Consider the following 72089-nt stretch of genomic DNA (forward strand, 5'->3'; position numbering starts at 1 on the left):
AAAATGGTGAGTGAAGGGCATTCGCAGTCATAATGCCTGTAAGGCCATTGTTTCTACCCTTTGCACTTAGAGGTGTCATTCAGGTGTAATTATAATTGGCCTAATTGGAGGAGGAGGAAGAGGAGGAAACAGGGATGCTGCTTGAGGTATGGTAACTGAGCGTACAGGTGATTAACCAAAGATTGATTCATAAGGAGGCTATACTTCTCCATGGAGCGAGTGAGAAACACCTTTTATTGCCTGATCCAATTTGATCTGCAACCAATCTCCAGCTCAAACACCACACTGGCTATTGCAGTCAAGGTCTCAACTCTTTATGCCTCCAACAGCTTTGGGGGTCCTATAGATTTCATGCAGGTGATAAATAGCTTGCCTTCAACAGCAAACACCTTCATAACATTTTTTATTTACATGCAGAAGGAACAGGGGAAGATATTGCACAGAATCCTCAGAGTCAATGGACCATAGACTGCACATGCTGCCTCAGTGCTCCTCACCACAGCCCTACATTATTCATGAATCACAAAGTATTTCAGGCCGTCAAAATTCACCTACTCCTGCCACCATCTGCACAGGGCCATGCCAGTCACTGCCTGTTTTTGTGGCAGCTGCCATCATGCCTTTCTCTTATGCCAGTTCTCCATTCTACCACTGTTTTACCCTGGATAATAAATGCATGGTTGGTTCCTTGGAGACTAAGGCTATCTATTGTGGCCTTGGTCAAGACACATTTAGAACATCCACATACACCTGCTGAACACGGGCACAATGAGGGCATAAATACATCTCTGAATTGTTAATTTCACAGATGCTGACTTGTGCTATGAGTTTCCATCATTTTCTGGTTTTGATTCAGATGCCTTTACAGGCTTTCTCCAATACAACACAGCCAGAGTATCATGAATTGTCATAATTTGTTGCATGCACACAACCTTGCTGTGGAATTAAGACTTCATATGTAGCTAACAGGGGAAGCATTGCCTTCAGCCAACTAAAGAGTAAAGACTTACACAACAGGGAAAATGTTAAGAATGATTCTGAGGAAGAATTGTCAACTACCAGAGCTGTTCAGCAAGATCTGATTACTGAAGGAGTCCTTCATATGACTCCCTAGTATTAGCTACCATTGCCAGTTACTACAAAGATGCATCTTCCACACCACATAAAATATCTACTCCATGCTGCCAAGACCATTCCCCCATAGATTTCAATCTTTGCTCACATTGTAGGAGAAATCTCTGTACACAATGCAAAAGAAGTGCCATCTCATTTTATTGCTCCATTTTTCTGTCTTGTTATTGATTTGCATCCATTAATGTTTTGTTGTAGTGTCTAACCTGATGCTTTTAAAGGGTGCTCCCTCAATAAGTGGAGCATGGGAGGGACTGGTTGCTGAATTGCAATCAAAGCTTTTGAGATGGTGATGTGAGGTTGTGATTGTTGATCTCTATGAACACAGTTATCTTGGCAGCAAGTTGCTCGACTTTGTACTGCTGGATAATCTGATGATGCAAAATTTTCTGGCACCTGTACAGACATTGTTTGGAGTACAGAGTAGTTGTCATCCAGAGAGACAGCAATATCATTCAGGCCAGTTACAAACCTGCCCTTGCTGTCTCAGCATATCCACCGATCTATTGGAGAGCAGACTCAAAGACAACATTGTACCCTTATACATATGATCTTCCAGACTATCCGAGGTGAAGGAGATAATAGGACTTGAATGGCTACTATGTGAATAATCCTGACAGATAGTTTTACAAAGTGTTACGGAGTCGGTTATGGTGGACTTTACTGCAGGTGGCCCTGCAGTGATTATGGACACTCGGGCAAACTAGAGAGTTTCAATGTCATACACCAGAACTCCACCACACATAGCACCAACTGCTGAAAGCTCCTGGGCACATTATCCAAAGGTCTTTCCCTGTATCCCAACCTGTGAATCATCTGGTGCACCAGGGAATTAAAAGAGGGACAAGGATCATGATGTAGCGTGGATGGCAAATGCATGCTAAGTCATTTTCAATGCAATGCAAGACAAAGCTTTAATATTCATTGGCTGTTGTAGATAAAGCAAATGAGGCAGCGAATCAAGGAACAGAGCATGAAAACAGAAGGCAGAAATATCCTCTCTCTCCTCCCCATCTCCTACTCCTTGCAGATTCCTGACTATAATTTCTTTTGCAGCCCCTTTAAAAGGGAACCTGGAGTTTGGGGTGGTGTGGGGTGGAGCTTTTCCTTCTATACAACTCTCTCTTAAATGCAGTCTTCTCCTGCAGAAAATTTAAAAGGGGTAAATAAAAGACTTTCTGTCTGAAGCATGTGTTTGTCTGCTGACAAAATTGTGTAAGATTACAGGAACAAGCTTCATGTTATTACAATAGATAAAGAAGTTGTCAGGGGAAAGGAAGTCTTCCTTTCTCCTTAATCATGACTGTTTGAGGGAAAGCAATGGTGTGGGTCATCCTCTGCACAGTTGAAACAATGGGAAATGTTGAGTTGGATTTCCTACCTTAGCAGATCTGTTGTAGTCAGTGGATTTGTCCTGCACTACAGCCAGGTCTGGTGTATTTCTGCAGCAATAGCATGGTAGATGACCAACTGTTTAACCTCTTTTCTAGCTCTCCAGGATGCAGTACCCATCTAAGGGGAAGAGGATATACTTTATCCAGCATAATCTCCTGTGCCCAACTATTGACATCTTGATGAAGCTGGATACCACTTGTTCCTTCTCTCTGTACAAACAAAGTGAAATGTGCCTTTACAATGCTGCAGGGTTTTAAGACCCACTGAACTAGGGTACAGCCACATATGCAGCATTTACCTACCTCTAACCACACACTTGCTTGGGAAAGGCAAAAGAAACCATGCCCAATTAAAGAAAAACTTTAAAGAAAATAATTCTGTAACTCCTTAAGACCAATTATTACTCATTATCATCCCAGCTGCTTTAACTAGACATATTCTTCTCACATCAATCACCCTTTTAAAGGACTACATGGATATCTATTCTATGTTTTAGTAATCTGTTCTATAAGAGAATGCAGCCACTACAAAAAAGAGACACACAAAAAGGGCAAATGCTAACTCATCTCTTATAGAGGACTTTGCTTCTATTATAACTACTTTAAATCAATATAAACAACTTCTAACTCTTTTAAAATGAGTTTCCAAATTGATATCCTTTCACATATTAGATTTCAGGTATTTCAGTACACAATTGAAATGACTGAAGTACCTCAGATTAACGAATATCAATTAAAGTTCATTCTCCTCCTGTACGATATCAAACCAAATAAAACCCTGCTACTAGTTACAACATTGTTATCAACACACTTTTTTAAACACAGATTTTCTAATTGACAGAAAATGTACATTAAAATCAATGTGCTTTCTTTTTCATAAAACTGTCCTTGAAAAATTGATACAGATCATGAGATTTGCCATTTAAATGTAGGCATGGTATCAAAATTGGAAAGATGGTTGGTTACAGGGTACAAAAGCATTTTGATAAAGCTTGGTTTGATTTTATATATACATATAATTAGATACAGGTATGCAATTAGTGGTGATATTTGTGAAGAATACATTTTGCTCCTCTTGTTTTGGCACTGCCAGCAACATTGGCAAATATTGATGCTTCCTAATATATAATGCAAAGAGAACAAATTACAGTGGCGTTTGAAATAAAACAAAATGCAGACTGCAGTGCACAGGTTGTCATTACAGTCAATAACAGCTTTCATTTAGAGTCACGCCTTACGTCTTTAGCAATTCATAGCCAGGTTCGCTGGATCAATGCACTTAAAATGTAGGAAAGTGCAAATTTGTTCAACATTTGTCAAAGATAATTAGAAGTTAAGCTACTTTGTTCCATAGTTACTTTTACATCCCTGCATGCATATTCTGTCTTTGGCATCATATATGTAACAAAACCCTAAATAATGCTGCTACTTGTAAGAGTTAGTTTTGCTTGAAATTTGACAAGGCTTTAATGTTACAGCATTATGGATATTCTATAAAATGCAAGTTACAACTACTGATGCATAATCTATATAGTTTGAGCGAGAAACACTAATGGATAAGTGATATGTTGTGCAATGCGAGTTGCAGATTCTACTAAATATGCTATACTGTACACGTTACCAATACTAATGGATATGTTATAACATACAAATTACAGATACTAATGAGTATGTTATACAGATTAAGTTACAGATACTATTGGATACATTATACAGTATAAGTTACAGATACTAATGAACATATACAGTATAATTACAGATACTAATGGATATGTTGTACAGTATAAATTACAGAGACTAATTGGTATATTATACAGTATAAGTTACATATACTAATAGATATATTATACAGTATAAGTTACAGAGACTAATTGATATATTATACATTATAAATTACACATACTAATGGATATGTTACACAGTATAAGTTACAGAGTCTAATGGATATGTCATACAGTATAATTAATTACATATACTAATGGATACATTGTACAGTATAAATTACAGAGACTAATGGATATGGTCATACAGTATAAATTACATATACTAATGGATATATTATACAGTATAAGTTACAGAGACTAATTGATATATTATACAGTATAATTGCAGATACTAATGGATATGTCATATAGTATAAGTTACCTATACTAATAGATATATTATACAGTATAAGTTAGAGATTAATGAATATACTATACAGTATAAGTTACAGATACTAATGGATATGTTATACAGTTTCACTACTTTGATATGAACACATTTACATTTTCTTTAAAAAAATGAATGAACTATACAGGTTGAATAAAAAACTTGACTATGTTGGCATTTGGGCGATGTTAGCCTTCAGTCGTTTCGCTTCCTTTGCTAAAACCTACCATTATTGAATGGGATTATTTGGAAAACAATATGATTTGATGCGAGATAAATCCGTGTTATTAACCTACTTCGCTTGCGCAATGAAATGTAATAGGTTTATATATCCAGCAGCGTCTACTATTGGTCCAGTACTTAACCCCCTGTTTTCCTGTTTAGTCGCTGAACATTATCATTGTATCTTAGCTTGTTCTTCGAAATGAAATTGAATTGAGCGATGCCAAGGATGTAGTTTGCATTTCTCCACCGGATCCCAAGATGTAATTCAATTCCAATATGAACGACAATTGCTGTTTAGTTCCTGTGTGATGTGTAGTAACACTTGACAAATGTTACAAAAAACTGAAAGAGCTCTGAAACTCTGAAAGAGAAAAAGAAAATTGAAATCTTCAGCAGGCCAAGACTATCTGCGGAAAACAAGAACCTAGTTAACGTTGCAATTACATCAGCCATCAGTTCAGAAAATAACACATTTGATCATTGTGTTTTGTTATAGTATCTATTTAAACGGACTTGCCAAATTTTTGGAAAGTCAAATGAACCTGCCAGTGATTGTCATGTCCAATGCAGTAGACACAAATCCACATACAGTAAAGTCATTGATGTCTCACATTGGCAGAGTCAGATTAACAAATAGAAAAGGGGCCGAATATCACATATAAAAGAGGCATGTAAAATCCAGATCTCATTCGCACAGAACTGCAGAAAGGGGAAATACAGGAAAAGGCAATGTCAATGTTGGTGACGATTATGTCCTGCAATGTCTTAACAGTAAATGAGTTGATAACTGGCTGTATTATTCACTACAACGAGCACACACTGTTCAAAAGATGTGTTGAAGTGGCTGAAAGTACTGTTATCGACCCATGTCAACCCCCCTTACTGTCATCGACCTTGAACAATTGCAGTTCTATTAACTATTCGGTCAGTCTGATTGCATTCCGAGAATAAAAGAATGATCTAACTGGAGGGATATGTTAGTCCGTCCTTTACAAAACAGATCGTTCCATGTATTAAGATTTTTGATTACTGTTGAACTGCGGTGTTTGAAGAAGATTAGAATAAATACGAGCACGTACACCGCTGTCGGTAAAAAATTAATAGATTTACAAATGTTATCTAATACAAAATGTTAGATTACTGATTAGCGGTGAGTTGTTGGACTTCATAATGCCCTTTACTAATGTTGCGCCCGACCGTGTACAGAAACTGGAAACGCACTGTTTGCTTACTGTCCTTAAAACATGCTGCAGTAAAAAGGCGCCGCGCTCAAAAGCAGAGACAACCAAATATTAGACTTATCTCAATAAATTATTCGTTACAATTCCACTAATTTAATGATTTGGTGGGAATGGAGCCACATTTCTGAATGCACGACTTTAGGCAGAATGACCGTGACTAGGAAGTAAGTTTTAGAATATCATGAAATGAAAACATTGCTAGAGAAAAGCATTCACTTCTGTTGAAGATATAGCACCGCAATTCGTATCTATTTATTTTATGTTGCAGTGTATTTCTGTTTATATTTTAGATAGCCAACATTTGCACTTTTTGTGATCGACTTTGTAGCGCGTCCTCTTGTAGCAGTCCTGTTGTAGCATGTCTCGCATGCTTGTTGTAGCATGTCCTCTTGTAGCAGTCCTGTTGTCTGTGACTAAACGAATATTTAAAAAAATTCACTTAGCAGAGAGGTAATCGTGCCACGTGTTACGGGTTTTACTATTTAACCAAAGGAACCTGATCCAATCGCAGCTTCATGTCTTCCAGAGACATTACTAAGGGTGGGTAAGTAATTCAGATTTTCAGGGATCCAGCGAGAATTGAAATTGTTACTTCATCCTTGTCACTTTGGAGTATTGAAATTATATGAAATTATGATAGACATCGAGACAATTCGCATGTTAACTTGCAATTCATCGAATTAATCGTTCATTTTCAAATACGGAGAAGAAAATCCAAAAGTTACCTTTCCTAACTTGCAGTGAACCAAAGACCTTTTGCTCCACCTTGGAAAGCACCCGCCAGCATTTTCCCTGCGATCTCTGCTATTTCGTTGCATCTCGTGTTTCGGTAGAAACATTCTGTCTGGAACTGGGAGACAGTCAGACAACTCCCTCTGGTTCACCTACAGCAACAAGGAAGCCTCCTCGTTAAACTCCCGAACCATTCATTAAGCCATTTTTCATCACTTCCAAATGGTCAAATTTCTGCTTCAGTTTTATTAGACTTAACATTTTAGCGAGCGGTGAACATCTAATTGCTTAACTGCATTGCTGTTGTGTTGGGAGGGCGCAGTTCATCTGCACCAATAATATACTTATCACCTTTAACTCTGCTGCTAACTTCGGTAAAAATCATTGTTAGAGTTACTAAACATAGCTTTGTTAAAAAGAACCATCAGCAGCCATAAGCATTCCTGCTTACCCTGGTCACTTTTCAAAATGTTCTCTAAGTTATCTCCGTTTTTCCCCCATTCCTCTGCCGTCCCAGTGTAGGAATTGTTAACTCTGTCAAAAGCAAGCGGATCTGTGTTTGTTCACTCTTCTTCTCCAATGCAAATCTCTAGGGCTCTGGTAAAGCACCTCCCTCAATTATTCCGTTCTATTGGACCATTTATGGAAATATTCAAAGGTTACGGGGAGAAGGCGGGAGAATAGGGTTGAGAAACTTATCAGCCATGATTGAATGGCGGAGCAGACTCGATGGGCCGAATGGCCTAATTTCTGCTCCTACGTCTTATGGTCTTATGGTCTAAATATCAAGTGTCAGACCCGCCAGCTCTGCCGGATTTTCTCCTCCTGTACTCCAATAAGATCTTTGGTTCCAGTAATGTTCTTCCCACTTTCCCCAGGATGTACGAGCCATGGCTCTTCCATCTCCTTCTCTCAATCCAGCTTACTTCCTTGGAGATTTAGTCATAATCATTTTATCCCTAATCTTGTCGGTATCAGCAGTTTTGACATAATTCATGATTATCAGTATGGTTTGCAGCACTCTTGCTCCCCAATGTTGATTTTTGAACTCTGGTGAATTATCTGTCACTGTCCCTGATGATTTGAGGTAGCCCAGAACTGTGGAATTTTTAACAAATTACATCCATATGACCCTCCACCAAAGCTGTGTTGATGACCATCTCACTTCTTGAATCACTGGACTCAGCAGAGCAACTTGTAGCTCATCCTCTGACTCCTTTGACTTTAATTCCGCGGTGTATGTGAGATCTCTCATCCTATTCCATCTCCATATTAATGATTTCCTCCAAACGTTATATTTTATTGTGGCTCCCAGTCCATATTCATCAACTGCCTTCAGGTCAAATGCCCTGAGCTCACAACCTCTTCTCATCTTATGTAAAATTGCTCAATCATTAAGCGTTCTACACCCTTCAATAATAGAATACAAATCTTGCTTCTTTCAGTGGTTCAATGGTCATTTCTAGATGTCTCTTTTACATCTGACCAGTGCATCCTCTCAGTTTGATGGCTCGCTCTTGGCATGTCGTCATCCATAAGCTTTCTAGAACTCATAGGGGGCAAAATTGGATAGCCCCAGCAAATGGGACATGGGAATTGCAAAGCATGATTAACCCATGCCTAATGCTTCCGATGTAGGTAACATGTAAACTACATGCTGCCTGCTTATTTAACTGATTGCAGCATGCAACCCAGTGTTAAACATATTGTTGATTCGCTGCATGTCTCAGTAGGGGACACAAGTTCATTCGAGGCTTGCATCTCACACTTAAAGCTAGCCTGCACTACTTAAAGCCAGCTTGCACCTCTTAAAGGGGAGATGCATTCTGGCTGGAACAGGTGCTGCAAGTGGCTGAAGTCTGTCAGAAGAGTGACTGATGGAGCATTTTCTCTTCCCTGATGCACTAAGGTACCCAAACACTGCATGGAGGCCTTAATATAAAAGATGGAGAGGAGTGATGTCTAACCTCCTATATTTTGATGTTCTCTATTCACAGTGGGCTAGAAGATCCTCCAAACAGATATTGAAGGTCGAAGACAATGGAAACAGGTAGCTGCCATGTTTGCTGCTGTCAGCCTAGCCTAGGGTCCTGGTAACAGTGCCACAAGGAGTTCACAACAGTGGTCAAGGCCAGTAAATGCATCTACAAATGCCAAATCCTATCAACAGATTTGCCAACCTCAGAGACTGCTCCATTCACGACCCTCCCGTCACTCACCTACCAACAAACTCTATCAATCAGGTCTCATACCTAACATTCATAGCTTCATCTCAACCTGAGTCAATCATACTCATACCAGATTTCAACCACGTTAGCCACATCAGCCAAACAGATTGCATCATACACACTCCCATACTTCCCTTTCTCTTGCAGGTCAAGATAATGCATAATCAGAGGCAGCAGCAACTAACTGGTGGGGGACAGGCACAGTTGAATGTCCTTTACCCATGGAAGAGACAGTGCTTGCCATTATTGCAGTGGCCACGATTGAGGCTGTGGCAAGCAGTGGGGTTGAAACCACCAAAGGTAATGTTATGCTCAAACCTAATCCTGTTTCTCACATCCCACTTCATTCTCAACCAACAATCTTTTCTGACTTACAAGCTTCAGATGATGTAAGGACATGCCTCTTCCTTTGCCCCTCTCACTCACTGCAACACAGTGTTGTGCCTTTCTTCTTTCAGATACCCAAGAATTGCAACCTGATCAGGCAGCGGCTCCATGGAGGAGCCTGCAATCCCTGCAAAGTCACATGCTTTCTCTGCCTGCTTCTCTCTGGCAAGACAGAATGAAATGCATTCAGTGTCTTTGCTTACCCAGCCTCAGTGAGCTCCCTTATGTAACAATCAATAACAACCTGAGAGATACTGCAAATACCACCTGTCTGGAAGGAGCTGGATGTATAAAAGCTAATTGCCAGGCTCATTTTCACATTCACTGGCAATGCCGCCCGCCCACACGCTGTTCTGAGGTTGCAGTTGTGGCTGCAGCAGGTGACAGATTTCAATGAGCACCTTCTTAGACAAGTGGAAATATCTGACACACTGTATCCTGCTGAGGTTGAGGTAGGAGAATTGCTTCCTGAGCACTTATTCTTCTTCTGTTCTCGGCCCGAAAGTATGCCCGACCCACAGTGCCACGATCTCCACCATGGGTGGGACAAGGAGGCAGGACCTGAATCCACCCCAGCCAGAACAGGGATCAAACTCCATGCTGTTGGCACCAATCTAATCCACACCGGCAGTCTGTCTTACCCCCACAGCCCAAATCCCCGAAAAGGAGTCCGAGTTGCTGTGGTAACATGCACTTTTACATGCATGTTATAGTCCAAAACTACAAATAGCAATGGTAGAGGCTCCAATTTTCTTTCCATCACATTGGTCGACCAGGAATCTCTCCAGCGCTTACCACCTGCCATTGGTATAAATTGGAAGGATTTTCAGATAGATACTCAATCTGTTTGATAGTATTATGAACACACCTTTCTTGGACATCAAGTCATGGACTTGAATGTAGAGCTTCTGGTTCAAAGGCATGGGTGCTATCAGTGTGCCACAAGACCTCCTTTCAAAACACCTTGAGCAGACAAGGCCTCCTGCTGAGAGCCCTCCTTCTCCTTTTCCTCCTTCTCCCTATTCCAGCAGCTTGAGCTGCTCTATAACACCTCTGTTCATTCTCCCTGCCATGCTGTAGGCCAAAGAGGATGAAAATTACTGCATCCCTGACTGGGAGCAAGTGGTGTAAGCAGCAAGTGGCCAAATGGACTACCCTTGCTCCTGTTTCTTATGAACAAAAAAAAAATCACTGAACACTTCTACAAACTCAAAGAGTCAATAGAAATTAATCAGAAACTAACCTGAAAGCCGCTGATGATCCCTGTAAATAATGCTGGTGGCAGGGGGTTCCTTCCTACTGCTGGTCACATATTCAGCCTTACAAGCTTAAGAGAGAATATTAGCTGGAGCTTTGAGGTCCAAAATGGCAATGCTGGCGCCAAATCAGCATTACACGCTACTGACATCATGATCTGTGTCAGTGATGCACACTGCACACTATCAGTGCATACTCCCTGCGGCCATGCTAATGCCCAACTCAAGATGGCACCCACATGGCCCACACCAGAAGTATACATGTGCACTGGGCATTACATGACTGAACTTCATGACCATTTTCTGACCTCAAATAGAACTCTCATAAAACTCCAATTGTTAAAGCTGCCTCCAAGAAGCTTAGTTTCTTCTCTTGTGCAAACATTAATTCTCCCCTTAGAAACTCTTTCCTCTCTATAAAGTTTAAATCTGTCCAAGACTTGAATACTATTTCCATCAGGTGAGGTGAGTGTGACTGCTCTTGACATCAAGGCAGCATTTGACCGAGTGTGGCATCAAGGAGCCCTAGCAAAACTGGAGTCAATGGGAATCATTGTTCGGAGTTGGAGTCACACTGAGTAAAAGGAGAATGGTTTTGTTTGCGTGAGGTCAATCACTTCAGTTCCAGGACATGTCTGCGGGAGTTCCTCAGGGTAGTGTGCTAGGCCAAACTCTCTTCAGCTACTTCATCAATGACCTTCTCTCCATCATAAGGTTAGAAGTGGGGATGTTCGCTGATGATTGCACCATGTTCAGCGCCATTTGCGACTCCTCAGATACTGAAGCAGTCAGTTCCCACATGCAGCAAGACCTAGACAACAATCAGGCTTGGGCACCACATTAGTGCTAGGCAATGACCATTTCCAGCAAAAGACAATCTAACCATCTACCCTTGACATTCAATAACATTAGCATCACTGAATCCTCAAGTATCAACATCCTGGGAATTAAAATTGACCAGAAACTTAACTGGACCAGGCTTTTAAATACTGTGACTAAAAGGGTAGGTCAGAGGCTGGGAATTCTGCAGCAAGTAAGTCATTTTCTGACTCCCCAAAGCCAGTCCACCATCTTGGAGTGTGATGGAATACTACTCCACTTTCCTGGATGACTGCAACTCCAGAAACACTCAAGAATCTCGTGCCATCCAGGACAAATCAACCCACTTGATCAGTGCCCCATTCACCACTGCACACATTCACGCCATCTACCACCAGTACCTAGTGGCACCAATGTACTGCAGCAACTTGGCAAGGTTCCTTTATCAGCACCTTCCAAACTCATAATCTCAACCATTTAGAAGGACAAGAGCAGCAAATGCATGGCAACACCACCACCTGCAAGTTCCCCTCCAAGTCACACACCATCCTGACTTGGAATTATAAAGCCATTCCTTCCTGTCACTGGGTTAAAATCCTGAAACACCTTTCCTAACTGCACTGTGGGTGTACCTACACCACATGGACCGCAGCAGTTAAGGCGGCTCACTACCACCTTCTAAAGGGCAATTAAGGATGGGCAATAAATGCTGGCCTTTCCAGCATCGCTCACAGGAACAAATATATTAAAAAAACATCTGGGTAAGCACATTGAACCCCTCTCTAAGTCTGTCACTTAATCAGCCATTGCTGTTTTACCTTTCTCTCTGCTGTAATCTTTCTTGACCTTTATTTTATAGATATTAATATCAGGGCCGGTGCAAGAGCATTAAGCACCCTAGGTGAACCTTTAACCTTGTGCCTCTCCCCCCTCCCCCCCCAAAATTAACTTTCAAACATGAATACAATAAAATGGTGCTCAGCCTCGCACTGTTCTGTAGCACCATGTTTCCTCAGCACCACTCATTCGATTTGCACTCTCCCACACACCTCAAGATGCCTCAACACCTGCGTCACCACGAGATCACCCAGCAGCTTTCTGATTGGTTGAAGACACGGAACTCTTAGGTAAGCAGCATGAGCGGTGGCAGAGAGCCAGAAGGTGGGTGGGGGGGGGGGAATTGTGATTGGAGGATCAGTGAGCATGAGCGGGATGGGGCAAGGGAAGGGAAAGCTATGATTGGATGATCAGTGAGCACGCGGAGGGAAATAGGGAGCTGTGATTGAAGAATCAATGAGCACCTGGGGTGGGTGCAGAGCAGGGAAAGGGGAAGCTGTCATTTGTGGATCAGCAAGCATAAAGGACAAAGGGAGATTTTGATTGGTGGATCAGCGAACACAGAGGTGACGGGGTTGCTGTCATTGGAGGTTTAACAAGCATGTGCAGGGGTTGGGTGGGGCCGGGAAAGCTTCAGAAAGTTTCAGAGTTTTGGATTCATCTGTGGAAATTTCAGACACCTGTAGAAAGTTGTTTACATCATTTTAAAGTTCTATGGGGCTCCAGTTCAGTTTTTTGCTGCCGCCAAATATTGCCACCCTAGGCGCCTGCCTAGAATGTCTAGTGGTTGCACTAGCCCTGACTCCTCTAAACTTTCATGTCCTTTTAAACTAAATTACAGCTTCCTGCAAGCTCTTCCTCTTTTCTACATCGTTATTATGTTGAAACCGAGGCACATTAAAGAGTCTCTCCCTCTTAACATATTCTTTCTCTTAAAACTGTGGAACTTTTAAAACTGCAAACTTCAGACTTTTACAGGAAAACTTTGTTTTCACCAGATCTCTATTTCCAAATTTACCTTAACCCTTTTGCTCTTTTCACCCACAACCGTGTCTTACACTTTATAACCCCTCAAGTTGGTTTCTTAATTAAAAAACACAAAGTCTAATAGCATGCCAGATGTATGGAACAAAGAACAGAAAATGGAAGAAAAAAATAAATGAAAGGAAAGGAAATTACATAGTGACTAAAATTTCAGCCATCTATGGCCAGAATTTTACGCTCACTGTGCGGACACGCGGTGGTCCCAATGATTTGTGAAATGGGACGTGATGCTGTCAGGAGGGCACCCTGATGTTATTGCGCCACCTCACGATATTTTGGTTGGCAGGCGTGCGCGGATATCAGAAGTGCGCCTGCCGACAGTTGAAGGTCTAATTAAGCTGATTTAAATGGCAATTGACTGGGATTTTAGGTGGCCCGTGCGCTTTTATGCTCAGTGCACGAGCCACTCGGCCTCCACGTTTTTCATGGATTGTACATCCAGGGTGGGATAAAAGGCCTACAGGCAGATGCAAAGATGAATAGTTTGGCTGTGAGTGGTTTGGAGCTGGTTTATCGATAGCTTCTGGTATTTTTGTGTTGTTCTAGAGAACTCTGCTTTGTTAGCCTTTGCAGAGGCCTTTAGACAATAAGCCCCTTCAGCGCAGAAACCTGTGGAAACATCAGCACAGAAATAGGCATAGTGTACTCTGCTGGAGGGACCCCCTCAGAAGAGGAGAGGGCCAGTTGCCTGCTGGCGGTGACCCAGAGTGGGACCTGTGGATTGAGAGGTGCAGCCAGAAAGGGTGAAGGGCCAGCAGGAAGTGCAAGGCAGAAGGGTCTGGGGAAGGCACCATTATCCAGCAGGAAGAATCTACAGGCAGCGACCATGCTACCTGGACATGTCTGAGGTTCAGTGCCGAAGAAGGCTCTGCCTTTCCAGGGAGACTGTCAACTCCATATGCCAGTTGATTGGTCCAGAGATCGCCTCCAACTGTAGGTGGGCACCCTATGCCAGGGGCTTTTAAGGTGACAGTTGCTCTGAACTTTTACACCTCAGGTTCTTTCCAGGGGTCAGTGGGAGATCTATGTGGTGTGACCCAATTGGCTACCCACAGCTGCATCAAGCTGGTCACTGACACTCTGTTCTGAAGGGCCAGCACCTTCATTCATTTCCAGACCGACAAGGCCAGCCAGGCAGAGTGAGCCAGAGGCATCGCTGCAATTGCAGGATTTCCTTGCATCCAGGGAGCCATTGACCGCATGCATGCGGCCGTAAAGGAGTAGCCAGGTGCTGTCGTCAATAGGAAGGGATTCCACTCCCTTAACGTCCAGATTGTGTGACCACAAGAGTCAAACATTGCAGGATTGCATCAGGTATCCAGGAAGCTGCCATGATGCCTACATCCTCCGTCACTCCCAGGTGCCAAGGCTTTTCATGGCTCCAGCTCGTTTGGATGATTATCTCTTGGGGACAAAGTGTATGCACTGAAAAGGTGACCCATGATGCCGCGGAGCCCCCAGGGACTGATGCCGAGGAGAGCTATAATCACAGTCATGCCTCCACAAGGTTAGTAATTGAGAGGACCATAGGCCTACTCAAGATGAGGTTCCACTGCCTGGGCCGCTCTGGGGGATCACTTCAATATCCTCCTGAGTGCATTTTCCTTATTATTGCTGTTTGCTGTGCACTGCACAATCTGGCTCTGTGAAAGGGGGAGCCATTGGAGGATGAAGACAGTGATCCTGCTCAACAGGCCGCAGAGGATGGCTCAAGTGTTGAGTCTGAGGACCAGCTCAAGGAGCCCCAGGGTGAGGAGCAGGATCCCGATGTGAGAATCCTTATGGGAGGCAGGGAGACCAAGGAGACCTTGATCCAAAGGACTTTCAGCTAGACATCCAAACCAAGATTCAAGGTTATGGCAAAGGGTACGCTACCTTACTGATCTCTCATGATAAGGCAATCATGTCACCCTTAAGTCAAGGTCCAACCGCTGAAATAAACTTTGCAGCCCTTCTTCTGTGTCACTTGCAAGTTCCAGATCTCTTCCCTGTCAAATACATGAAGCACGCTAAGACCATTGCACATAATGAAACATTTTTATAATGAAGGCAAATGTACAAATGAACCAGTGCATACACGCCAAGGAAACATGAATTACCCGTGACAACTCCTTATGTGATCAGAGTGACTTAAACTTCTGTTTGTGAGTGCTACCTCTTGGTGCACCCCCCATCCACCCCCACTCACTGGCAGCTGGATTCGAGACAGCCTGCTGTCTTTGATGCCCTGTCGGCCTTGATGACCTTGGCAGCCATCCTCTGGTCACCGGAGCCTGTGTAGGCTCCGCCTGGGCGGGAGAACCTAGTGCCATGACTGGGCACTGCTCAGTCTTTGTGGTCTCATCAGATGCAACGGGCGCTGGCAGAGGGGTGGAGGAGCTACTGCCTTTATCCGGAGCACCCTGAGAGGAGCCCGCAGCTGGGGCATGCAGTTGGTCTGCCAGGGTGAGGTTGGCTTGAACCTCCTTGCTCACCATTGATGGATGGGCATCTAGCAAAGTTACTAGGTGCCTCATCCATCTCTCACACTGGCAGTGACCTGCTGAGATCACTGCCAGTGTGTGGGCTTGCAGGTCCAAGCACAGCCCCAGGAACCCCTGACTGAGTTCCTGGATCTACCTCTCCATGAGAGTCGCCACACTCTCTATGGAAGAGGCTCTGCGTTCTAAGTTCTGGGTCAACACAGGGTTCATGCTCCACATGGACTCCTCCAAGACACACACAATGGCATGCAGGGCCTCAGATCTTCCAGACCCTCGCGTGCCTCCCGCCGGACCTCAAGCACCAGCCGCCTGATGAACGACTCCGGAGGCTCATCAACTGCCTCGGACTCAGCATCTCCCTGGGCTCCAGCACTCCTCCGCCTTCTGGAGCCCTGTGGATTCCCAGCATCCGCCAGCTCCTCAGCCGAGCATGACGTGCCTTGAGCACTGTGCACTACCATCCAATCCGAGACACTTATGCCCACCGACGTGCCTATATTTGCGCTGGTGTATGGTGTAGAGGGAGGACGTGACATGGGTGCATCTGGCAGATGTTCCTCCTTAAGGGCCAAGGTGGGGTGGGGTGGGTGGGGGGTGGGGGGGGGGGGTGGTCTTCAGGGTTCCGTTGGTGTCATTGTAATGAGGCATCAGGAGGAGGAAGCAAAAATGTCAGCATCGACCATCATTATGGAACCTAAGTGCACACAGTCTGCTTTCTTATTATATTTGCCATCTGGCTGAGCAAATACTTTCAAATGGATGAGCAACGGGAATAAATGAATTTCACATGTCAGTCTTACAACAACAGCCCCACTTCTCTGAGACCCGACACTAATCTCTTCCCTTTCAATTGGACTCTTACCCTGATCCGACACCCCACCTCTCCGTGACCTGTGGACCTGGCTCCATGCTCGCAGGCCATTTCCAAAGCCTGTTCCTCCGCCTGACTGAAGATAAGCAGGTTTGGTATCCCCCGCCAGTCCGTCCTTGCTCCAGCAAATTGTGTATCCTCTTCTCCTGTAAGGGAAAGAAATGCTGCTACTAGTCCCCTGCAAAATGCCGCCACATTACAGCCTCCCCACCCTCAAAACTGCAGAAACAGTTGTCCGTCATATTGTCGCACGTGACCCCGACATGCATGTCAGCCATTATCTATCAGGGCACATGATATGCCACATTGTGCTTTGCATTTCACACCCTGAGCACCAACATGTGTTGCCAGCCACAAAGACATCTACCCAAGGGTCCAACTGGAATCAGTTTTCATCTTATTAGAGTGTAGAAGGTCATTGAACCTTTTGCAGCACTGGTTCCAGGTTTGGCGTACAACGTCATGGCCGCTGACCAGGGCTGCCACCTCCGTCCAGGCTCTCTTGGTGATGGCGGTCATTTACTGCCTCCAGTAAGATCTTCAGGCACTCATCTGAGAAATGGGGGTCAAACTGGATCTGGGCATTCCTGTCACACCTGACATAGGATCCAGGCGTTAATGCCATCTTGCACAGTGAAGCAGCACTTGATTCTGTAAGGGAGCCCAGACATTGCAAAGAAGATCCCTGAGGCTCTAAATGGAGACTTCCAGCCTGCAGAGAGCTGCATTTAAATCCCCCACCCGCACAGTTCCTGTTCCCAGTGCCCGCCCTCTTCCCGCCCCCGCTGGCAGCGCTGAGCCTGCCTCAGCGCGTGTTTCATGCTGGCCAGCAGTTAATTGGCCAGCCAGCATGAAATAACGGTCAACAGCCGATTGCAGTCAGGAGTGGGTTCCACATCCGCTTCCAGTCCTGCCAATCGCGTTTGCACGCAATGTTAAAAATTCAGGCCTGTGATTTTCAAGTGCATTTTACAATGCCCTATACAGGGTAGATAGATTTTATGAATTTCCATTCCTGCTAAGCAATTCATGTGATGATTGTACATAGAACCATAGAAAAGTTACGGTGTAGAAAGAGGCCATTCAGCCCATCATGTCAGCGCCAGCCAAAAAGAGAAAAGATAAACTAGCTGCTAATTTTAATCCCACTTTCCAGCACCTGGTCCATAGCCTTGCAGGTTCCAGCACTTCAGATGCAGATCCAGGTACCTTTTAAATGAGTTGAGCATTTCAACCTCAACCACCAACTTAGGCAGTGAATTCCTCCCTGGCTTCCCTCAACAGCCGGGGATATAATCCATCTGGAATGGCCTCCTTCTGTGCTGTAACTTTTCTATGGTTCTATGGTTCTATGGTTCTATGGTTCTATGGTTCTATGGTGATTTATCCACCTTCAAGGATGCGGGTCCCTCCAGTACTTATTCACTCACTATGTTTATTGTATCTAATATTTCACACTCCTCTCTTTAACTGTACATATTGAGAATTTGCCATGGAGATCAGCACTTCCTAAGTGATTTATTTTAATGTTGAAGACTGTGTTGGGACTGCCAGTCCCCACAGCTGAATTTGTTGCTTACACTTCTGTTCAGTGCAGTTCTGTACTGGACAGACCAATTTATAAAATGCACTATTAAAGCAAGTCGACTTGGAAGCCATTTCCAAGCTCAACCAAAACTACTTTGGCTTCTTAAGTTGATTTAATTTGAGAGTAAGCCACTTATATTAAAAGGTGATGCTGTTATGCATTCAGTAATTGATCTTCCTCTTTCCAATTAAGCTTCATGATTGCCTGGATCTTACCAATACGTTTAACCATGCAATTTACAACATTACCTGATTTTCTAAAAGCAAAATACTGCAGACGCTGGAGATCTGAAATAAAAACAGAAAGTGCCAGAAATACTCAGTAGGCCTGGCAGCATCTGTGGAGAGAAAAACAGAGGTAACGTTTCAAGTTCAATATGACTCATCAGAGCTCTGAAATCCCGAAGAAGAGTCATAGTGGACTTGAAATGTTAACTCTGTTTTTCTCTCCACAGATGCTGCCAGACCTACTGAGCTTTTCTAGCACTTTCTGTTTTTATGTCTGATTTTCCCCCACTTGTTTGCTTCTTAAATGGACATTTTACTTTATCTTACCTTTGCTGTTCAGGGGAATCTCCTCCAGTCTTTCCACTTCATCTCATATCTCCTTGCAATTACATTTTTAAAAACTGATGTACAACTTGGGTGTTTCTGTGGAAGTCAGTTGCATGTTCCCTCCCGGGAATTAAAATTCCCGCCACGTTTACTGTCAATATTCTAAGATTGTCTCAATCTGGATGCAGGGATAATGGAGCGTAGACCCCAGGTGACCAGCATCACCAAATCTGGTTGGACATATTCCCAGAGGTTTCACCGCATGACCTCCTGCTTTTCCAATTAGAAAGTGAATCGACTTTTTATTATCTGATTGGATGACTCTTGAAGCTTAGTCAAACAGATGTTTTCTTTCCTCAGCTATATTTTTATAACCAATAAATGACAGTAGTCAAAGAAAATAAAAAAGAACAGTTTTTATAATGCTCCCAGGTTACTCGCAACAGTGTCCTGGAGATTAATCTTCAATTACTGAAAACTCGAGGACAGTATTGGAGAGTCCACAACCCCACAGGTGACAGTTATTTAAATTCTATAAAAATGTTGTGTTTATTTTATATTTATTATGTAGTATAACAAAGCAAATTAGCAGTAAGTGAAGTAAAATGAAGTGTACAAAGATTAGGAGGGCCTTAGCATATTCAATAATGGTTGAAATGTTTCCTGCCTTAGTGAGCCTTTCCTAGGAAAAACAGGGCAACTCCCTGATGCAGGAGACACTAGCCTCAAAACTGAGCTTGGATTACATTTTCAGGGCTCATCTATAAATATAACCTCAAATCCAAACAAAAACAAAGTTTTAAATCGAAGTGGAAATTCATTTCTGATTCCCCGGTTAGACTAGCCTGTTTTTTGTTTCAAACAGAAATGAACAGGAAGATTTCTTGGCTGGATGAGGGATTAAGTGAGCTGCCTCTGTAACGCAATGTGATGTTGTTATCAGGTAACATTCATCAGATATGGTAACAATTTAGTATAAAACATTCAGTGGGTACAGTAATATTAAGAGATGATGTTGATGCCGGTATAGAACGATAGCATTAACCTTATCGTATGCTTCACTACAAGAAATTGGCTTATTTCCAAAACTGTAATTACCAATGCACCAGTGTGATTAGCAGGTGATAGATTTTAAATTTTAAGCCATATGTTGATGTTTACCAGTTATTTAACACATATGAAAAACAAACAGTATTTTAAATACATGGTAACAACATAACAGCATTAACTACTTGTTACAGGCTTCATTATGTATTTTGCAATACAAAAAGTTTAACCCATTAACTGCTGGTTCTTTGTGAAGCCAGTTCCTTTTTAAAAATTTTTAAAAATAGTTTGCAATAACTTTGACTCAGGATCTTGCCAATGGAAACAAACAAATTTTGGGAAAATGCATTTATCAGAGAATGATGTTGTTTGCTAGCTCCTCGCATAGAGACCATAGAGGAGTGGTCACTTTGTGATAAGCACCTGGCTGTTTTTCATATGATGGAAGGTAAGTCAGAAATGGGAAGACCTTATCTCAGGCACTTCTAGGGTGGTGTAGATCAATGTCTGGGTGAGGTTGCTGTTTTGCTCTTAGCCTGGGAATTGAACTTACTCTCTGGGAGCAAATGGAACACACAAGGGGTGAAATTGATGTGATTTTGTGTTTAACTAACTTTGCCAATTAATTGGTAAATAAAATCTCTTTATTGAGATAATGAGAATATGTAAGAATCACATTAGTATTGCACAGTGGCAAAGGTTGAAAAATGTATCTCTCTCACTGTGATTTTCTTTTTGCCACTTTTTTCGAATTCTTTGTGTGTTCATCTCTGTCTTTCTGCTTCCACATTTTCTGTTTTGTTGTGCTCTCTTTCTTGCTTTGCATGGCTGTCGTACACTTTCTCCTGTTGTTTCCTTGGAAGAGTAGAAACACTGGGCAAACATTTTTTAATCTCTTTAGCCCACGAGTGTTGAGGCCAATCGTAATCTCCACAAATAAATTCAAAAACAAAGACATGTTTCAAAGTTTAATGTTGATTGGTTTTAACATTGAGTGTGAATCTGTGCTCATTCTTGCAATGTTGAACCTTTCACCCCCACAGCTTTTAAAAACACTTTTCCCCATGTACATTTTGCATTTTTCACATACATGGATTACCAAGAGCAGGTACTGAGTACTGTCTTCTTCATGGATTAGGGTAAGATTTATCAGCAGTTGTAGTCCTTGTGAATACTACACCAGTGGTTGCTGGTCAGTGGTGGTAGTTCCAATCAACCAGAGAATAATCACAGAATCACAGAATATTAACGGCACAGAAGGCGGCCATTCGGCCCATCATGTACGCACCAGCTCTCCAAAGGAGCATTATGACCTTGTGCCATTGCCCTGCCTTTTCCCCATAGCCCTGCACATTGTTCCCATTCAAATAATCATCTAATGCCCTCTTGAATGCCTCGATTGAACCTGCCTCCACCACACTTCCAGGCAGTGCATTCCAGACCCGAACCATTCGTTGTGTGAACAAGTTTTTTCTCACGTCACATTTGCTTCTTTTGCAAATCACTTTAAATCTGTGCCCTCTCGTTCTTGATCCTTTCACAAGTGGGAGCAGCTTCTCCCTATCTACTCTGTCCAGCCTCCTCATGATTTTGAACATCTCTATCAAATCTCCTCTTATCCTTCTTCTCTCCAAGGAGAACAGTCCCAAACTCTCCAATCTAACTTTGTAACTGAAGTTTCTCATCCCTGGAATCATTCTTGTAAACCTCTTCTGCACTCTCTCCAATGTGTTCACATCCTTCCTATAATGTGGCGCCCAGAACTGTGCACAATATTCCAGCTGAGGTCTAACGAGTTTCTTACATAAATTCAGCATAACCTCCTTGCTCTTGGACTCTATGCTCCTATTAATAAAGCCCAGGATGCTATATGCTTTATTAACTCCTCTCTCCAACTGCCCTGCCACCTTCTGTGATCTATGAATATAAGGCCATTCTACTCAATTTTTCCTCATGTAACAACCCTCTCATCCTAGGAATCAATTTAGTGAACCTTTGTTGCAGCCCCTCTAAGGTAACAATGCCATTCCTCAAATATGGAGACCAGCGGTAATCCAGGTGTGGTCTCACCGAAGCCCTATATAACTGCAGCAAGACTTCCTTGCCTTTATACTCCAAACCAGTTACAATAAAGGCTAACATACCATTTTCCTTCCTGGTTGATTGCTGCACCTGCATGTTAACATCCTGTAATTTGTGTACAAGGACATCCAAATCCCTCTGAATCCCAACATTTACTAGTCTCTCACCTTTTAAAAAAATATTCTGCTTTTCCATTCTTCCTATGAAAGAGGGTAATTTCACATGGAAATATACTCCATCTGCCAATTTCTTGCCTCATCACTAAATTAGTCTATATTTCTTTGTAACCTCCTTGCACCCTCCTCATAGCTTGCTTCCCCACCGACCTTTGTAGATTCTCCGTAATTTTAACTAACTTCCAGAAACTTGCATTGCAATCTTACATCCTGACTGTTCTGTGCTGTTGTGCCTCGCTTAGGAAATGATGTGAAGATGGGAAACTCCATAGGTGAAATCGTACTGTCAGTCTGCTCTCATTAGTCACCACCTTCTTTCTGGTGGACCTTGTCAGCACTACTTCTAATTGAATGGGTAAGGAGGAATGCTGTGGAATATCTAGGGGTCAACTATGTGGGAATGTAATTCTGCATTTGTTTACACCCATGCTTACCACTTGTGTGTGGGAATGGGGACAAATTATTCTGCCTTCCCAGAAGTTTGAGTTATTATATACAAGGTGTTAATACATCACAATCTGTCACCACAAAATGTCAGATATTAAAAATGTTTTTTAAGGTAAACTAACAGAAAAGACATAGGAGCATAGTAATTGCTAGATGCAAAAAGACCAAGGTGCAATGAAGAGTGCAGGAGGGGATGCAGGAGCAGCACCAGGCATACCTAAAAATGAGATGTCAACCTGGTGAAGCTATAACACAGGATGACTTGCGTGCCAAACAATGTAAGCAGCAAGTGATAGACAGAGCTAAGCAATCCCACAACCAACGGATCAGATCTAAGCTCTGCAGTCCTGCCACATCCAGTTGTGAATGGACAATTAAACAACTCACTGGAGGAGGAGGCTCCACAAATATCCCATCCTCAATGATGGAGGAGCCCAGCACATCAGTGCAAAAGGTAAGGCTGAAGCCTTTGCTACAATCAGCCAGAAGTGCCGAGTGGATGATCCATCTCGGCCTCCTTCAGAGGTCCCCAGTATCACAGACGCCAGTCTTCAGCCAATTTGATTCACTCCATGTGATATCAAGAAACAACTGAAGGCACTGGATACTGCAAAGGCTATGGGCTCTGACAATATTCTGGCAATAGTACTGAAGACTTATGCTGCAGAACTTTCTACGCCCCTAGCCAAATTGTTCGAGCTACAACACTTGCATCTACCCGGCTATGTGGAAAATTGCCCAGGTATGTCCTACACACAAAAAGCACGACAAATCCAACCCGGCCAATTACTGCCCCATCAGTCTACTCTCAATCATTAGTAAATTAATGGAAGGGGTCATCAACAGTGCTATCAAGCGGCACTTGCTTAGCAATAACCTGCTCACTGATGCCCAGTTTGGGTTCCGCCAGGGCCACTCAACTCCTGACCTCATTACAGCCTTGGTTCAAACATGGACAAAAGAGCTGAACGGCCGAGGTGAGGTGAGAGTGACTGCTCTTGACATCAAGGCTGCATTTGACTGAGTGTGGCATCAAGGAGCCCTAGCAAAACTGGGCTCAATAGGAATCAGGGAGAAAACTCTTCACACCTAGCACAAAGGAAGATGGTTGTGGTTGTTGGAGGTCAGTCATCTCAGCTCCAGGAGATCACTGCAGGGGTTCCTCAGGGCAGTCTCCTCAGCCCAATCATCTTCAGCTGCTTCATCAATGACCATCCTTCCATCGTAAAGTCAGACGTAGGGATGTTCGCTGATGATTGCACAGTGTTCAGCACCATTCGCAACGACTCAGATTCTGAAGCAGTCCATGTGCAAATGCAGCAAGACCTGGACAATATCCAGGCTTGGGCTGACAAATGGAAAATAACATTCATGCCACACAAGCCTCAGGCAATGACCATCTCCAACAAGAGAGAATCCAACCATCGCCCCTTGATGTTCAATGGCATTACCATCACTGAATCCCCCACTACCAGCATCCTGGGGGTTACTATTGACCAGAAACTGAACTGGATTAGCCATATAAATTCTGTGGCTACAAGAACAGGTCAGAGGCTAGGAATTATGCGATGAGTAACTCACTCCCTGACTCCCCAAAGTCTGTCCACAATCTACAAGGCACAGGTCAGGAGTGTGATGGAATAGTCTCCACTTGTCTGGATGAGTGCAGTTCCCACAACACTCAAGGAGCTCGACACCATCCAGGATAAAGCAGCCTGCTTGATTGGCACCACATCCACAAACATTCACTCCCTCCATCACCAATGTACAGTAGCAGTGGTGTGTACCATCTACAAGATGCACTGCAGGAATTCACCAAGGCTCCTTCAACAGCACCTTCCAAACCCATGACCACTACCATCTAGAAGGACAAGGGCAGCAGATAGATGGGAACAGCACCACCTGGAAGTTCCCCCTCCAAGTCACTCATCATCCTGACTTGGAAATATATCGCCATTCCTTCACTGTCGCTGGGTCAAAATCCTGGAACTCCCTTCCTAACAGCACTGTGGGTGTACCTACACCACATGGACTGCAGCGGTTCAAGAAGGCAGCTCACCACCACCTTCTCAAGGGCAACTAGGGATGGGTAATAAATGCTGGCCCAGCCAGCGAAGCCCACATCCCATGAATGAAAAAAACTGCACCTTCTACCATCCTCGTAGTTGCATGATACAATGATAATGAGGTTTTTGACTAATCTTGGCAATTAATCTTAATCAATTAGTCCACAACAGATGCAGACATGTGGAAAGGAAAACCACAGTGATGGAAAGCTTTGGGAACCATAGGTCCAAAGTCACGTGTTCCTCCCCGATATGCCGCAATTACCATATGTTAGGTCTCAAATTATTCATATACTGTCTATTGTGATGCCAGGTAATTCCACTGCCATCCACCTGCAGTATAGCAGCCTGTGGTCTCTCATTTCTCGTGCAAGTATCAAGCTATGACCCCTGCCTAGGAGAGAGTTCTGCATATCTGTACTAGTGATAAGAAAACCTACAACCTGAAATGCTTGGTGTAGAAGTGAATTTTTTGATGGAGCGTAAAACATTTACTTTGATTATATTTTGAGTTCATGGCTTAATGTGGAAATATATTGACTTGATCTTGCTGGAAAAATAATGGCATATTAATGACACAAACTATTATTATTGGGCAAATTGGACAGCATATTTAGGGGATTAAGTGCAATGCCATTGGTTATGAATCTCCAGAGCTTGCTGCTTGATTTATGCCACTTCACCATTTGCCTCACATAAACATCATCTTGCCTCCAACCTCCTCTTAATTTTTCACAATGTTCTGGATTTGCAAACTAATTTGATATAAAAGTGCCTCAGAAAGTTAAGTCTAGTAATTGCCAGTGTAAGTACCTTTCACCAATATGATCATTGTTAATCCAATGTCAGTCAAAATTCTTCTAAGGCATTTTTACAGTGTAAAGTTTTAAATTTTAATTTTTCTCTTACTTTTCCTTTCTGTCTCATTTCTCTCTCTCTTAATCCAATCTTTCTTTCCCTCTTTATTTCTCTTTCTGTACCTGATTTGACTCTAATTCACTATTTCTTTCTTCAGCATGCCTCGGTTTCCTTCTCAATCTCTAAATCTCATTGGTTCAGGAGATACATTGTTAGTCCTGTCATTTACTCAGGTCCCAAATGTCCCCTTGTCCTTGCCATGCTCTTACCAACTCACACATTATAACTAACGGTGCATACGAGATGCTCTGCTCCAGCAAGATCTGGAATTGTTTCTAGAAGTTTGTGGGTGTCAATTTTGGATGTGCAGGAAAAACAGGGTATGATCCATGCATCAGAATGGAGAGGTCTGAGTAACATCCAATATTGGCTGTCACGCTTCATTAGCATCGTCAATAAGGCAAAGACTGATGCAAGATAATGCCATTGCTAACAGTGCAGTGGCCTTCAGGTAAATGAAGGCCAGGGGTAGGGTGGGAAGAAGCAGAATCTGGGGAGGGATCTGTGCCCAGAGGCAAGAGATAGGGCTTAAGGGAGAGGGTACATTGGACCTTTTTGGGGGAGGTTAGAGAATTAGCAATCAGTGGTTGGGGGTGATTGTCAGATCACTGATAATTGGTGGAAAGGTGGGATAGTGGCTGTCAGCAGCCAGCAATATGGTTTTGAAATGTGGGATTGAGGGGAACTCCTGCTCCTCTTGGCTCAACATTCAGCTAAGTACTGGGACTTTCCTGCTGGTTAGTATCATGTTATGCTTTGCAAGTTCAGCACTTGGTGAATGAAGTGTGAGGGCATTCAGAAATCAGAACTAGACCCTGAAAGATATGCAGGAACAAAGTTTAAATTAACTATTCTGTAATTAAAATGTTCCTGCCATACAGTCCTACTACGAGCATATCTATTTTATCCAATATGAGGGGTGGAACATTTCCCATTGGGAATATGTGCAAACTTCCTGCTGACTATATTGGAGGCTCAAGACACCATTAGCTCCAAAACCTACCACTATACAGCTGATTTTTCTGGACCACTGTATATTATTGTAATGTTTATACATTTGAACAGTACATCTGTTTTATCATGGATTAAGACACGAGAATGAATCCGACAAAGTTAGATTTTAGAAATAATAGTTGCTCATTTCCTCTTCCTGGAACTTCTTGTTTTGTTTGTGTAAGGATTGGCAGAACAAATGAGTTTGTATTGGGACTTCAAGTGAAACACTTTAAAATTTCTCTGTAAACCAGTTCTTTTCCTTTGTTTGCTTGTTGGCTATTTACTGTTGAATCAGCATCTATATGACCTTTACAATACAACTTTGCTCTTGTCTTTGACTCTTTTATCAGAAATTTGACTTGAAAAAGGTTATCATTTAGCAGAAAGATAAACAGAGAAGAGCTTTTTGGTAAGCAGAATGTTAATGATTGGAAGACCTACACTGAATCCAGTTTGAAAGTGTGTGAGTAATCCATTGTTTATGTACAACTATTTTGATCCTTTCGGTTGGTGACCTTTGAAAATCAGGACATTCTCTGAGTTATAGTTAGGTGATTTACTTTCTTAATTCTGTGACTGGCATTTTGTATGAATTATCCTTTATTTATCAAAATAAGTTACATTTAAATGGAGCTCCCAGAATGATTCAAAACAAATGAAGTTCAGAAGTAATTGATTATGCTCTGTCTTAAAGGGAAGGAATCCTTATCTGAATTGCTGCATTGAGTTGCAATTACTGCAACTCTAAAGTCTAAAAATTGCACTTTGCAACGTTATCACACGAACACATGCAAAATCAAAATCCCCTGACTGCAATTTAACGACTATAAATAATGAATGGGAAACCGCTACCATAATGCACAAAGGGACTGGATACAATTTCTTCAAATGTTCGTACCATAATATTGTACAGCTTAATTTCCAGTTAAATGTAAATGGAAGTATTCAAGTGTACTTTTCAGCACTTGCTTAAAAACTGATCAGACAGCCTTCAATAGCATGATGAATGCCATTTAAAGGTCAAAATGAATTCAACTCTCAAAGGCACATTTTAATTTTAAAGATAATTCTTTGTTATTTATACACCTTCAGTTAGAGCACAGGGTGAATTGGGCCACTTCGCATGCATCATCAAGGCTGCTCCCTGGTAACCAGCAAGTCATGTACAAGTATTTCATGCAGATTTAGTCATATCAGATCTCACTCGATTTCATGAGTTTGCCCTGACTAGTTGAGCCTTGTGAGCAACTGGGCAATGTTGGAACAGCCAGTGAGAACTCACAGATGGGGGAATGGGAAGTAATGCACAGCCATAGTTCTTTCAGGATGCAGCCACTATTAAAAGAGGGCTGCTAACTTCTTGCTAGGTATAAATCTGCAAGTGACTGATCAGGAGTCAGAGCACGTCTGTTTTATGATATTGCTTCAGAGACCCTTCTGGAAGAAATACGGCAAAGGAAAGCTGCAGTGTTTGGGACTCAGAGTATTCTTCCCACAGGAATTCTACCTCAGCTTATTTGGCATGAAGTGATGGACAAGAGTCAGTTCCATATCTAATTGCCAAGGGACATGGAAACAGATGAAAAAAAAAGTTTAACAGCAACAGGAAATCTGCCAAAGTGAGGCCAGCAAATATTGCAACAGCCCAATTTGATGGGCTGATTATGCGTGACACACAAAGCTTCCACTTGCTCTATTAAACCATAACTGAGGCTGCACGCTAAAGCATTACAAAACAGCTGTTTCCAGGCTTTACATGCATGGCCATACTCTAGCAGGGTAAACTTCAAACAACAACTGTTACATTGCCATTTTGATCAGTGAATCCACAAACCAATGTTACAGAACAACCTTCCTGCCTAATGCATCTTCATTTACTCCTATATATTGGCTGGGAAGCAGGTAAACATTTGGGATTCACTCTTCATGTGCTCGTCAAGCTTTCACATCTCAACTACTCTTCTCTTGCAGAACAAGCCAGCAAGCCTGAACTGGTGACGGGCACTGTAATCTTACACCTTTGAGTCAGTTTATGCCTGAGAACATAGAGGGAGTGAGTTAGGACGAATCTAGAGACCTCCCTGAAGCTAGGACAAGGACTTTACTCTGCCTGCTGTGCTTCACTTGCTTAGTTTTGAGCACACCTCACATAATTAACTCACATTCTCATATTTTTTTGTTTTCTGTAGGTGAACCAAAAGAACTAACCATGGAGCTCATGGTACCCAAGAAGCCAGCAACTCACAGGATTACCTTCTTCAGTAGCAAAGTTTACTCTGGGGGACTTAGATAGTCCATTTGAGAAACGACAGTGGGTGAGACACAGAGAATGAGTGAGCAGATGTAGGCAGATGTGGAGGATAATGAGCCTGACTGTTGAGGGCTAAATTTGTTTCTTCCCTTGTTTCGCAATACTGGAACTTGGACCTCATGGGGCCTGCATTTAAGAGAAGGGTGCTGTCTGAATGTCACTATTTCTTGCATGCATTATCAGGCTAAGCATCCCAGTAATTATGGTTCAGAATGTGGAACAGTCCACTACTAACTACCGTGCAGTTGTATATGACTATTTATAGAATTGTAATCCAATATGGACACATTGCAACCACAGGAATATCTGTATTGGAGCCCTAGTAGTAGAGGTCCTAATCCCAGTCAGGGTATCTCTCATGAATGCTGAGACTACAGCTATAGAGGTTGGGCTCCAGTCTGCAATATATTCTTGTGTCCAGCTTCAACAGGCTAGGTGGGCTAGGTGATCAGTTAGATAATGTCGTTCTGCAGGACTGTCCTTGCATTCCTACAGAGCTCAAAGTACAGAATGAGAAAATTCTCAGCAGCATGGAGAATGATTGGAATAATCACAGGTAACTGCTGCTTCTCAAAGTGACCTCACATTTGGTTCATCCAGTCACCCGCCAAATGATAAATTTTCCAGCCAGCCTTGAACAAGCATCTCATTAGCACCAGTCATGGGGACATCTCATGACCCAGCACAAGGAAGCACAATTGCAAGAGCCTTTCACTGACCTTCAGAAACTGTCCACCTCACTTACTCCTGTCATTAGTGAAGTATTGAGAAGATTAGGATGCAGAGCACAAGAAGTGCATACTATCATCAAAGGCCAAAAAGTGCTGGTCATCATTTGTAGGGAATTTTCATTTCAACTGCAATAAGAATTTTCTTCTGAGGCTGTTAGATAAGGCTTCGGTAGATGGATGTTTGGTATCCGTGACAATTAAGTTAGCACAGAGGCCAATGTGACTGAAGGTATGTTAGTCCACTGCACCTGTGATGAGTGTTCGTTCATTGGGTGGATGTGATATTTAGCTAAAGTCCTTCTCTATAAGAGTTTACTGTTTGACTCTAGTTGTCTGTAATGATGTTTTAGTAAGGAAAGCTTCTAGCTGATCATCTGCATCTGGACTCTCAATGTGCCTGGGCCTGTAGATTTGGATTGGGGTAATGGAGGGTGTAGACAATTTAGCAATTAAATCTGGTTCGGATTCTTCCTCTCATCCTCCTCCTTCCTCCTCCAAATAGCGCAAAGACAGAAGGATTTCCATTAAGCGCTCATCCCCAGCAGTGACAAATCTTATTGTGAAAATAATGGGCAAAACCTCCAAAATTAATCAAAAAGCAAAAAATGCAAGTGCTGAAACATTCTGCTCTCACCAAAGGTTCAACTACACTTTTACATATGATCCAAGTAAGGTGCTGTTCATTTAAAGAGACTTCTGCCCTGAATGTGCCTGACTGTTTAATGTGGGCGAACTGAGAACACAATACATTCGCCAAGAATACTCCAGGGGATCGCGTCTGCACTGATTGCATTGTAATTCACATTGTTTGTAATACTAATGTGATACCCTGGCCTATTTTTGCCAAGAACACCATCAGTCTTTCTGAAGGCCCAGCTAGAAAATGATTTGTGTTGCACAGTGAGTGCAGATCTGGTGAAACTGATCCCACCCAATTTCCCAGCACCCACTTGTGCATTACATGCTAGTCATGCAGAATGGAAGATTAGTCCCGGGATGTCTTGCTTCTGCATGGCGCTTGAAACCCTCCCACTTCCCCTATACATCTAGCAAAGTGGTTTCAGCATCACTCAGCTGTGTTAGAGCTTCCCCTACAACTGGGGAAGTAGCTGGAGCAAAGAAATGTATATATAGTCTGTAACAGATTTTAAAATAACTCCGCACAGGCAAGCAGCAGCAGCTTGAGCGCATGCAATTGGTCAAAAATTAGGCTTTGAAATTAGTCTTTCTTAATTGTCTTGATTGTTGGAGAGATTTTGCAGGTTTGAGCAGTGCTGAAGATTGCTGCTGATGGTGGTCTGGGAAATCTTCATTCTAACCCGCAACCTCTACCATCTAGAAGGACAAGGGCAGCAGATGCATAGGAACACCACCACCTGGAAGTTCCCCTCCAAGCCACTCACCATCCTGGCTTGGAAATATATCACCGTTCCTTCACTGTCACTGGGTCAAAATCCTGGATCTCCCTCCCAAACAGCACTGAGGGTGTACCCACACGACATGGACTGCAGTGGTTCAAGAAGGCGGCTCACCACCTCCTTCTCAAGGGCAATTAGGGATGGGCAATAAAAGTGCTAGCTTAGCCAGCGACGCCCATGTCCCGCGATAGAATAAAATAATCAGACCGCTGGTAACATTCCTTTGGCTGTCTGTTCCTGCACTTTCAGTGTTACTTCTTGGCATTTACAAAGATGGATGGTATTGCAGATTTGCATTTCCATCGTGTCAGATTGGCCATATTTCTAACCAATCATCTGCTAATCTTATAATAAATTGGTGATATCTTCAGTTCACTGTAAACATTGTTCAATTTTATTTTCACTATTTAGCATAATTGAAGAATTACAGAATCACAGAGTTTTAATGACACAGAAGGAGGCCATTTGGCCCATCATGTCTGCACTGGCTCTCCAAATGAGCATTATGATCTAGTGCCATTGCCCTACCTTTTCCCTGTACCACTGCACATTGTTTCTATTCAAATAGCCCTCTAATGCCCTCTTGAATGCCTCGATTGAACCTACCTCCACCATACTTCCAGGCAGTATATTCCAGACCCGAACTAATCGTTGTGTGAACAAGTTTTTTCTCATGCCACATTTGCTTCTTTTGCAAATCACTTTAAATCTGCGTTCTTCGACCTTTTCTGTTACCTCCCCAAATAAACTCCAGCAAGGTAGTTAAATACAATTTCCCCTTTAGCAATCCATGCTGGCTCTTCCTTATCAACCCATATTTTTCCATGTGACTACTAATTCTATCCCGAATAATTGGGGAGAATCTTCGGCTCAGGGAGGGGGGTGCGGGGCCCACTCGTCAAGGAGTAAAATGACACGGGGTGACATTGGGTGTGCGTCGCGATGTCACCGCGCGTCATTTAGATTTTCAGTTCGATGGGCACACTCGGCTGCGCGCCCACTGAACTGTCAAAGGCCTATTAAGGCCATTTAACTAACAATTAAAATAATTAATGGAGCTGCTCGTCCAACCCTAAGGTTGGGGGGCAGCCGAAGAGCCCAGGCGGCCTTGGCATTTTTCATGGAACCTCATACACGGGCGGGATGAGGTTTCATGAATGATTTTAAATTTTCTCAAAAGTTTTTATTGAAATTAATGCACATGTGACAGTTTCACATGAGGGGACATGTCACAATTTTTTTTAAACACTTTTTTGAACTGTTAAAACTTAAAACTAATCTCCCTGAGGCACAGAGGTGCCTCAGGGAGATTTCTGTGCTCTTTTGCCCACATGCGCGAAAGAGCGCACTCCTGACTCAGGGAACTCCACCTTCCCCGTGCCTGCACAGGGAGCGCATAGCGCTTCCAGGTGCGTGTCACGCTGGGTGGGCCTTAATTGGCCCGCCCACGTAAATTGGCAGCGCGGACCTGATCTGGGGTGCTGATCGGGTCCGCACCCACCCACACCCACCCCTGCATAACCCCCCCCCATTCTACACATTGTTTCTACAATCTTGCCCACCACTGAAGTTAAACCGACTAGTCTGTAATTACTGGGATTATCCTTACAGCCTTTTTTGAACGAGGGTGTAATGTTTGCAATTCCCCAGTCCTCTGGCACCTTCCCTGAGCCTAGGAAAGACTGAAAAATTATGGCCAGTGCCCCTGCAATTTCTACTCTCACTTCCTTCAATATTCTCGGATGCATCTCGTCCGGTCCTGGTGCCTTGTCAGCTTTATGTACTGACAGTCTGCTCAACACTTTCTCCTTATCAATTTTGAAGGATTGTAACATTCTGACAAAAAAAAACTGCAATAAATGTGCATGCATACTTGCACTGAATCTGTTATCTTTATGGACTTGTTCATATTAAATAAAGGCTGAAATAAAAAAAACTATGATATAGTATAGTAAATAATGGCACCTGTCTGCTGCAGTCTGTGCTTTATATCATCCTGTAGAAAAGGAATGAATGGGTACTAAATTTATTTAGCCAAAAACTACACAAAATAAATGTCACTGTTATACAGCAACTGATTATGTTATGTTATTAACATAACATTAAATTATGTTACTTTTCTGATTAACATAGAAAATTGTCCAAAGCATTTGGTGGATTTACATTTGGGTTTAAGGAGCCCAGAGTTCTCAAGCAAATATTGGGCCCTTGCCATACAACAATTTCATTTAAGCATAGTATACAAGAAATGATTTGCTTTATTAATGCAGTATGTACATTCTGTGAGCTTATTTCTTCATGCATTTATGACAGGTTTGTGTTTCAATAGATATGGGAGGGGTGCAGGATGTTGTGTGGGTAGAGTCATAGACCTTTGAATGATCTTGGTCCCAGGGCCCCAAGAATTCTTAATCCAGCTCTGGTCGCAAGGTTCTTGACCTAGGTGTAATCAGTGACAAAGCTTGCCAAGGCAAGATTGAGATAATAGGGGCTGTAGTCAAACCTTGATAAAGCAAAACAAATTTTAAGGAAGCTCTTAAATGATATGAGAGTGAGATGGAGAGGCGAAGAGATTGAAGGAGGGAATTTCAGAGACTGAGGTCTTGATGACCGAAGACACACAGCAGCCAACAAGGCGGGAAGGGGGTTGAACAATAGGCTCCTCTCAGAGAAACAGAATTCTGAGGGAGTAGTAGGACTGAAGGATGTTATAGCAACAAGGAAGGGTGAAGTCATAAAGGGATTTGAATAGGATGAAGAGAATTTGAAAATTTGAGGTGTTGAAGACTCAGTGGGATGGTGGAGTAGGATTTTGTGAGATTGGATAATGGCAGCAGAATTTTAAATGAGCTGAAGCTTATGGATCTTGTCCAGGAGCGCACTTCAATAGTTTAGGCTAGAGGTGGAAAAATAATGGATGAGGGGTGTAGTGTATTGGAAATTGCATTGTGCATTTTACCCACTTAAGGCTACCATACACCCATATACCAGCAAAGGGAGTCTAGAAGGTGAATAAAGGAATCCTTGTTTAACAGTACATGCAACTCTGATTCTGAATGCTTCTTACTGAATCTTGCCGAATCTTACTGTTTCTTCTCAAGAACTTCACAATGGCAACAAAGATGCTGAGAAATCGGAAACATTGCTTTCAGGTATGAAACTTTTGGAAGGTCTTTGTCTACTTTCTGCAGTCAGCATTTTAAGTTGGGGATTTAGGGAACACATTGAAGCTATAGCTTGTTGTTAGACACACAAGAGGCACTCCAGCTCAGAATTAGGGACAGGAAAACTGCACTGTGTACACACACACACATACACATATCAATTTCACTAAAATGATCTTCTAAAGGAAAAAGAAATCTATGATCAGCATACAGTAGTTTTTATTTGAAATGAATGCAAACATGGATCCCTGATCACTTACTATCATTACATTGCTGATCAAGATGGCTGATCAACTGGCCTGTGCCCAGTTGACCACATTTTAATATGCATTTGGAGCTATCATCAGTAGATGAAAAAAGGAAAAAGCCCTCATTTCTCCACAATGGAGGTGAAGAATTGGAAGATAGCTTTGAGACACATTTTAGGGATAAATGGGTTTTTTTCGGGTTGGCAAGCTAGAACAAGTAGAGCACCACAGGGATCGGTGCTGGGACCTCAACCATTCACAATCTACATCAATGATTTGGATAAAGGGACCAAATGTATAGTAGCCAAATTTGCCGATCACACCAAGATAGGTAGGATATGTAAGCTGTCCAGAGGAGGTAGAGAGTCTGCAAAGGGATATAGACAGGTTAAATGAGTGGGCAAAAATTTGGCAGATGCAGTATAATGTGAGAAAAAGTGAACTTGTCCACTTTGGCAGGAGGAATAGAAAAGCAGCATATTATTTAAATGAAGAGAGATAGCCGATCCACCATCTACAAGGCACAAGTCAGGAGTGTGATGGGATACTCCCCACTTGCCTGGATGAGTGCAGCTCCTACAACACTCAAGAAGCTTGACACCATCCAGGACAAAGTAGCCCGCATGATTGGCACCCCTTCCACAAACATTCACTCCCTCCACCACTGATGCACAGTGGCAGCAGTGTGTTCCAGCTACAAGATGCGCTGCAGAAACTCACCAAGGATCCTTAAGCAGCGCCTTCCAAACCCATGAACACTACCATTTAGAAGGACAAGGGCAGCAGACCCATGGGAACACCACGAGCTGGAGTTCCCCTCCAAGCCACTCACCACCCTGACTTGGAAAAATATCGCTGTTCCTTCATTGTCACTGGGTCCAAATCCTGGAACTCCCTCCATAATAGCACTGTGGGTGTACCTACACCAGAGGGACTGCAGCAGTTCAAGAAAGTAGCTCACCACACCTTCTTAAGGGATGGGCAATAAATGCAGTCCTATCCAGCAACACCCACACGATGTAAATGAATTTAAAAAAGGAACTCAGTGGTACAGAGGTACCTGGGCGTCCTGATACATGAATCACAAAAAGTCAATATGTGGTACAGCAAGTGATAAGGAAGGCAAATGGAATGTTGGCATTTTTTGCAAGGGGAATGGAATATAAAAGTAGAGAAGTTTTATTGCCACTGTATAGGGCATTGGTGAGACCATATCTGGAGTACGGTGTACATTTTTGATCTCCTTATTTGAAAAAAATATAAAATTGTATTAGAAGCAGTTCAGAGAAGCCTTACACGACTCATTGCTGGGATGAGGGGCCTATTTTATGAAGAAAGGGTGAAGGAATTCTCTTCCCCACAAAGCCGTGGAGGCTGGGTCATTGAATTTATTCAAGGCAGAGTTAGATTTTTGATAGACAAGGGAGTCAAGGGTTATGGGGAGTAGACAGCAAAGTGGAGATGAGACCACAACCAGATCAGCCATGACCTTATTAAATGGCAGAGCAGGTTCGAAGAGATGAATACCCCATTCCTGCTCTTAGTCCTACGTTCCTTCTTATGCCTGCACAAGGTGAGAATTAAAAAAAAAAATTCATTCATGGGATGTGGGCTTCACTGGCTGGGCCAGCATTCATTGCCCATCCCCAGTTGCCCTTGAGAAGGTGGTGGTGAGCTGCCTTCTTGACCCACTGCAGTCCATGTGGTGTGGGCACGCCCACAGTGCTGTTAGGAAGGGGTTTCCAGGATTTTGACCCAGTGACAATGAAGGAACGGTTATATATTTCCAAGTCAGGATGGTGAGTGACTTGGAGGGGAACTTACAGGCGGTGGTGTTCCCATCTGTCTGCTGCCCTTGTCCTTCTAGATGGTAGTGGTTGTGGGTTTGGAAGGTGCTGCCGAAGGAGCCTTGATGAATTCCTGCAGTGCATCTTGTAGATGGTACACACTGCTGCTACTGTGCATCGGTGGTGGAGGGAGCGAATGTTTGTGGATGTGGTGCCAATGAAGTGGGTTGCTTTATCCTGGACGGTGTCAAGCTTCTTGAGTGTTGCGGGAGCTGCACTCATCCAGGAAAGTGGAGAGTATTCCATCACACTCCTGACTTGTGCCTTGTAGATGGTGGATAGGCTTTGGGGATTCAGGAGGTGGGTTACTAGTTGCACTATTCCTAGTCTCTGACCTGCTCCTGTAGCCACAGTATTCATATGGCTAGTCCAATTCAGTTTCTGAATGGCCACAAATCAGGAAAAAATGCACTAACAACCTATTTCATGCCCAAGAAAAATACAATATCCAAAAAAGTTGTCTTCAAGGCAAAAATGAGAGAATTGATCAACGTTACACACAATTGAGGCAACTAGCAACTAAAAGTGACTTCGGTGATGTTGAACATGTCGAATGAAAAATCAAAACACAAATAATAAAAGGTGGGACTTCTGGTCAACTATGCCAAAAATAAGTGGAGAATACAGAAAACTGTCAGAACTGCTGGAGTCAGCAAGATCATTATTGCTTTCAGAGTTTAGAACTACTGAAGTTGAGGCTGCCGACTGCCAAACTCCAAGGTGAATTCCTGGGAACACTGTTCATCGCTCACATGCCAAGAAACCACCTGCAAAGCAATAACAGCCGCCAACAAAGCAGAGTTGTGATTTGTCCAAAGAATGACTGTGGCAGTGCTTACCCACTCCAGACAGAGTGTCCTGCTACTGGTAAACAGTGTAAAGCCTGTGGAAAATCCAACCACTTTGCTCATGTTTGTTGCTCATCAGAAAAATCAACTACTAAGACCAATACCATCAGAAGGCTGCCATGTGTGCATACCACAGCAAAACAGGTGAGAGAATGTAGCCACGGTAGAGGCGGATGACCCTGAATACACCAAATACCATGATGGAATAGTGAAAAATTATGATATCAACAAGATAATTTTGCACCACAAGAAGGATCATATTGGCCAGCGCTGCCTGCCTGTGAAGCTCTGGTGTCTTGTCTGGAGCCAGCACTTGTCTGCGGGTCTTATCAGCCTTGTCTGCAGCAAGAACAGCCTGTTCATGATGCTCTGGGACCTTTATATAGCCAGCACCACCTCTCCCGCGGGGTATTGTCTGCAGCTAGCACTGTCTATCTATGAGGTGAAAATTTAGCACAAATTGCAGATCCCAATTGTGTCCAGTTTAACCCTGAGATGGGCTTCAAACCCCACACCCAGTCTATCACCAAGACAGATCATTCCAACCTCCAGAATATCATTCATTTAAGCCTCAGTCCCTTCAATGGTAACAGTCTTACATATATCAATGTCACCTTCAGGTTCCATTTCCTGAATGCTCTTTTCATCAGCCTTCCCAGTTCCACCCTATGCAATCACCAACTCAACTAAAGTCCTGTCCTTTCTATCCTAGCTTGTACAAGATCTCCCACATCTATCACAACTACTCTAGCCAATTACCACTAGTCCCCTTTCGCAGTACATTGGGCTAAAAATTGGATTTTGCCCGTTTGTGGGCATGGAGGTTGCAATACACAGTCACCTTGTGTCCAATTGAGGTGATGTAGGGAGAACGCAAACGCGCTTTCTGGCCATCTCCATGATTATGGCATGCTGCCCAGTGCTAAACGCGTTGCTGACTGTCTGCATGCTCAGCAGGGGGCCCAGATTTGTGTGAGGCTAGCATGACTTAAAGCTAGTTGGCACTTCACTAAACCAGCCTGTACCTCTTAAAGGGAAGGTGTAGTCTGGTTGCAACAAGTGCTGGAACTACTTCAAAAAGTATTTCTCACAAGCAAAAAAGCAATGTGTGAGGGGAGAGCAGGCCAGAGAGAGGGCAATCAGGTTCTCCAACGCAGCACTTAGGGAAGGAGGAAATGTTCTGTTTCCACAGGGAGCATGAGGTCCTCTTGGCATGCATTGTAAAGGCAATGGGCTTATGGGTAGATGGCCACAGTGGTCAATGCAAGCAGTCTGGCCCCAAGCACCGAATTACTGGCACAGCTGTCACTGAGGCTGTTGCAACTGGCATTGCTGAAACCATCCAGGTTGATGGTATGCTTATGCACCTTCTCAAACTCTAAATCAATCTCATCCTGCAATCTGTTGTGAATTACAAGTTGCAGATGGTGTGACTGTGGACAATCCACCCACTCCTTCCCTCACCCCAGCACTCCACTTCCTCAAGAGCTGCCACCTGACCTCCCAGTGCAGCCTGACAATGAAGGGTGAGGAGAGAGAGGTCAGACGAAGAAGCATCGCCTCTTGACCTGAAACTCGCAGTCACAGCTCAAATAGTGGCACTGTATGTACTTCAGCAAGCAATAGTATGAAGGTTCCAGCATGTGGTGAGTCATCAGGCACAAGCAAGGCTAGGGATAAGGATAGTGTGTGTACCAGCTCCCTGGAGGGTGAAGTCACAGACATTTTCTGCTACAGAGGACTCAGATGAGGACTTTGATGCGAGGGGACTGTATAGGAAAAGACTGATGGGCATCCACATTGAAATGCTTAGTGCATTGACAAGCCTGCCACAGAACCTGTTGGCACTGTCAAAGAGTCCAGCTTCAACCTGGTACAGGGTTAGGTGTAGATCTTGGAGCTCATCCTTTCCAGCTTGGAGATGGTGGTCAACTCCATGACAGCAATTGCAGATCCAGCTGTGACACAGCATCTGGCAGCTGTTGCCTCAGCTTTTATTGCAGCACAGGCAGAAGCCACCCACCATCTCGTTGCTGCAGTGGAAACTCTGACTGATGTCATGAGACCTCAGCGTGTTGCCATGCAGGCTCAGAATGCTGCCATCATGGCTGCAGATACCAGTGCTCTAAGGGACATAAAGACTCTCACAGCAGACAGCAATGAGTGATTCAGCATTATTCGAATTGCTGAGTTTCCACACTGGGAGAGTGGCGGTTGCTCCCTGGAGCATGAACCTGCTGTCCTCTCCCAGGATGACAACACTTGTGCTCCCACCTTTGCCACTCCTCCAGTGCCCTTGCTGATTCCTCCCAGCCAGCCAGCCCAGACTGTCCACCCATGTTGAGGTGGTACAGTCTGAAGCCAGGCCCTCAAGACCTAGAACTGCCCGTGGGTGTCCTGCAAGGCCATCTAGGGTCTCCCCCAGTGAAAGTTAGCAGCCTTCCTCCAGCTATGCTGCAGCCACTAGGCTAGCTTTGCATAAATGTACTAGGCAAAGGCACTCACAAGGCATGCACTATGTGAATTCACAAGGGTGAATAATTGAGTTATGTATGTATTATTGGACGTGTTATTGGATAAAGTTGTTATGAAATCGTTTTTTTTTTTGTTGATGTCTTTCATTTCATGATTTTGGCCAAGAGGATTCTGAGATGGTCTGCAATGGTGGAATGGTGGGGAATTAGACCATAAGACCATAAGACATAGGAGCAGAAATTATGCTATTCGGCCCATCGAGTCTGCTCCGCCATTCAATCATGGCTGATACGTTTCTCAACTTCTGGAGTGAATTCTGGAGTGATACTGATGTGAGGATGTTTTCAAGGGAACCAGAGTCTGATAAGCCACTCATGGACACCTTGTCTGGAACAACAATGTCCCAGATGCCTCATCCCTCCCTTCCTCCTCCTGAGCTGCTTGTTGAAGGCTTGGTGGCAATAGCGGTGCTCTCATGATGGCCAGGCTGTGTAGGGCAAGGCAGACCACCATAATTCTAGAGACGTCCTTCAATGAGTATTGTAGCTTTCCCCCGCCGAGAGGCCCAGGCAATGGAATTGGTGTTTGCGAATGCCGATGGCTTACTCCACACATTCCTCGTCGCAGAATGGCTCTCGTTGTAGGAGTGCTGTCCACATGTGATTAGGTGGGAGGAGAGTCATGGGCCAGGTATAGAGTGGATAGCCCTTGTTGCTAAGCAGCTTCATTGTGGCAATTCAAAGATGGCGGGAGCGGCTGATTGGTGCAGGATAAAAGCACCATGACTGCTGCCAAGATGGTGTGAATTCACCAACAAGGTGTTCTGTGCTTGGCCACGCACCAACTATATATTAAAGGAATGGAACCCTTTGCAGTTTCGGAACACCTCTCTGTTGAGATGTGATATCCACAGAGCCATGTGTGCAGTCAAAGGCTCCCTGCACCACTGGGAATCCATAACCCTGGAAAAGACACAGGCCTGCTCATCCTGCTTCTCTCTGGTTAGACAGAAAACCATGAAGTCCCCTCTCCTCATGTACAGGGTCTCTGAGCCTCCCTGAGGCAACAGTGCACAGTGATGCTGATGATATCGCTGCTCCAATCTGGATGAATCCTGAGGCGTAGAGATTGAGGGAGGCGGTAGAGTTGGCAGCCAGTGACAGCGTCATCCTTGCTCTGCTTTGCTGCTGCTGGTCAGATTGGAGGAGGTGGCACAGTTCAGTGACCACTTCCTTGGTGAAGCATGGCTGAGGTAGAGGTGGGAGCATATCCTGGGTGTATTGAGAGCCTTCCTTCCTCTGCAGACAACTTCCCTTCTCTGCAGCCTGCGCTTCATATCCCTCTTATGTTGCAACACTAACCCCCATGACTGAGAGCAAGCTTTCTGCGCAGAGACCTTCAAACTCCACTCAACTCCTTGCAAAGGTCCAGCACCTCTCCCTTCTGGCTGAAAGAACTTGGGGGTTACCATTGACCAGAAACTGAATTGGACTAGCCATATAAATACTGTGGCTACAAGAGCAGGCCAGAGGCTAGGAATCCTGCAGCGAGTAACTCACCTCCTGACTCCCCAAAGCCTGTCTATCTACAAGGCACAAGTCACGAATGTGATGGAATACTCCCCACTTGCCTGGATGAGGGCAGCTCCCACAACGCTCAAGAAGCTTGACACCATCCAGGACAAAGCAGCCTGCTTGATTAGCACCCCATCCACGAACAATCACTCCCTCCACCACTGACGCACAGTGGCAGCAGTGTGTACCAGCTACAAGATGCACTGCAGGAACTCACCAAGGCTCCAAAGACAGCACCTTCCAAACCCATGACCACTACCATCTAAAAGAACAAGGGCAGAAGACGCATGGGAACACCATGAGTTGGAAGTTCCCCTCCAAGTCACACACCATCCTGACTTGGAAATATATCGCCATTCCTTCACTGTCACTGGATCAAAATCCTGGAACTCCCTCCCTAACAGCACTGTGGGTGCACCTACACCATATGGACTGCAGCGGTTCAAGAAGGCAGCCCACCACCACTTTCTCAAGGGCAATTAAGGATGGGCAATAAATGCTGGCCTAGCCAGTGACACCCACATCCCATGAATGAACAAAACAAAATTTATGTGGGCTCCTTCAACAACATAGTACACAGTACATCTACTAGTTCTTCAGCAGCAAAAGAAAGTCAAAAGCATCTCACCTGACAGTTCCAAGCCGACCCCTTTGAAAGCGTTGTTGGTGACTCCCTCTTGCAGCTGATTGTTCATGTTTAAGAGAGGGTGTTAACGGGACCTTTGAGACCTGAAGTGGTAGATCGGAAGCCTGATCAGTGTTAGACATTGACTGATGTTATGATCTGCCCAGTCTGCATGCTTCTGATGCATGGATTGCATGCTTTCGCCACCGTCCTTGCAAGCATGCTGATTGGTGGGAGCTGTGCCGCAAGATGCGATGCCATTTTAATCCCCTTCAGGCTCCTGTACCAAAACCAAGCTGAATTTTGTGGCCTTTAAATCCTTGACCTTGTTTTAAAATCCCTTTAATGGTTTTACTCCATTCTGACTCTGCAACTGATCTAACCCCATCCAGCAAATGCCATCCACTCTTCTGATTCTGCTCTACTGAGCAACGCAACCCCCACCACCCTTTCCATCTTTATCTCCAACCACCATGCCTTTGGGTTCTAGAATTCTGTTCATGAAGCTTCCCTCCTTTCTCTTTATTCCTACTTCGTAATGCCTGTCACATCGCTCATGAACTGCCTTGGGATGTTTTGTTTTTCAAAAGTTCTTTATAAATGTAAGTTACCATTTAATTTGCGTCAAGATTTCCAATTAATAATGGCATTGGATCAATAACTTATATAAAGCATTTTGAAAGCTAAGAAGTCACTTCTCGAGGTGCTGTAACTGCCCAAACTGTAAACATATAATGGTAATGTTAAGTAATTGAAGAATAAAACATCACTCACCTAATGTACACAGAAACATCCTCCCAAGTGCCAGTGTTTTGTTAATTCTATTATATACTTATCTAATTCAGCTTTGTTTGAAGTTATCAAAATAGGGAATTCGAGCAGAAAATTCTGTAATTTTTTTAAGTGACAGAAGAACCCGGCTGGTTCATCACAACACCGAGTGGAAGATGTCTAATTGCAGGACAAATAATGATGTTAAGTGCACAATGAATCAAAGCCTTACTTTTCCTTAGCTGCTTGTGGAATCTACTTTAGTGAAGGAGTTCCATTATTTGCAAATTACACCAGACTAATTGAATTAATGATATAGAGAGTGGGCCCTGACTGCCTGTCCAGGAGTGTAGAGGAAGTGGTTACCGTGACAACAGTTGATCAAATATTGACTTGATAGCTGGAATAGAAGCATGTAAGGATGACTGTATTTAATGCTTGACTGTGTTGATTGTTTAATTGAAGATAAAACTTTGTGCTTCGCTGGCCAATTACCTGGTCTACATTTGCCTTACATTGTAGAATGTAATGATCACAAATCACAATCCTGGTTGTGCACTATTTTGCTGCAGGAGATTGTCAGAGACCTAAACTTGTTGGCAGGTAGTATGGAAAATCAGTAAATCATGATAGGTACTTAGTAACATTCCTTTCACACTTGTCAAGTAGATAAGTAGTAACAATATTAATTGAAGAAAAGATCTGCATTCCAGCTATGTAGACTTCTGATTATTGACTCCATGCTGAACATTTCCGAAATGCCAATTTATGCGCAAGTCTTTATATTGGGTCAATTCAGCGTCAATTCTATTGGCCCAGTAAAACAGGTTCAAACTAGAAGCCCTCTGCTCCGCAAGGCATTCTAGACACTTAGAATAACACTCTGGGACTGGTAAGGCTATGTTTGTTTTTCTTGGTTTATTTTAAGTATTTTAGTTTCATTGGATCACTTGTTTCATTATTATATGAGTGATGCCCTTTCAAGGGGCACTTGCAGAACTGATTCCTGTCAGGTGAATCCCTACTGGCCCAGCCTTTCATAAAAAGAAAATCCCAGGTCTAAAAGAGATTACAATCTCCCAGGTTTAACTTTTCTAGGTAGGACGGACTTGGGGACAATTTTAATCCAACATGCTATTTGGGAAATTTATAGGATTTGGTACGTCACTAGATTTACACTTGGTCCCATTTTACTCTCCGTTGAAGTCTGCCCAATCACGGGGTTTCTGTCCTGCAAGTTAGGTTAAAATTACTCCCTCATGTGTAACTTCCATGCCGTGCCTATAGCAAGCTGTCTTTTTTTTCCCTGTAAATCTTCGTATGTTTTGGATGTTTATAAGTGAAATCAAGGTGAGATTCTACTGTTCACTATTAAGTGTGGATGTGAAGTGTCCAAGCCAGGTTGTATCAAGGTTACTCTATGAATGAGCATGTCATCTCTCATCATGTGGTCCTCCTTTGTTGTCAGCATCTTCTACCAAAGCCCACAGTGCATGCTCTAACCCCTAGAGCAGATGAGAGATGGAGAGACACAAAGGCTTGTCCTTTTCTGAGTGAATGAGATTGCATACAGCTCCAGACCCTGGGGAATTCTCCTGGGAAAAGGGCAAATCTCCAAAATTGGCAACTCAAACTTTCAGAAAAGTGAAAGGAAATTTCTCAGTCCCCCCACCCCCCCCATAACACCTGAGTCCAGCTGATATCACAGAACATCTGCCTGCCAACAACTGAAATTCAACATTTAGTGCAGACTATTGTCCACAGGTAAACAGAAAGCTGTGAGAGTCATAAAAAGCTAATATTCTTTAACGGTCTCCATCAAAGTATGGTTGTTGTGCCAGTTCAGGTTGAGTGATGTAGTGTTTGATTTGTTTTAACAATATTACATTGCATTGGTTACTGTGCCCAACTATTGAAACCTCCTCTGCACAGCTTAGTTCAAATTCAAATTTACTTTTGTTAGGAGACACCCTTTTATTCTGATCTACATATTTCCAACAGATTGGAATAAACACTCCAGCACTAAGTAAATTGTGAATTTTGTTGCAAATGAACTGCCAATTTTCTAAACAAACGTGCTTTAGCGTAAATGAGGTGTCAGACTATGAAGGAAAATACAACTTCTGAAAGGTTGTGAATGTGACATATGCTATTCACCCGATCACCCGTGATCACACAGCATACTCCAAAGTCTGCATCAGCACCAAGTACGTATGAGCAACACAACGTTTTACAACTGCAAACTACCACAAGTTTGTGCTCATGAGCCACTGTGCTTCACTCTAAGGAGGAAGAGCTAATTTGGGGACGAGGGGTAGGTGGCGGGGGTGGGGATCATCCCGGGCTCAAAACCAGTTTATGACTAGACTTCCTAAAATAAAGCTTAACAGACAATGGCAGAACCTGAAAGGAGATAAACTGTATTTCCTCTGGTCGGAAAAAGATCTGTGGAGAAATGAGTCGATAAAAACTGGTCCCCATCAAAGTGAAAGTTAGGGGAGATTATTTTTTTTGCCCCACAGTGGCCCTGTTTTACAGCACTAACAGGGGCGGTAGCAAGATATGAATTCAAGGAACAAGCTTACTGCCGAGTTTACGCCTAAGAGCTGTCTGTTGCCACCCTTTCAAGCGAGTCTTGAGTTTGGCAGCTGGAAAAGGGCGGGGTTCTCATGCACATATTTAAATCGGGGTCATCTAACACGTAATTTTGGGCTTCAGCTAGGCATAGCAAACACACTGCCTATCTCCTGTCCAGTGGAACTGAAAGGAGAGCAGTCAGACTAGTTGTCCTAAAGTGGCCGCTCAGTAAACATACTGCAAAGATTTTTGCTACTTTTCTTTTTGACCAGGAGCATAAATGCTCTTCGTGGGCATTTATCATGCACCCGCTGTCTGTCCTTCCATAGCCTCCCCTCTCCTCTTCCCCTTGCTGCCTGCTTCACTGAGGGCACTGCTGAATAACCCGTCCCCCACCAACTGGTGGCCGCGGTGTTCGTGCTTGTTTTGCGCTGGCGGCTCCTTAGTATTTTTAAATAAGACGCTATTGTCAAAATCGATCCGGTCTCCAGTCGATGGCATCAGCTGACGGTGCGATAGCATCACTCGAATGTATGTGTGAAATAAAAAAAAATCATCCCAGGGGAGCAGAATATTTTTGATCCTTACTGATGTACAATGAAAGTTTACCATCAAATGTGCCCTTTCAAGCATCTCACACAAATGTCATGAGCAAAATTTGTCGAGCAGCAGGAACTCAGCATAATAAAATGGTTATTCTTGCAAGAATATTTGAGATGTAGTACAACATTTTCAAATTAATAAGAAATAATAAATTATCCTCAACATTTGTCAATATATACAGTCAGCTCCATGTCCTTTAAAAGCTAAAAAAATTATAAGAGCTGATATAACTTGAGGTCCTCTTAAACCCTCCATGTATATCACATCAACCCTTTCTCAGTGTGCATTGCAAAAGTGATTTTATAAGACAACTTAAATTGAATTAAGCACTTTAAACTTACTGTTAAAAAACAGCGGTTAACGGCATTTATATAGCACCTTTTAATGCTGAAAATTGTCCTCAGGTGCTTCTCAGAACTGTACAGAAAGTCAACTTCAAGCCAAAGAAGGGAAAGCTATGAGGGGTGACCAAAGATTTTATCAAAGAGGTGGGTTTTACTGAGGTTCTTTAAGGAGGAGAGGGATGTGGGAAGGTTGAGAGAGGGAAATCGTGAGTATGAGATCTAGGTGGTAGACGGCACAGCTGCCAATGATAAGCAGAAGTGGGTGGTCATTGAGGAGGTGGCGTGGTGTATACACAAGAGGCCAGAGTCACAGAAGGTGTGCTGTAGAGCTGGAGAAGATTATAGAGATATATTGAATGCTGAGACCTAGAAGAGAATTAAACATGAGGATGAGAATTTTAGATTTGAAACATTGCTGGACTGAGAGCCAATGCTGGTCAATGAGGATGATTGTGAAAAGCTGTGGATGGTCAGATTAGGATACATACATACAGCAAAGTTTTGGATGAACTGAAGTTTATGGAGGCTGTTGGGTGGCAGGGTGAACCAGGAAACACTATACTAATTGAATCTTAAGGTGACAAAGGCTTCAATCGTATTTGGTCTGAGGTGGGGAGTGGGGGGTGGGGGGTGGGGGGGGGGGTGGGAGCATGGTGGACAATGTCAATCTCTACTCTGATATTGCTCCTTTAAGCTCCTCTGCTGATGATAGGATTCATGTTGCTGATAACCCTTCAGTACCTTGGCATTCTTCAAGGATAGGACTAGGACCAAGACTTTCACTCCTATGCAAACTTAGTGCCAACCCATGTCCCCACCTACCACCTTTTCCCTTATGCCCTCCATGCCAACACACCCAGTACCTAACATGGGCAGACCTCAGGAGTCATGCTGAGATGAAATAAAATAAAGTTCTAAATATCTATTAGACTTTACTATATAAAAACACACTCATTGACAAAAGCCTATTCAATACATTTAAATCCCCTCAATTACTTACTCCCTTATAAAAACAAACATTTGTATTCATAATCCCACATCAAAGACAGTCCAGCCTTTAATAACCTGATTGAGCTGTGAATCAAACTGTGAACTTACAGCCCCCCACTGTGATAATGACAGGTTGTGGAATAATAGTAATAATACTATAACGATGACTCTTAGGGTTATGTCAACAAACAGCTGTTGAAACTGCAAGCACTATTTTTTTTTCAACTCTGAGACAGAAGCAGGCTGTTTTCCCCCCCAAAATTTAAAGGGCAGTGGATTTAAATAACTTGACAGCTTCACAGTTCTACAGACCTTATCCACCTTTTAAGATCATTTATGTCTACTTTAAAAAAATTATAGGTCACACACTGTGGGATAAGGCCCTTACTCCAGCAAAAATGGGCTCTGTTTGAATTCAGCGCTGAGTTCAAATGGCTTCAAATAGCGAATTCTGGCCCCACCTTGGATAAGCCCAGCGTCTCCATGGTTCTGTAAAAATCTAGGCCATATATATATATTCTGAGCTTCTTGCTGTATCCAAAATAAGACATTCCAAATCCAGGATTGTGAAATATAATCTCTGTTCCCTAATTTAGGGCCCAATTTCAGAATAGATTTGACTTAGATTTTATTTAGTTCAAATGACTAGTCAGCAAATGAGTGTACACCATCACGTCCTCTGGAATATGCAACCAGCAAAGGCTACATTCACCCCCATAGCTTCAATCCCATTCATATTCAGCCACTTATGTCTCTTTTTTGAAGAAATTAATCTTCATTCCATCAAGTGCTTTTGCATTGAGGGAAATTTAATGGGTAAGAGGAGACGGGTTGGGTGCTCACGGAGTTAAATCCCCTAAAAGTGATGTTGGACTGGAATCCTCACATCACCCCTTCCACTTCCAGGTTTCACCCAGGCAGGCTTGCAGGTGAGTGGAGAACTCCTCTGGAGCTGTGGGGTAAGTAATTGTCATATGCAAGTATGTCATTGACTGTCGTTCTAACCAACCATTCTGGCTTTAACAGCAGTGCACCTATTTCCCAAGCTGTCAGCAACCTGCCAGGGTCAACCAGGTGAGGTGCAGTGGGGAGTGCTTCTTCAATGAAACTGACAGGCTGGGAAGTCTTTGAACAGTATAACGGAACAGATGCAGCCATGCCCCAGGTGAGAGGCTGCTACTCACAGCACTTCTTCTGAGAGTGTGCCCTTATTGCTTGACAGATGTTGCTTGAATGACTTCATGAAAGTCATTTAACCTGCCTTGCACTTTGTTCACCTTGAGCTGCACTTCCCTTGTTGTCAGTCTTCACTATGGCATGGGAGCAGCTTCTGCAACTCTACCTTGGACTTCTGAAGAGGAACAAAAGGAGCAGCAACACTAGCAGCTCCAGGAGCAACACCAGCAAAAGAACCAGCTGCTTTCTCCTCAGCCACACGCCGGTCCACAGAATAGAGAGGACAGACACAGAGATCCAGCTGGAAGGAGGCATAGGTTCTACAAACAGAGGATCAGCTCACTCCACATGCTTGAGCACAGTGCCTTCAGGAGGCTCGGGCTCTCATGGCAGGTCACTGCTGCCACCTGCAGCCTCCTCGAACAAGACCTCCTTCCAGTGGAACTGGTGGGCACCCATTGCCATTACATGTCAAAAACAAAAACAGAATTACCTGGAAAAACTCAGCAGGTCTGGCAGCATCGGCGGAGAAGAAATCAGTTAACGTTTTGAGCCTTCATGGCCCTTCGGCAGAACTGGAGCATAGTTAGAAGAAGGGAGAAATATAAATTGGTTTAAGGTGGGTGGGGGGTGGGGGGGGGTGGAGAGACACATTGAGGGTGTGGTGTGGTGATTGTGGAGATGAGCAGATAATCAAAAGATGTCACAGACAAAAGGGTCAAAGAGGTGTTGAAGGTGGTGGTATTTGTCTGAGAAAAGTGCAATTAAGAATGGAAGACAGGATATTCAAAGTACAGCTCTAGTGGGGGTGGGGTGGAAAGACTAAAGGTTTTAGTTTTAGATTTAAAAATAATGGAAATAGGTGGGGGAAGAAGAATCTATATAAATTATTGAAAAAAAAAAGCGGGGGGGGGGGGAAGAAACGGGGTGGGGATGGGGGGAGGGGGAGTTTAAGATCTAAAGTTGTTGAATTCAATATTCAGCCCGGAGGGCTGTAAAGTGCCTAGTCGGAAGATGAGGTGCTGTTCCTCCAGTTTGCATTGGGCTTCACTGGAACAATGCAGCAAGCCAAGGACAGACATGTTGGCAAGAGAACAGGGTGGAGTGTTAAAATGGCAAGCGACAGGGAGGTTTGGGTCTTTCTTGCGGACAGACCGCAGGTGTTCCGCAAAACGGTCGCCCAGTTTGCGTTTGGTCTCTCCAATGTAGAGGAGACCGCATTGGGAGCAACGAATGCAGTAGACTAAGTTAGGGGAAATGCAAGTGAAATGCTGCTTCACTTGAAAGGAGTGTTTGGGCCCTTGGACGGTGAGGAGAGAGGAAGTGAAGGGGCAGGTGTTGCATCTTCTGCGTGGGCATGGGGAGGTGCCATAAGTGGGGGTTGAGGAGTAGGGGGTGATGGAGGAGTGGACCAGGGTGTCCCGGAGGGAACGATCCCTACGGAATGCCGTCAGGGGGGGTGAAGGGAAGATGTGTTTGGTGGTGGCATCATGCTGGAGTTGGTGGAAATGGCGGAGGATGATCCTTTGAATGCGGAGGCTGGTGGGGTGATAAGTGAGGACAAGGGGGACCCTATCATGTTTCTGAGAAGGAGGAGAAGGCGTGAGGGAGGATGCGCGGGATATGGGCCGGACACGGTTGAGGGGCCCAAACACTCCTTTCAAGTGAAGCAGCATTTCACTTGCATTTCCCCTAACTTAGTCTACTGCATTCGTTGCTCCCAATGCGGTCTCCTCTACATTGGAGAGACCAAACGCAAACTGGGCGACCGTTTTGCGGAACACCTGCGGTCTGTCCGCAAGAAAGACCCAAACCTCCCTGTCGCTTGCCATTTTAACACTCCACCCTGTTCTCTTGCCAACATGTCTGTCCTTGGCTTGCTGCATTGTTCCAGTGAAGCCCAACGCAAACTGGAGGAACAGCACCTCATCTTCCGACTAGGCACTTTACAGCCCTCTGGGCTGAATATTGAATTCAACAACTTTAGATCTTAAACTCCCCCTCCCCCCATCCCCACCCCGTTTCTTTCCCCCCCCCCCGCTTTTTTTTTTCAATAATTTATATAGATTCTTCTTCCCCCACCTATTTCCATTATTTTTAAATCTAAAACTAAAACCTTTAGTCTTTCCACCCCACCCCCACTAGAGCTGTACTTTGAATATCCTGTCTTCCATTCTTAATTGCACTTTTCTCAGACAAATACCACCACCTTCAACACCTCTTTGACCCTTTTGTCTGTGACATCTTTTGATTATCTGCTCATCTCCACAATCACCACACCACACCCTCAATGTGTCTCTCCACCCCCCCACCCACCTTAAACCAATTTATATTTCTCCCTTCTTCTAACTATGCTCCAGTTCTGCCGAAGGGCCATGAAGGCTCGAAACGTTAACTGATTTCTTCTCCGCCGATGCTGCCAGACCTGCTGAGTTTTTCCAGGTAATTCTGTTTTTGTTTTGGATTTCCAGCATCCGCAGTAGCTTTTAGCTTTTTGTTTTTGCCATTACATGTCAAGTGGCCTGCCTCCCCCTGAGGTTGTGTGCTCTCTTATTCTGCAAGGAGTGAAAGCAGGATTATGAGTGCAGGGAATGCATTGTGTGGTGAGGATCGAATGACAACGTTTGTGCAGGGCGACTGTGTGGCATGGGTGCAAGAGGACAATAGGCTGAGGTTGAGTGTGAATGTTGACTGTTCAGATGGAAATGTGAGGTGTCTGTAGAGAGAGGAATGAGTGAAAATGCAAGGTGTGTTGAATCTCCATGCATGATGACATCATCTCCATGCACAATGATGTAATCTCTGTGCATGGTGCCATCTTTCCCCCACCGATGTCTTGTATTTTTGGCCTCCATCAGTGGCCACCCTAGGCTGACCTAGTCCTTAACACCTCAGGGGACCTGGAGGTTGTCTGCAAAATTCGAGTTGACCCCTGACACTAGGCCTTAATAGGGCTTTAACTGCTGTTACTTGGCTACCTACCACTTATGGATAGGTAACCCTGCCAACTCCAATCCCACTTTTCCGATCCCAACGTTGGGATGGAGCCAGCAAATCAGCATTTTGGCCAGTGGCGTGAACTTTCATACCAACCTGCCTCTGCACTCAGCAACCCGCCCCTCACCACCACCCGCTCCAACAGGGCCTAAAAGCCTGCTCAATATTTCAGGTTGATGTTCTTTCATCATTTCTATTGAAAGGTCACTGACCTGTAACAGGTCTTGCCACAAATGCTGCCCAACCTGCTGAGTATTTCCAGCATTTTCTGTTTTTACTCCTTAAAACCTAACGTTTGCCCTCAAACCTCCTTAGGTGACTTAGTGTCATATTTTGTTTTATAACCGCCCCCCCTGTGATGCACTTTGGGATCTTTTATTACGTGAAAGATGCTATATCAATACAAGTTGTTGTTGTTGTTTAGAATTACAAACTGGTTCTGTGGTGTGTTCAGAATTAATATTTAGTTTGTGAAAATTAGTGACTTCTGTAAGGATGTGTGTAGGGAGTGGATAGCAGCCGATGGGCAATATTAAATGGAGATGACTAGTCTCACCCCCCAGTCGGAGAGTTGGCGAGAGCCCCACGTCACCTCTTTTAGGAAAAACCCACCATATTAAGTGCCATTCAGGCACCTATCTGTACATAGGCGAGCCTTCCCCAGGATCTAGCACCGATTGAACAGCAGCGCCACTGGAAAGGTGGTGGCGGCTGATGGTACTACATCCACCCAAGGCCTAGTATTGCCTCTGGATTTCAGGCCATGGGTGAGTGAAAATTAGATCTGAGTATCTGGAGAGACTTCTTGGTTTTGATTGGGATCAATCAATCCTGGCCTGAAGGATTTATGCTAAATGGAGAGAAATAGCAGCCAACAGGAGAGGATAGGCACCATGTGAGGAGTCAAACCAGCGTTAGTAAATAGAAGAAGCCCAGACAGGGGCTTTTGTTGACCATTTTAAAGCATTTCTTCCCTTTTCCAACAGTCTCTCCATACCATGCACATCCTCTAGAGAGGCATTTGTCCATTAGAATGTACTAATTACAAAAAAAATGAGTGGGACAGAGTGGCTATTCCTTTTTCTTTATGGGTTAAGTGCATGGCTTTATCTCAGGTCTTTGTCACAGTGATATGTATAAGACAAAAGGGGCTATTTTTGAAATGCAATTATATTCAAGCTCCCAGCATACCCTTTCACAAGGCAAATATTAATTTCAAAACACAATTTTCTTAAATTATACTTTGTGGTGAACAAGGCTGAGTCTCAGGTCCTATCAATGGCCCTCTTTCTCTCTGTTAATCTGTAAAACTATCCTATGGTATAACTGGTGGTGTTTCCCAACCAACCAAAAGTAATACATCAGATTTATGTCTTTTTCTTTGGTGTAAATATTACATTAGACGGCTCTATCCAAACTGAATTAGGTGCCATCTAGTCTGGTGCTGAGAAGCTGTGGGATTTCATTTGACTGAACAGTGGTTATAACTGAATATGATAATTCCTCTTAATTATACCCAGAAAATTGCAAGTTCACTTTCCTTTAGAACAATTTTAACTTTGTTTGCTTAAAATCACGAAATAAATGCTTTATTATAAATCCTCTGACATTAAAATATACATTCCATATTTGTACAATATAATGTACCTGAAGTTCACACTAATTACATCCTGCATTTATCATACTCTAATTTTAGTATCTGATTGATTCAATTGCTGCAAATAAATACAAAGACCAAACTTCATGGATTAAAAGGTAGATATACAGATAATGTCACTTCATTTTACTGCTACCTGTCAGCACTTTTGTTTTATCTCTGCTGTACAAACAAGGAAAATTTAATAGCTTATTTATAGTCCTGGGCCAGGATTTTTAAGATGGCGGGGTTTCCCTTCCCATCCTCCAAGGAGTTGGTGGTCAATGCATTGCTGCCGATACTGACGGCCCTGCAGCCATTTCATGCTCCAATGAGTGTTAATTGGCTGGAGATGGCAGTTCCGCCCCTCACTCAGGAGGAAGCCCTGCCCCAGAGAGCTGCTGGTCAATCTGATTGGTTGGCAGCACCAGATGCTGCAGTGGACAGGACTAGGACTGGAAGCAGTTCACAGACACTAAGTCCTGGGAGTCCAGGACCAAGCCAGTGTGGGGTCTCAGGGCAGGGAGGAGAGGTAAGGCCAAGGGGGTTTGGCGGGGATGGGAGGGAGTGGTGGGGGTATTGGTGAAGAGGCCGGGGGTGTTAGAGCACCCACAGGGGCAGGACCTTTTTGGAGGGACGCTCGATTTTGAAAGGAGGTTGTTGATAGAGGGGCCCCCTCCTTCACAGCGAGGCCTGAGCAGGGTCTCTTTTCGGACTTCCCCTGCCCCTGAACTCCTGCTGTCAGCCTGAAAATTGAGGCTGGGTGGGAAATGGCCCTTAATTGGTCCATAATTGGCCACTTAATGCCTTCAACTGGGGCAAGGGTGGGCAGGACGGCCTAGGCCTTGCCCGTCCCACTCTAAAATTGTTCGGGGTGGGCAGGAGCCTGGCGGGAAGGCCATTCGAGGAATTTTACCAGCCCCCACTGCCTACAAACCTGCCAGTGGGCAATCTAAAGTTCTGCCCGTGGAGTTGGTCATCTAAAACTAAACAAGCATTATGTCACTTTACAATTTTTAAAATCTTTTCTGCACAACTTTTAATTGTGCCCATCCTTTATGTGCCTCTCTCACCACACACACAGACAATATGCTCCCTTCAAATCTTTCTCCATTTCTCAGGGGAAGTGCTTCACTTCTATTCACCTTTACCTATAACTGACTGCCCTGAGAAATGAGCTGATTGAAGGAGACGATGGACGTCTATGCGCGGAATTTTAACCGTGGCGTGAACGTGTCTGATGGTGGAGCAGGAAGTGGGTGCCACTTCAGCTCTCTTGCTTTTTCTTGTTTCCTGTGCGATTCCAATTAAAAGTTTAAAGTGCCGACGGAGTGCAAAGGAGGCACGTACAATCACGTGGCGAGGAAGCTTTTCAGTGGTGAAACCCGCCATTAGCTGATGATGCTGCAGATATGGGCGGGCTATAGAAGAGCCTCCTGGACAAATAGGGAGACTCTTCATCATGACCACGACTTTCCTGCCCAACTCCATTGCCATTAACATAAGACTTAACGAGAACACAAAGGTGGCATCGGTGTTTTTCAAATTTAAATTTCACTTATAAATATTTTACATTACATTGGGGGGGTGGGGGATGGCGGTGTCGTTTTGGACTAGTAATCTGGAGGCCCAGTTTAATGCTCTGAGGACCTGGGTTCAAATCCCACCATGGCAGCTGGTGAAATTTAAATTCAATTAATTAATCTGGAATATAAAGTTAGCCTCAGTAATGGTGACCATGAAACTATTATTGATTGTTGGTTAAAATTCCATCTGGTTCACTAACGTGATTTAGGGAAATAAATCTGCCGTCCTTACCTGGTCTGGCCTACATGTGACTCCAGACCCACCGTAATGTGGTTGACTCTTAAATGCCCTCTGAATGACCTGGCAAGGTCAATTCAAGGGCAATTAGGGATGGGCAACAAATGCTGACTTTGCCTGTGATACCCACAGCCCATGAAAGAATAAAGGAAAAACCATCACCTTATTCATATGTGCATCATCATTATTTGTTGAGACCAGCTTAGCCAGAGAGCTAAATATACTGGCACACGTTATGATTGGCACAAATTAACGGTTACAGGGGAGTTAGGAATATTTCTTTATTGCGGAAGTATCAATGTTGTATTTTTGCATTCACTCTTTATTGAATGTTCATGTTAGTGTCCGGTGTTGTACTCACCACTGTATTGGACATGGCTGAACCTGCAGGCTCAGCGCCCTACCATCTATGCATTGTAAAGGACATTGTCTGACCTCACTCTCAGCGTGGATAATTGAAATGTTGTAGGTGAACTCGAAGCCCTGTATGGACTCTGCTTGAGATGGACCCATATGTGGACAGTACTGACACTGTCCTTTAAGCCCCTCATTTTCTTACCTTGACAGACAGTCCCCAACATACCCAGGATGCCAGGCCCTTTCTACTTCATTGCTTCATGCTTCAATCCTGCCCTCTGTCCTCCCTTGGATCCTCTTCCACTCTTCCATGGCCATGACCCCACTCCACACCCACTTTGCCCCCTCACCACTGACTCACCGAGCCTACAAGCAAGCTGCCATTCTCCTGCTCCCCTCCCTTGCGCCACAGAATTCAACAAGGGAAAGCATTGATCTCAGACACAACTGCACCAAGCTGACTGGTGCATGCCACTTTTAAATGAATGTGAACTGGATACCACAAGATTTTCATGCGCTGATGACTTTACCTTGAAGGGAGGATATAATTAAAAAAAACTTTTATGCTAATGAATATTCATGGAATGCAATTATATTACAAGCGGGAACCCGTCACAGGACAGCAAGAGGCCAGAAACACCACAATCACGCCACTAACTTAATCTCTGTATCTTAACATGCCTAGGGAAATCAAAATTTTTGGATCCTGCCTAATTCAGTCACCCTGCATGTTACGTTATCCGCTCTTGCAGGCCCCATAAAACCTACCCCACCACCGCACTGCCCATCCCCTGTGGGGATCCACAGTAAAGAGTTTTGCATTATGTAGTCTTCACTACAGTGAACAATTTCCCAGAGACCACTGATATAATATTTAAAGGACGAATATGTTTCAGTTATCCTGAGTTACCTGAACAACAAGGAAATCACATTAACGTTGGCTTTTCAGTTTATGTGATGTATTTTCTTCTGATATAGGTGGAATATCACTTTGTCTTTCAAAATTAAGAAAGTTATTCACTCATGACTCTATTACATGAACCTGTTTTGAAGGCTTATTAGTGTTAGGATGATTATAACTATATAGCCAGCAACTTGCTTCTCTTCTCAGTACCGTGCCTACACTTTCACTATTTGGAATTTTACAAGCATTTCCAAATGTACCGTTGATGCTGTTTCATAGGTCAATCACTAGGAAGCAGTCTTTGGTACTATGGGAAGTCATTCCTTCTTCACTAGTTTTCTTTTCCTCTTAAACAACATAGATAAAACTGGCAATCATGGCCTCATGAGAAGTATCACGATTCAAACTTGGCTTTTCTAGTTGAACAACATGTACTATAGCATCCTGGTTATTGAGCATCCAGTTCAAAATACATTTTGAAAAAAAATAGATCAAATAATTATAACATTTCAAAAATGGACTGCGATTTTCCATTAACAGATTTTCTATGCTGACTTCTAAAAGACCTGAGGAAAAAAAACAACAGTGCAGCATTAACCCTGCAACTATCAAACTTTTCTGTTGCCAAAGAAACTGTGTCCTCTAAATGGTGACTTATGTGAGCTATTAGTGGGGTGAGTATTGGTATTTTATGGCTAGAAATAGTTTTTTCTCAATCCTTTTTTGTCAAAAGGATAGTACCACTAATGCCAAGACATTTAAAAAAAAAATGCAGCCACCATATTTTACCACAGAAAGTTAATACTCAGCAAATAAAGTTTTGATAAATTATTTCCCCTTCATACTTAATATTATCATGCTAGTGATCAGCTGTTTCAAATTACAATTCAGCTTTTAATGGAAGGACTGCAGGAGGTGAATAGTTCAGTGATCAAATGTTCAATTGCCAGTCTAACTCACTGCTGGATAAAAGGTCGTCTCGAGCTATTAATGTCCTGATCAGTTAGCAAGGACAATGATTTATACTACTTTTAACAAAAATATTTTCATTTATTAAGCTCTGGTGCAGTTGGCATTAACTCCATCCTGTTGACTCATATCCACTGTGAGTAGACTGAGACTGCCAGAAATTCCTGCTGCTGATTATCCATAATAGCCATCAGTGAAGAATAATGTTTAATGCCAAGCCCTAGGTTGGGTTTTAACTCAGGGTCTCTAAGAAGTGAACAGTTGTAGTTTGCAGCAATACAGTCTTTGAGCTCTTACTGTTCTTATTTGGAGGTTTCTATTAAATGTGGCTGATGTGTTTCAGAAGCTCAATCACAAATTGAAAATGGACACAGAAAGGCAGTGTAAAGACTGCACTGACAGATGAACAGAGCTGGTACACACCTGTGATCTCCCTGCTTTCTGCTGTAACCTTGGCAATGCATAGTGTGTGATTCAACCAATTTATTTCTTAAGTGTTTGTTAATACATTTGTGATGTCAGAGAGAGACGTAGAATTCTGGGCACAAGCTGAAAGTGGGCACTGGAGCATAAAGACAGAGCCCAGACTGTACTCCAGGATATGGCAGGAAATTCTCTTTCTGATGTTGAAAACAAATTTAATGTGAAATTAAATATTTGACTCCCTGTATTTCATGCTACCAAATTGGCCAACATTTGCTACTTTTTTCAAAAGTAATTGTTCAATGCCTCATTTGTCATGATGTTCTCAATTATAGATACAAATTGATAAAGGTGCATTTACCATGTTATAGTTGGACAATTTACAGAGCCAGGATCTACTGTACTCAATCAGTTTCCTCTGTTTGCCACATGTGACATTAGAGTCATTGACAGGAGTTTGAGAAACAGTAAAAGATATAGTATCAAGGTAAACATTCCCTTTCACTAATTTATCAAACTAACACTACATAATGGTGCCTGGTTACTCAAGGTCAACAGCTAGTGCAGTTACGTTCCTCAGTTGTTCGATTATTACAACACATTAACAAATGGTCATTAAGACTATTTGAATTAATCACTCTAAAACTGTTCCTTCCCAGTGATTTTTATAGTGAGAACGTATTGCCTGTTTTCCTTCTGTAGTTAACCTATAATTGCAAGATTTTAATGTGCGCTAACGTAAGGCACTCAGCAATTTTTTTTACTATGAAAGTGTCTCAAAAACATTTAACCTATAAATCTGGTAAAGCAGTTTAATATTCAATTTAACCTTTCCCTTGCTTTGATGAACCATGAAAATAGAAGAAAAATAGCTCCTGAAATATGGGCAATTGTGTGACATATTTTCCTGAAAATACATACTTTGTTATTAATCTAAAACTTAATGGTAAATGTAAAGCTTGTGCAACAATTTAACCACTTTTAAAATATCTATTAACCATTTAAGATTTCTGTCAATGAAAGGGCAGACTTGAGTGGTTTGGGGTTGCGTTCACATACCTCTTTCTTCACCAAGGTTACAATGAAAGTACAGATTAAAATAGCCTTTTGGTTCTTCCCATCTCTTCCACCCGGAAAGAAGCTATCACTATTCTCAGTTGTTTCTCATGTGATTTCATAGCCTTTTGGCCTCCATTACTCTACCCGCATCTTGGTCATGTTTTATGTGAAGAAGAACTTGGCATTAGTTCTAATTTGAAAGTCTTTGGTTTGCCTCTATTAATGGAGATTCTATATTGGCACAATGAGAGTGGTGTTTAGGGACAGTTTTCCATAATTGGAGAACTTTTCCCCCTAGAGATTGGCATAGTAAATAGCTATATTGCAGTGGTATGTGCCCTATATTCCATGTACCACATTAATATTAAAGCTGAAATGCTGAAGGAAAATTAACAAAATTAAGTAACAAAGATTGAAAAAAAATTGAAAACAGAGCTGTATGTTTTGAACATATGAACTCTAAAATGTTCCTTTACATATCAATGGATGTTAGAAGGCCAATTCTCAATGGAAACCAATAGAAGCTTCAGCTGACTCAATTACTTATTCAGTGATAACTTTATGGTCCATATTTTGTGTTCAGTGGTGAAGCAATGGCACTTGCCACTGACCTCAAATAAAGCAGCCCAGAAGATGTAGCAGTCTCTGCGGCCTTGATTTCCTCTTTCCCAACATTAGTTCAAATCTGGGGCCAAGTCAAGGGAATCTTCAACTGTATGTGTTGAGCAGACAGCAAACCAGGAAGTAAAACAAACTGATTAACAATTACGTTTAATTACATTTTACAGCGAGCAAAATAAGTGATTGCCTCACACACACACACACACACACACATGATTAAGGTTGAAGTTGAAACATCATAAATACTTTATAAAGAAATTGTTATTTTTAAATATGTCTTTTTATCATAATGGAGAAATTTGATATTCCACAAATATAAAATTAGTTTTTCAGGACTACCGAGGTTTGCCAGTCGTAATTATGAACTCAGTACCCATTAAAAACTCAGTTACACCTCAGTCAACAAGGTGTAACAATTTCAAGGGTTTTCTTTACAATGAGACTAATAGTACAAAAGGGCATGTTCAGTTCAGTGATTTCTAATTGATTGCAACATGAGGTTACATCAACAATTCACCCTATGTAGAAATATAGAATCACTGACAGTAACTTCTGGATTCCCGCAATTAACTACGAATGAGTGGTCTCCAGATGTTGCTGTCAGTTACAGAGAAGTAATGACGGTGAATGCTGACTGTTTTTCTGTCATAACTACCACAAAATTTGGGCATTTTGTCAGGTATGCTAAGGTAGATTACTAGTAGGCAAGTTTTAATATTCTTCTGATATACATTTTTAATATTTGACAATATGGAAGGTCTCTCAAGGACCATGGATTTTGCTATGGTAAAAGATCTCCTGAAAAACTAACATAGACAACTTACTACTGTGTTAAAGGATAAGTACATGATTAATTTTGGATAGATTGGAGAATATATTTTCTAATTTTAGGAGCATTTTTGTTTGTAAATAGCCAGCAGGATTGGATTCATTTAAATGCATCTTTTGCTGTAAGATTTACATCCATTTCACATAACTGCATTGTTCACCTGAATTCAATAACCAGTATGCAAGATGTACTAAGCCATATAACATTACTTTGTTGTCAGTTAGTGATCTGTAAAACACAATAAACTTGAGTATGAATACTTCTGGTAATTACTGCATAAAGAAATTTTGGATCTTTTGTGTTATTTGGAGACATTTTCATTGGTGTGAACTTTGATAATTTAATGTTCAAACAGTGGTGGAATACATATTCCCTCTGTGAAACCCTGGCAGAATACAGGAAAAGCAACCATTACACACCACACAACCAATTTGTTTTGCACAATCGCATTGGTTGGAATGTTGTTCAGCCCTTTTAATTTCAAGTTACAGAACGGTTACAGAACTGTTACAGGAAAAATGTATCATTATTTGTAAAAGTTGATTGCTTTTGAAGTTGTTTTCTTAGCAAATTGAGACTTTATTTCACAATTAATAATGCAAACAATATATTTAAAAAGGAAGCAGTTTATTCAAAATGTGTTTTCAAGAAACTGTCTACAAACTAATCTATATTCATTCAACAAAAAAGCTTCAACTGTTACTTTGTCAACTTGGTCCTGGGTTTAAACCATGCACTTGAACACATAGGGGGGAGTTTTCTGTGCCTGCTGGCATTGGGCATCATGGCGGACGTGAGCGGGCAATATGGCGGGAAGGCAAAAATCGGTTTCACAACATCGTGAAACCAGTTTGCAATCGTCCACGCCATCTGTTTTCCGTGGGCCATGTTTCCTGCCGCCGCACATTGAGAACTTCATTGTAATACATCTGCATAAGCCCAGCTTGCCGGAATCATCCCTCCATGCTGGATCATGCAGGCATCACGCCGACATGCTTCACAACTGTACATAAGCGACGTGCACCTGGCGAGCTGCACTTCACCACTGCCATTACCTCCCAAGCTGGAGTGGTGACACTGATGGACCTACTGCAGCCAGGGCGAGAGGAGAGGACATTGTGGTGGGCTCCAACGGTGTCCAGAAGATGTCCCAGGGATGCGTCACTGAATTGGGGGAGGCTGCAGTCTTCTTGCCTTTTGGGGCCATATCTTCCGTACAGCGGCCCTGGGCTGGAAGCACTGAGAGGTGTGTACACGGCTGCACTTAAAATATGGCACTCGGCATGAGGAAGCGGCGAGGTGATGGGGTGGCAGCTGAATTAGAGGCCGCCTGCCAGAGAAACGGCGTGTTTCCCGGGGATGCATGATTAATGAGGCAGAATGGGGACAATATGACGTGAAAACCCGCCATTGCGGCCAGCGGGTAAAATGTCCTCTTTCCCGCCCTCTACCACACTTAGTGCAAATCTGGGACAATTCCACCATAACCTAGGCTGTCATTTAATACAGTGCAGAGAGATGCTGTCCATCACATAACCATTTAAACCAATGTCCTGTCCACCTGTTCTGGTGGTTCAGCTGGATATTAAAGATTGCTTGACACTATTTGAAAAAGAGCAGGGAGTTCTCCTTTGGTTCTGATCAACATTCTTCCCTCAATTTACACCACAGAAGAATAAATTATTGGGTCATTCATCTCATTGCTGTTTGTGGGATATTGCTATATATAAAATGGCTCACTCTTTCCTATATATCAAGCAACTGCACCTAAAAAAGTACTGCTTTGACATTTTTCTGTGACAAGCGATGAGATATACAAGTTCACTGTATCCCCCTGAGTTCGCTCAACCCTGTGGGGGTTTGAGGATTAGAGGAATTTCAACTTTCATCAAGCCACAAAAAAGACCAGAAAGTGTACAGAGAAGGGCAGTCTGGGGATCTTTGTCTTCTTCACTTATGCCACCATAGTAACACAGTGCGCTCTCCCAATGCACCTTAAAGATATATAAGCAGCTGTGGCAACAACAAAGGGCAATTTCTTCATGTGCTACCAGCAGAGATTTTTCTTGCAGAAAGTTGGATAATGTTGAAGTAACTTCCCATTATCAAACCCGGGTCACAGCAGACCGAAAGAAAAGAAGAAAGGAGCTACAACAACAAATTGCATTTATATAACACCCATTAACATAGTAAAAGCATATCAAGGTGCGTCACAGGGTTAATTATAAAAGAAAATTTGTCACCAAGTTACTCCAGGAAATATTAGGACAGGCAACCAAAAGCTTAAACAAAGTGCTAGGTTTCAAGGACCGTCTTGAAGCATTTAACAGAAACATTAGGCAGGGAGAATTTCCCCTGATTATTTTATATGGCATCATCAAGCTTGTGGAAATTTCCTATGAACCATGCTGCTAGGGGAATCAAACACATTTTCTAAAAAGCACCAGAGAAAATCTTCACAAACAAATTTACAATGTTATTACATAAGGTGACCTGTGGATTTCCTGCACCAGATTGTTTCTTGTTCTATAGTTTAGCTAACTCTTTTACTGTAATCTGTAATTGTTCTTGGTAGTGGCTAGTTTAAATGGGACTGTGTAAGATATCATGGAATGGACTGTAGCATCGTGCAATGTTACAGCAATGGAGTGCTAACAATGCATGTTTGTGAATGACCTCTTATCTGTCTCTGCACCTTTGTCTCTGTATATTGTTTGAGGCTAATCTCTTGGCCTTGTGTTATGGCTATGCTGCTGGAGAGGCACCCATGTTACAGAAACCCGGGACAGAATTTTACGGCAGCGGGATTTTACGTTCCCACTGAAGTCAATGGGGTTTATAATGGCTCGCCGCATTTTACGGCCCCATCCCCGCCGAAAACAGGGCCGTAAAATTCTGCCCCTGAAGTCCAAATTTACGCAAATGTTTCTCACTCATACTGCTTTCACTTGGCATTAGGATTGCATGGCAAAATTATTCCAAACTGTGAGTTATGGATTCTGGCAAGATATCTACTCATAACAAGGGATTATTATAGGGATGGCTAAAGCTGGACAAGCTGTTAAAATAGCGAAAGTGATTTTTCTAATAATCATGATTAAAAAAGATCCATTGCTAGGCTTATTTTGAGTCGAGATCCGAACAGTTTGATTGGAGAAGCACTTGGAGATGGTTCATGCAAGTGAAGCAGAAGTATGAAATTTGTGTTATTTAATATATTATTACAGTTCATATCTTACAGGCATTAACTTGTCTAAGTACTTGCTTTAAAACAAATTGTTTTTTATTTCTTCTACCTGCACTGATACAGTAATATTCTTCTGTAGATTGTCTGTCCATTGAAAACTGCTATGTAAGCATTCTCTATGGAGATTCCTTTGTTGAAAAACAATGATTACATTTGTCTGTTGAATTACCTTTTTTGTCTTTTAATGCCTCAATTAAAGTTTTAACCTGAAGGTTACACCCTTTCCCAAAAGTTAGTTTTGGACTAACGTTGCTCAATTCTGTGACTGCCTTAAATTGAATACAAATTGTCTAGTCTAAATATGTGCAGTGTATCAGTACATTTTAACATCCGGCTTTAGCGATGAGCAGTTGTTTTTTAAAAAAATTAATTGAAGTCAAGCTAGAGAACAATTTCAAAAGCTTTATTCAGATAAAGTTTATTTGGAATTAATTTTAAACAGTATGTGTAATGACACTGGTTACACAGCTTCTAACTGCTTTTGATTTGTATTACATTAAGTTCAGAAAGGATATTCAGCTGAGAGAGAGGGTAGCTAAGATTTTCTGCTTCTCTCCTTTTTGGGATTTTATGTCCTTTCTTCTTAAAATGGGAATAAAATCATAAGCCTATATATATACACAGAGTTGGAAAGAGTTTGATTATATGCTGCTTTAATCCTCTCCCCATCAGAAAATAAGGCCTACACTTTGCACAATTAAACAAAGTTGGGTTGACATACATTTCAAATGAAATGCAAAAGCTTGTGCTCAACAGAACCATTGAAGGTGACTAATACTATATTGATCAGCCATTTAATCTGAAAAGAAATCATGGTAGTTCCTGAAAGTGGTGGTTTGTATTGAGGTATACTTCAAAGAAACTGGTAGCAATCTCATCTCAGTGGCTATCCTTCAATGTGTCGATATACATATACTTCAGAACAACTGGGAGTAGATCCATTGTTTGAGAAGATTGAGGTGAAATGTAATGTCATACGTCACTGACCCAGCTGTGGACTTCTCACTCATCGGAAGTCAAATGTTGAATCTGGAACTTGAGCTCATAAAGAAGAAAATCAAATATTACCCAGACTGAAATGAATAAAGGTCAATTTTAGGCATACTTGATTATTCCAATTAACTTTATAAATGAGAAATGTTAACCCTAATATGAACCCAGCCTACCCAATAATATCGAGTAAGGTTGAGTCATCTTTGCCTGGTCCCCAGTGTTCATTAAAGTACAAGTGTATGTATCCCTGTTATTCTTGTTGCCTGTTGTGTATTACCAGTCCTCAGCACTAAAGTGTGATGAGCTAATGTTAGTCAGTCTGCAGTTCAAAAGGATGCAATCCTGTTTGTGAATTCAAATGATTTATGTATTGATTATGCATTGAAACAGCACAATAGAGCATATTTATTGTCTGTTATGTCACACTCTCTGTACCACACTCTGGGGGTCACAATGTTTAATTAACTTGAATAGAAAGAACAATTCCCAACTCTGTACTATAAGTCCTGAGGAAAATTTACAAAAAAAAGAAACAAAAACTAAATCAAGCAACTCAGTCAAGAGTGTCAACTTATAATAAAAATCTACCAGTAAAAATAACAAAAGTCAAACTGTTCAAATGTATTTTTCCCCCCATTTGCCCCCCATTTTCTGCCTCAAATTCAAATATACATGACCCTAAAAACGGTTCCTACATGATGAAAACATAAAAATATTTGATGGGGTAGATTTTAAACTTATTGCCCAGGTATAAAACTGTTGTTGAGGATTGGCTTTCATTGTAGAAGCCACTGGAGTTTCATTTTTAAAGTGATGGCAGGCATAACCAAACACAAAATTGAGGCTGGCTTAACGATGAATTCTTGCAGGTTTCACTCAAGCCTATGTAGCTATATGGTCATCAATACTTTTTCTGTCATTCACTACTGCTATTAAATGCTAACTATAAGTGGTAGTGAAAGTCATAGGTCAGGAGACAAGATTTAGCACTGGTATGATGAGATCAATGTCTCTTATGTTTATCTCAGTCACCAATGGTGACCAAAGTCTTATCAAAGTTACCCTTGCTACATGGGGTTTACTTCAACTGTGAGGTCGGCAGACATTTCTTAATAATTACCACAGTACTTCATAGACACACTTATCTGGCCTTCAGTAAAATACACTGAGAACTGAAGCCAGATTTCAGGTGAAACTTGTTCAGAGTGGATCAATTGTGTGACTGCAAAGCAATGATAACAAGCCAGTTATGATTAATTACATCAGAATTGAGAAGTCAATACTATTGATTGCTATAGAGGCTTGAGGATAGGGCTAGTGCCAAAAACTCATTAATGATTAACTTAAATTTGTATTTGACAGGGAACTATTTTTTAAGCTTTTTAAATGAAATTGTAGCTGGCATTATTGGTAAAAAATATTAAGTTCGGGGACACAAATTCTGATGTTCTAAATACTGACCTGGTTAAAAACAGTAACTTACATTTTTAAAAAGTATCTTTTGAGTCCTAAGCTGCTTCACATGCGGTAGGATAGATGCTAAGTAGGAAGCAGGGAATAAGTCAGAAGAGGTAGTCAGTGCAGAGTTAAAAAGATAAGCTTGAGAAGGCTTTTGAAAGAGAGAGGTAGGAAGGTGAAGTGGTTTGGGAGAATTCAAGATTGGGGATTTAGTGGCAGACAGCTCTGCCCCCAATAGTTGATGAGGATGCACAGCAGACCTGAGCGGGTAAAATGGAAGGTGTCATCTGGTACATAGAGTTAGAAACTGTTACAGATTGGGTGAAACTCAATGGAGAGAGTTGAAGCCAAAAATGAGGATACAAAGTCAATGCATCAGGAGTGTGATGGAATATTCTTCACTTGCCTGGATGAGTGCAGCTCCAACAACACTCAAGAAGCTTAACACCATCCAAGACAAAGCAGCCCGCTTGACTTGCACCCTATCCACCACCTTAAACATTCACTTCCTCCACCACCAACACACAGTGGCAGCAGTAAGTACCATCTCCAAGGTGCACTGCAGCAACTCATCAAGGCTCCTTTGACCGCACCTTCCAAACACTCTTCCACTTCAAAGGACAAGGGCAGGTGATGCATGGGAACACTGCAACCTGCAACTTCCCCTCCAAGCCACTCACCATCCCAACTTGAAACTCTATCACATTCCTTCAGTGTCACTAGGTCAAGATCCTGGAACTCTCTTCCTAATAGCACTGTGGATGTACCTACACCACATGAACTGCAGTGGTTCAAGAAGATGGCTCACCTCCACCTTCTCAAGGGCAATTAGGGATGGGCAATAATGCTGGCCTAGGCAGCGACACTCACATCCCATGAAAGAACACGTTTTTAAAAAAGGAGGCTGTTTGGAAAGTTAGTGAAAATGGAGTGATAATGTAAGAAAGACTTACATTTTTATAGCACCTTTCACAACCTCAGAACATCCCAGAGCTAATGGAGTACTCTGAAATGTGGTTAGTGTTATATTGTAGGCAGCTGAACTGTGCTTAGCAAAATCCCATAAACTGCTACAACATATTGGTCAGATCACCTGTTTTAGACATGATGGTTGAAGGGAAAATATTGGCAAGGATCCTGAGTAGAATTCCCCTGATCCTCCTCAAAATGGTCTATAGGATCTTTTACATCCACAGGAGAAGGCAGCCAGGACCTCAGTTTAACAGCTGATGTGAAAGACACACTTCCAACAGTACAGTGCTTCCTTAGTACTGCATTGAAGTGCCCGCCTAGGTTTTGTGTCATGTCTCTGGAGTGGGACTTGAAACAGCCATTTTGGGCAGGAAGTTGGCATATTACTGATGCCTAGTCATAAAAATCAGCCTGCCTGTCAGTTCTGGATGGACATGCAGTTTGATTTGTCATGTTCCGGCTCTGGAGTTAAAATCGAGCCCTGTATATCTAAAGAAAATGGAAGTTGTCACTTCTTCTAAGGCCAATGATAGTTCCCTTTTGGATCTCAGATCCCCAAACCCCATTTAACAGTTGAGGGAAACCTCCTTATATGCTCTCTATGACCAGTGGTTGGTGGAGGGGTGAAGCAACAGGAACCAAGTATCTTTTACTTCCTGACATCACAGGGATTTTCCTATTCTGATTCTGCTTTCCCCTTTCCACTATTGACAATTTATAATATTTGTGTTAGTTTAATGCATTAGATGCTTGAGTGATATACTGAACTATTTCCATTTTATTAACCATGGTTCCATAAAACATTATAAAATGATCTTACGGATGCGGTTTATTATTGTAAATTTGACCCATGCAAACTTGAACTACTGCTCATACTGGGTGGTGATTAAAAAAACAAAGAGCGCAAGGTTGGAAAAACAACTATTATACAATATTTTATTTCTATGGCGTGTTTTCTTTCTAAATGAAGACTTAGTTACGTGAGTGTACAATAGAATTACTTCTATAAACAATGCATAATCCATGATCCAATGATCACAAGATAGGAACACCTCATAACAAATAAATTACACAGAAATGGTTTAGTGTGATAAAGCACAGTTCATAGATAATAATATTGACACAATTAATCCTTCAGTTGCTGATATGAATGGTTATTGATCTTGGGAGTACTCTCACCTATATTCCAAAGTCTTATTAAATGTCATAAATAATGTACTGCTTTGAGGTTTCTATGAATTTTAGATACTATACACAAATCTGTGATAATGATTTCTTGCATACATACTGCATTTGAAAAATATGCTACCTTCTTTACATTTGCCTTTAAACATAAAATGCTTGTTAAAATTAATTCTAAAGGTAGAGCTGTTGTTACTGATGGAGAGTTATTAATGTACAATATAACATACATTCTCAGAAAAACATGATTGCACTCCAGGACTTAAATGCATAATTTAGAAATGCCACATCAGGGCAGTTCTGAGGGACTGCTTCTTTGTCGGAGATACTATCATTTGGATGACCCTGCTTTTCCAGCAGTTCAGGTAAATGTTAAAGATCCATTGGCACTATTGGAAATAGAGTAAGGAGTTCTCCTGTGTCCCAAACAACATTCTTCCCTCAAGTAACACCACCAATACAAGCTGGCTAGCCATCACCTTATTGTTATTTGTGGGATTTTGCTTTGTGCAAAATGGCTGCTGTGTTTGCTCACAAAGTCAATAATTGAGGTGTTCCTGAAAGTTAAAAAGAGACATATAAATAAAAAACAAAAACAGAATTACCTGGAAAAACTCAGCAGGTCTGGCAGCATCGGCGGAGAAGAAAATAAAAACCTTTCTTTTGCATTCAACTTTGAACAATAAAGATCTATTAGCATGTTCATATGACTTTCAGCTTCTCCAATTCAAATAATGCCGGAATAGAATTGCTTTACATTTATTCATGCATATTTTTATATGTAGATCTTAACTTTTTAAACAGTTTTTTTTATTGTGCTAATTATCTAATATGAAGTACAATACAGTTCAGGAATACTTCCGTATGCTCTTAGGATCAGCTAGAGCTCTACATTGTGTTTGCTGTTGAATCTTGAGCTATTGATTATCAATGTTTCATGTTTAGTTGGATAAATAACTAAGGATGTGAATATCTCCTCTTTTGATGTAGTATGTTAGAATATGGATAAAATCTATATCTATTCCATAGAATTGAATAAAAACTTATTTGTGTTATTTTAGAAAACTGATGGAGGTAGATTCAGGAACACAGTCAAACTTTAATTTCAGTAACTTCTCCTGTTTGAATCATTATACAAGTTGAATTCATTGTGAAACTAGTCCTAAATGAGTCTTTTTTAGATTCAGATTCTAATATGTTGAAATAGTGAATTAAAAAAAAGACCCAACAAGCAAAGTTGTAACTAAGGCCCAGATTTTTGCACCTGGGTCAGTTGTGCAGAGACGGGTGAACTCTTGGCTTTGCGAACCCAACCTTTAAAAATGGCTAAAAACAAAAAACTACTGCGGATGCTGGAAATCCAAAACAAGAACAGAATTACCTGGAAAAACTCAGCAGATCTAGCAGCATCGGCGGAGAAGAAAAGAAGGGTCATGTTGAAGGGTCATGAGGACTCGAAACGTCAACTCTTTTCTTCTCTGCCGATGCTGCCAGACCTGTTGAGTTTTTCCAGGTAATTCTGTTTTTGTTTTAAAAATGGCTGCCTGGATGTCAGACTTTCAGTCCAGGGAGGGCAGGCTGGATTAGAAATTGGGGTGGGCAACCTAGGAAGAACTGAGGAGGATGCCGGGTGCAGAGGTGGGCTTGGTGAAAGACCTGACTCAGGGCTTTGGCACTGTGTCCAAAGTTTAAAAATAAAGATTAAAATGTGAAACATCTCTCTAGCCCTCACCCCTCAGCCTCTCACTCCCTCTACACACTCCCATTCCCCATCCATGCCACTTCATGTCCCCCACCCCCATAACCTCTCATACCCTCCATGGCAACCTATGCCGCTCCACCCATGGCTTTATAGCCCCTATGCCAACTAAGTGCCACCCAATGCCCACCAGCCTTTGCCCTAACACCTACTATACCAACTCATCTAAGGTCCATAATGGGCAGACCTCAGAACCCATGCAGAGATGAGATAAAATAATGTTCTATAAAATAAAGTTCTAAGTGTCTATTGCAAACTTAACTATATTGAAGAAAGCACTGATTCATAAAAAAAGCCATTTATCACAATTACATTCCTTCAACTAAATAAATCCTTATAACAACAAACATTTAATCCAATCCCTTATACCAACAAGTATTGGAATTCATAGCCCCACATCAAGGAATCTGTAACCATTTGTAGTCATCAATCAAATTGTGAAATGGCAGGCATCCTACTGTGATAATGGATGGTTGTGAAATAAGTTATGCAACACTAATTCAGTAATGGAAACCCTCAGGCTTATGCCAAAAGACAGAGTGAAATGGCAAGCAATTATTCTTTTCAACACTCCAGACAACTTAAGAAAAGATTTGAAGGACTTTTAAATGCAATGACAGCTTGACCGCTCTCTTTGACAGGCCTCTTTAGTTGGTCCCTTTGACAAGTTCTTTTGACAGGTGCTTCTGACAGTTTTGACAGTTGATTTTGACAGGTCTGTGGACAGTTTCAATGAGCTTGACAGTAATGTGTTTATGCACTTTTTAGTGCACATTTATGCCTAATTTTAACAATTCCAAAGGCACTTGACCTCCACCAAAGGGCACCTTACCCCCTCAAAGGTGTCCCAGGACTAGGCCCAAAGGGGTGCCTTACCTCACCAAAGGGGTACCCTAGCTATCCAAACGAATCCACAAAGTTCATAAAAGAAGTTGGAGCAAATGCTTTTCATTACTGTGAATAAGAGGCAATAATTATCAGTACCAATTATTGTACTGGAAATTTGTAGTTCATTACACAATGGCAAACAAGTTTCCTGAAATTATATACTATTGGATGACTATTGAAATATTATTTTCAGGATTCATTTAGGCTCTGCTATTGTAGGGGTACAGTGAGGGGCAATTTGTGTAATGAATAGATTTTATGGGAAAAATTGGTAGTAATGTCAGGAATGCTTTTATGAATCTCTGTCCAATATTAGCATAAATGTAACTAACTTACATGGTGTCTCTCTAATTCTTTACCACACTATAAATCCTCCTTTAGCTTTTCACGAAAGTGTCTCAAATTTTAATGTAACAATCAGAGATAAAGCAGAATGTTTACAGCTGTGTTTATGATAGTTATCAACATATTTAACTACTTTCTTTCCAAATGTTTTAAATATTTAACCTTTACTCAGGTAAGGGGAACACTTTTTGTTTCTGGATTAATGTATATTTTTTTATTTTTCCCTGCCTTGTTTTAAAGATTATTTGTTCAAAATTCGTACATGGAGCAATGATATATGACCTCTGTCAGAAAAATTTTGGGTCCCTTCATCTGCTAAATACATCAGGATTGAAATGAGCTATTTTGAGCACAAACTGTGATTGGGATTTAATAATAACACTATTTACAAGGATAAGGATCTTTAAGGTGTTCCTGACAAGAAAAACTTCACCAAAGTCTTCCACTGAGAGTGGAAGAAATTGCTCTCTGTTCCTAACAAGTACAAATCCTACTTTAATTCGCAAGAGTCTGCTTATCTGACTGTTAAAATTCCAGATTTGAGTCAATCTAGTCAAGAATGGCAGCCAATGACAAAATATTCCATCCAAGAGGATATTTATTTTATTTATGCATGTGTATGAAAATGAAAAAACACTGTCAACTACTGTCACAACCAACAAAATATACATTTTCTTTACCTGCTGAATATGCAGACATGCCAACCCCACTGCCTCATAAATGAAGAGACAAAGGCCACTGGATGTGGTGCTATGGAAGCCAATCAATCTTTGGGGGCGGTACAGTTTGCTGGCAGCCACATCTGGCACATACAGTGCATCACCTTCAGGAGGATGTCTCCTGCATGCACTGGAAGCAGCTGAACTGGTGCTAGCCTGATGTTACATAGCCCTACTGGCTGATGTGATGCCCATTGCCCAAATTTGGACTGCACAGGTCTATTGTATGAATCTGTATGTCACTCAAAAAGGACCATGTGTTAAGCTGCAAAAAGGGGTCCAGCACTAGTATTACTTAAAAGAACTTCTGCTCTTGAAAAGTGTCTGGAAGTACATTGCAGTGTTGTTGGAGGTGTTGTGGAGTTCCTGGATTTGGCACTGAGTATTGCTGCATTCTCACAGGAGGGCAGATGATTAGATGACCTGTCTACCCAAACACTGCAACACGTACAGGCACTGCATTTGCAATGCCTCTGGATTCCCAGCCCAACAGGGAGAGGAGGCAAAGGCTATGGAGAAAGCAAGCTCTGTG

General features: G+C 42.4%; 2 long non-coding RNA genes across 2 annotated transcripts; one reads left to right on the forward strand and one right to left on the reverse strand.

Annotated features, from left to right (window-relative positions):
- Positions 1-4275: 4275 nt before the first annotated feature.
- LOC144694692 (uncharacterized) lies at positions 4276-16902 on the reverse strand. The gene is made up of 3 exons (XR_013579811.1): positions 16802-16902; positions 6868-7026; positions 4276-5308 (listed from the first exon to the last, which is right to left on the reverse strand). It is a non-coding gene; the product is annotated as an uncharacterized LOC144694692 (long non-coding RNA).
- A 2435-nt stretch (positions 16903-19337) lies between these two features.
- On the forward strand, positions 19338-34139 carry LOC144694480 (uncharacterized). The gene is made up of 3 exons (XR_013579761.1): positions 19338-19455; positions 27024-27136; positions 28863-34139. It is a non-coding gene; the product is annotated as an uncharacterized LOC144694480 (long non-coding RNA).
- Positions 34140-72089: the final 37950 nt, after the last annotated feature.

The sequence above is a fragment of the Cetorhinus maximus genome, chromosome 20, assembly GCF_964194155.1.
Source record: "Cetorhinus maximus chromosome 20, sCetMax3.hap1.1, whole genome shotgun sequence".
Lineage (NCBI taxonomy): Eukaryota > Metazoa > Chordata > Chondrichthyes > Lamniformes > Cetorhinidae > Cetorhinus > Cetorhinus maximus.